Consider the following 60,948-nt stretch of genomic DNA (forward strand, 5'->3'; position numbering starts at 1 on the left):
GAGAATGAACCAGGAGCTGGGGAGGTTCCTGAGGTGTCACTGTAAGGACAGGCAGGGAGAGTGGGCTTGATTCCTTCCATGGGCAGAGTACCAGAACTCGCTACATCTCTCCTCCACTGGGTTGACCCCCTTCCAGTGTGTTATGGGTTTTCAGACGGCCCTGGCTCCGTGGACTGAAGCGCCTGCGGTTGAGTGGTTCCGGCGTGCAGAAGTGTGGAGCAATGCTCACGTGAAACTCCAGCGCGCTGTCCACCGTCAAAAGGAGCAGGCAGACCACCACCGCAGTGTGACCCCTGTGTTCCAGTCTGGGGATCGTGTCTGGCTTTCTACCAGCAACCTCCCACTCCACTTGGCCTGCAAGAAACTGAGCCCCCGGTTTGTGGGACTGTTCAAGGTTCTTCGGAGGGTCAATGAGGTGACATATAGGTTATAGCTTCCCAGTGACTACCGTATCTCACCTTATTTTCATGTCTCCGTTCTCAGGGCGGTGATTCCCTGGCCCCTTTTTATTTTTTTTATTTCACCTTTATTTACATGGCCAAGATAAAGCAAAGCAGTGCGACAAAAACAACAACACAGAGTTACACATAAACAAACGTACAGTCAATAACACAATACAAATATATATGTACAGTGTGTGCAAATGTAGAAGAGGAGGGACATAAGGCAATAAATAAACCATAGAGGAAAAATAATTACAATTTAACATTAACACTGGAGTGATAGATGTGCAGATGATGATGTGCAAGCAGAGATACTGGGGTGCAAAAGAGCAAGAGGGTAAGTAATAATATGGGAATGAGGTAGATTGGGTGTGCTATTTACAGATTGGCTGTGTACAGGTACAGTGATCCAGTACCTGGTGGACTGGGAGGGGTATGGCCCAGAGGAGTGGTGTTGGGTTCCGGTGGAGGACATTCTGGATCCCAACATTATCCATGATTTCCACCATCAATGACCAGCCTGCTCCTTGTCCTCGGGGTCGTTCCTCTGGTCTGCGTCGTCCTGTGGCTGGAGGGGGGGGGGGGGGGGGGGGTACTGTCACGTCTACTCCCGCTCCTCCCCTCTGGCGTTCGACGTCGCCGGTATACTAACTACCGGTCCTGGGCTCCATCGTTACGTGCCCGTCATCATGAGGCACACCTGGACTCAATTACCTCACTTATTACCTCCCTTTGGTTCCTTCCCCACTCAGTATTGATCCTGTGTTTATGCAAAGACGCTACTGTTATGTTTGTTGTCTTATTAAACGTTTCACCTGCACCTGCTTCTCGACTTACAGCGTCTTCATTACACATTGGCTATGCTGTCAATGAAGCATGACTTGTGCCGCGCTCAAAACAACTGTTAACTCGTAACTGAAAACGTGAGTTCAAGACAACTGGGAAGTCAGGGATAAACAGGCTCCCGACTGGGAAAATACGGAATTGTAAATCCGGCCTCCAGTTGTTTTGAAAGCACCATAAATCCAGAGAATGCCAGACTTTGATCACGAAGGACCGCTACGCCATCTTCCTGTTCAAGTGAGCACAGCACAAGCTGAGTCCAAAAATGTATTGTATTCTACTGCATAAATTATGTAATATGCCAGGGAGATATGTATACTGTAGTTAAGAAAGTAATACTAAGTGTATGTTGTGAAGTAAGATGTTAGTAGGCCATGTGCCTCACCCTAATAATTTGGTCTATTTACACCTCTTAATTTCACCTACTGTTCTGACTTGGTGCACATGTAGCCTGTAGCCTGCACATGTAGCCAACAGCATACCACCCTGCAGCCATCCACCCTGCATCCCACTGCTGGCTTGCTTCTGAAGCTAAGCAGGGTTGGTCGTGGTCAGTCCCTGGATGGGAGACCAGATGCTGCTGGAAGTGGTGTTGGAGGGCCAGTAGGAGGCACTCTTTCCTCTGGTTTAAAAAATATCCCAATTCCCCAGGGCAGTGATTGGGGACACTGCCCTGTGTAGGGTGCTGTCTTTTGGATGGGATGTTAAACGGGTGTCCTGACTCTCTGAGGTCATTAAAGATCCCATTGCACTTATTGTAAGAGTAGGGGTGTTAACACTGGTGTCCTGGCTAAATTCCCAATCTGGCCCCTCATACCATCATGGCCACCTAATCATCCCCAGCTTACAATTGGCTCATTCATCCCTCTCCCCTGAAACTATTCCCCAGGTTGTTGCTGTAAATGAGAATGTGTTCTCAGTCAACTTACCTGGTAAAATATAACCTGTTTTTGAGAAATGTAATCATCGAATATTGTAAGACCTTTCATTTCCTGCTTATATGCCCCCTTTATTTATCCTACGGTTCTGACTTGGTGTACAGGGAGAACACTGTAAGAACGGGGCCCATGTTCTGAATTCTGTCGCTGTACATTTCAAAAGTGCTAAACAAATTGTTATATTGACTAACGCTACATCCGACCTAGCTCGCTCATTAATGTCTTAATCGAAACTACAGATTGCCTCTAATCCGCTCGTCATCCCCTTATGCCATAGTTTGTACATCTCAATTTACATTAGAAACCACATTTGTTTAAGCAAGTCAGCCATATCAGCTTTTTTTAAGGAAGTAAATGAGGCTCAACCAAATCAAGAAGAATTTGTTTCTCACAAAGATACATTTCCAAACTACATATCGGTTTTCATTCACAAATGTAACCATTGCATAAATGGCCACATCAAACATTCTCTTATCTGTTTTGCTGACAGACAAGGCTCCGCTGATAGCCAGGTGTAGCAGTGGTAAGATGTTGGGACAGCTTTAGGTAGGCCCTAACAGTTTGTGGGCACTGTTTGTCACTGTTATAGTGCAATTAATGTATTGTTTAATGTTGTGTAGTGGCTTTTCTGGCATGCATTTAACTTTTAGGAACAGTTGAGCTAACATAGGCTAATGCGATTAGCATGAGGTTGTACGTAACAAGAGAATTTCCCAGGATATAGACATATCTGATATTGGCAAAGCTTAAATTCTTGTTAATCTAACTGCACTGTCCAAATGACAGTAGCTATTACAGTGAAAGAATACCATGCTATTGTTTGAGGAGTGTGCACAGATATGAACTTAAAGTTATTAATTAACCAATTAGGCACATTTGGGTAGTCTTGATACAAAATGTAACAAATCCAACGGTTCATTGGATCAGTCTAAAACTTTGCACACCCTGCTGCCATCTAGTGGCCAAAATCTAAATTGTGTCTGGGCTGGAATAATACATTATGGTCTTTATCTTGCATTTCAAAGATGATGGTACAAAATAAACACAAAAGTTGTTTTTTTTTCTTTGTATTTTCTTTTACCAGATCTAATGTGTTACCAGATCTAATGTGTTATCCTACATTCATTTCACATTTCCACAAACTTCAAAGTGTTTCCTTTCAAATGGTATCAAGAATATGCATATCCTTGCTTCAGATCCTGAGCTACAGGCAGTTAGATTTGGTAATGTCATTTTAAGCAAAAATTTTAAAAAAGGATCTGATCCTTAGGTAAACGTACTGTACACTACAGACAGCCCCCAACTTGCATAACCAAGACAGTGTGTTCGTTTTCCAATTCATTGTTTAATAGGCCTGTTTTTCAGGCTGACAGGTGTGAGAGATACTGTCGCTGGGAAGATTTTCTTATTTTAATTTGTTTTTAATGTATCTGTCTCTTTCTGCCAAGCAGCTGTACTTACAGAGCCATTGTCTCCCTCCAAGAAGTGAGATTAAGATGTAATCAGTTTTGCCACCAGAAGCCCTGTGTCGAGAGCAAAGAGACAAGGACATTCGTCTTAATTCAGCCACGCACCTGTCAGCATTACACACACAATATTTCATCTCCTACGTGCCAACATGGCAGCACTTTTTCTCTACTTTAGCTCCTGTTCTCTCCATTTCTGAAAGAGACAAAAAGTGTGCAGGCAGCAAGGAACCTGTTATCTCCTATTTTGAGCGTATTTTGCTGTTCATAAAAATATGACATAAATGCAGGTATTTCAAGGCAGGATTGCTGCACTGCAAAACCCCTGTCTGTGATTAACCTGGAGTAAACTTTACTGAAGACTCTGCTGTTAGGTTATGTAACAACATTAGATAAGTTAGTTCCACTTTATCCCCATCAAATAAGACTTGGGGTTCTCAGTATTGCAAACCAATAGATCAGGGATGGACAGGCCCTCGGATCATTAGAAAAAATAAAAACAATTGAAACTCAGTCGGAGTCTCAACTTGCAAGTTAGAATAGTAAAATACACAAGGTGCAATTTCAAAATTTGGTTTGCACATCAGCAGTTTCTCTTGTTATGTCAGCCACTGAATTAGCCCATGTCAGTTAAACATTTTTAGATTGGTAAATTAGTCTAGTGGCCAGCTATCTAAATGTTGTAATCATGGTCGAATTACTGGTTGGGAAGCCCCCACAGATTTTGTTAGTCAGTCTCACTCAGATATCATATTTGTCACGACTTCCGCCGAAGTCGGTCCCTCTCCTTGTTCGGGCGGCGTTCGGCGGTCGACTTCCCCGGTCTTCTAGCCATCGCCGATCCACCTTTCATTTTCCATTTGTTTTGTCTTTGTTTTCTACACACCTGGTTTCATTCCCCAATTACATGTATCTAACCCTCTGTTTCCCCCATGTTTTTGTGTGTGATTGTTTCTATGTTCATTCGGTACGTTATGGCTGGTTTTCAACGGGTGCTGTTTTCACCTGTGCGTAATTGATTACCGTTTATTGTTGGTCAAGTGTATTATTACCTTGTGCCTTTATTTTGAGTAAAGTACGTTGCTCACTCATTCTGCTCTCCTGCGCCAGACTTCATGCACCAGCTACACCCACCTTCTGACAATATTAAAAACTGTCAACATTTCTCTCCACCCTATGGCAAAATGTGTAGAATTGCATAAAATTTGCTGTAAAACGTAGAATTGCATGAAATTAGTTATAAAATTGCAAAATCGTATCTACCACCCATGGCAAAATGTGTACAATTGCACAAAATGAACTCTAAAACTGAAAAAAATCTCTCCGCTGCCAAGGTTGATAAAACGTTTTGCTTGAAATGTGGGTTTGCAAACCCACGAGCAACTGCAGCCCCTCATGATGAGCAGATTTTTTTGGGTGGCCCCCACCCCCATCAAAGTTGCCCACCCTGCCATAGGTTATCTGTCATGTCCAACATGCATGGCCAGAGTAGGGAGAGGAAAACATGCATGGCCAGGGAGACATTCTGAACAGAAGTATTCAACCACACTCACACCTGTTTGGTCTCCCCCTGGCTGCCGGTCATCGGTGGCTGGATGAGATGTGATCCAGGTGACAGTAGACGCTGTAGTGGCGGTGACAGCAGCAGCGGTTCCCCGTTGGTGTTCTCCCTCCAGCAGCAGACCGAGAGCGAACTGGAAGCCCCATTTTTAAGGAGCTCAGGTAGCCCATTAGTTAATCAGGCCTAGGTGTGACAGGCCGGCCAACTCCAGTCTCCAAGGACACCAGCCAAGGTGGAGGAGTCTACAATAAATCAATTGGAAAGCACAAAAGGAGGCACAGCAAAACATAGAAATTCAACAAACCATAGAAATGAATGCAACATTTTAATAAGATGAGCAAAATATGTTAAATAAAAGATCAACACAAACTCTAAATAAAAGTAACAAATACACATAAAAGGGGGAAACAAGGAAGGGCAACACGTGACATGTTCTGGGTCAAGCTGTTTGTAGAAAGCTATTTGTCCAAAATTCCAGTTGTTGACATAACACTAAAGTACATTGGTGAGCACGTTGGAGCAGGGAGCATGAAAATGGTCCTTGCTATCGGGAATCCTTGGGACGTTCCTACAAGGTGTTCCTACACGGTTCACGTGAATAATTAAATATGTTAGTCTCAGGGATGCCATGTCCGTGATTTTCCTGATTTTGGGCTATTTTGAAAACGATGTCGCTTGGAAAACGTGTTGCGGGTTTTTGGGCTACTTCTAAATTGCACCGCTGCCGCCAAGGCAATTTCTTACAAGTATATATTTCACTGTGACCTGCTGATTATCAGGCAGTGGGACAGCTTGTTTCTGAGTGAGTGAAAGGTGGGGTGGGTGTGTGTGTGTTGAGAAGACAGTTGGCTGAGTCTCGTGAGAGACAGAGCAGCACGCTCACACGTCCGTAGGCTATTTAGATTGTCATTATGGAAACACCTATTTCCAACCCCTTTTCCATAAAACATTAATTAACGTGCTAGAACTGATGGGCATCAGACTTTAGGCGCTCTAGTAAATTCGCTCATAAGTGGTTTAACCCCTGTGCGGCCTCGGGACGGACATCCAGCGAAAAATCCTATCGCCATTAGCATTAGCCATTAGCATAACAAATTATATCGTTTTATAGATACACCTCTCCTGAATCGAACCACGTTGTCCGATTTCAAAAAGACTTTACAGCAAAAGCAAAACATTAGATTATGTTAGAGGAGTATATCGTAAAAGTAGCCACATAGCCATTTTCCGACCAACCACATGCATCACAAATAACCAAAAAACAGCTAAATGCAGCACTAACCTTTTACAAACTTCATCAGATGACACACCTAGGACATCATGTTACACAATGCATGCATTCTTTTGTTCGATAAAGTTCATATTTATATATAAAAACAGCATTTTACATCGGCACGTAACGTTGACTAACTATTTTCCCTCAAATGCATCCGGTGAAACAGTGCTACAATTTACTAAATTACTATTCGAAAACATTTTTAAAATGTAATATTGTCATTCTAAGATTTATAGATTAATATCTCTTGAAGGCACCTGTAATACCAGATTTAAAAATAACTTTACTGGGTAATCACACTTTGCGATAAAAGGGGATGCGATACTCAGAAAATTACCTCGTAAATATAGGTCTGCGCCATCTTGGAACAATCGCATATCACATCTAGTCTTGTATACTATTGTCAATAATCCCTTACCTTTGGTTGTCTTCATCAGAAAGCACTTCCAGGGATCCCAGGTCCACAACAAAATGTATTTTCGTTCGAAAAAATTACTCCTTTATGTTCCAAGAGCTTGTTCTTGTTAGCACGTCTGAAGGCTGATCCAAATGCTCCGTCGGCCACGGGACAGCTATTTCGAGAAAATGCATTTTTTTTCCATTTAGGTTTGTTCAAACATGTCAAACGTTGTATAACATAAATCTTCAGGGTCTTTTTCAACAAGAGAGCCAATAAGATTCGAGGGGGACGATTGCATTGTGTTTCAAAACGTTTTGAAAGGGGAGGGAAGCCAGGGCCGCCGGAGTCATAATGGTGATGGCCCTCCTCATGTGACCAATTTCAACAGCGTCTCATTCATTCAGTTTTAACAGTAGGAGACTCAAACCACTTTGTAAAGACTGGGGACATCTAGTGGAAGCAATAGGAAGTGCTCAATGAACCATTGCTCACTGTGTGAATTACAGGCAAAGATGTGAAGTTAAGTCCACAATTCAGAATTCCACATCCTGTTACGATCGGTCTCGGGGTTTTGACTGCCATATGAGTTCTGTTATACTCACAGACACCATTCAAACAGTTCTAGAAACTTTAGGGTGTTTTCTATCCACAAGTATTAATTATATGCATATCCTAGCTTCTGAGTTTGAGTAGGAGGCCGTTTAAAATGGGCACAATTTTTTTTCAAAAATCGCTGTAGCGCCCCCTATCCTAGGGGAACGCCAAGAGGTTTTAAACTGTATTCTAATCATATTAAGCGAAGGGTTTATGCATGTTCAGTTATTGGGTCTCGAGCGCTGCCCATTTAGACATTTGAAATGAACGTTATGGAACTCCCTCTCGTGCTTCAGTTATGGGGAAAAGTCCACAATGAAATTGACATTAAATGTGGAGAATGACACATTTGCATCTGTTGACCATCAATTACCCTATTAATTTATATGCCAATGTAGGCTACTGTAGTCTACCATTTTATACAATAAATATGTTGAAATGACATTGCAAATCAATTTGTGCCTCTTGTGCAGCCTACCTAGAGCTTGCAATGGGTTGAATAAATAGCCTATAACTTCAGTTTATTGTTGTAGTCTTGTGTTATTATGCTATTATTAATGGCCATGTTTAGTTAATGAAATTGGAAGTTATCAATTGTGATCATGGTCACAGTTCTATCGCAAATGCCGATCAACTGTTGTTAGAATACATTAGATTGAAGGTAACAGTCAATCAGATTAAGCTACAGGTTAAAAAAAAATGCTTGTTGACAAGCATAGGCCTATTCAGTTCATATCCATATGTTAATACTTGATTCAGTGATTTAAATTACGACCCCAACATCAGTAGCCTATTCCAGCAGGCTATTCGGCAACAGAAGCACTTCTTACATCGAAATCACCTCGCTATTCATGTTGAATAAATGATTCTGTCAATTTGAACTAAGCAAGCTGCTAAATTGTTAATTTTACATCTTGCCTAGGCTAGTGTAGGCAATCTACAATTAGATGTAGGCCTATAGGCTACCTGCATTTAGCACTTTATTTAACTAGGCAAGTCAGTTATGAACAAATTCTTATTTACAATGACAGCCTCCCCAGGCCAAACGCTCCCCTAACCCGGACGACGCTGGACCAATTGTGCGCGCCCTATAGGACTCCCGATCACGGGCGGTTGTGATACAGCCTGGGATCGAACCAGGGTCTGTAGTGATGCTGCGCCACTCGGGAGCCCACGAAGCAAACCATGGCAAAATTGAATTACACGTAAATCTCGCAATTAGGCCATTTATAACATCTGGCACACATAATAAAGGCACAATTGGCAGAAAATAGCCTAACATTAGTGTTTTGAAGTTTAAGGGTGAATTATATTTTGTCTTGCAACATATTAAAATTACTTTATTATTCACATTAGCGAGCAGTAAATATTATTTTGATGGAGAAACGAATTTTGCTTCTTGGGTTGTTAGAAGTTAAGTCAAGATTCCTTCTTAATTCGCTTGATAACTTTATGGAAATAGGGTTTATTGGCTAAATGTGACAACTCAAAAAAAGGGGTTATTTTTAAGGCCTTGTGGGCAGGTTTTGTGCAGTCATTGGGCAAAACATTTAACTGGACCTGGCAACCCTGGTTAGGGCGGAGGGGTGTATGGACGTCCCAAGTATCCCAGAATGCACTGTGCATAAAAACTGCTGTACAGATCAATCAATTGGCAGTTGGAATCAGGGGGTGGTTTTCTGGGAAAGTTGCATTAAATCTCTCAATATAATGAATAATGTGGTTTGATTAAGGGCATCTTTAAACCAATAATTACTACAGATATATTTGGATTGACAAGATTTTACAGCATCTGTATTTATGGTTTTGAAATCATCATTTGTCGTTATCCCCCCTCGAAACTGTAGTTCAAAGAGCCCGTGAGAAATATGATAAAACTTTTAGACTTTATTACTGATCCAAACGTGAGAGAATGTTGTGTTGATAGAATGCTCTCGCTATTTGTATGTAAATGGTTGGAATTTGATAGGACGGTAGAGTGTAGGGGCTGACTGAAGGAGTCTGTTACGGTAGGCTCCTTGCCGCTCTCTCGTTCACTGATTGTACCAGAACCGGAGCGAGGCATGTATCCGTCTCGTCGGTGTTCGGTCCTTCACGGAGACTTGGCAGCATTATGTCTTACCTCCCTGGGACCGGCAGCTAAGAAAGAGCCAACTCCGATGAGATTCTCCCATCCGGCTTCACGGTACTGTCACACCGAAGGACGAAACGGCAGAAGTGGCAAACCACAGGTGAAATCACGCGGCTCATCACCCGCGTCGGAGAGCTCTGGGGCAGGTAGGCTTTTCCAGAGTTCAGGAGGCATCTTCTATTTTAGGCCAGCGTGTTTGAAACTCAGAAATGGGGTCCCCAAGGGGTGCACGTTTCAGTTTTTGCCCTAGAATCATCAAAGTTTAATGATGAGTTGATTATTTTAAGGTGTCTAGTGCTGGGGCCAAAACCAAAAGGTGCACCCCTTGGGGTCCCCAGGACGGAGTTTAGGACACGTTGCTCTAGGCCTTTCTGTTATGTAGAAAAAGAAAAGGCAATTATATAACAACGTTATTCTTGGGTTCTGTTGAAATGATCTTATTAATTATATTGTTGCTCCTTTATCCATCGGAAGCTTGTTTCATGATGTTCAATGAATGTCAAGGCATTCCCTTGCTGACTGGATTCAGTTAATCTTTTATTTTTTACAATACATGTCCCTTCCATGCCCCATGTTTTGTTCAAGGGCACCAAAGCCCTTAAAGCTCACACACATGGAATGACCAGGCAGGAACAACATTAAGTAAGAACCATGACACTGAGAGGCCCAGAGTTGACCTACTAGGCACCTCATGGGGTAATAGCCGTGGGAAGTAGGGGTGCTGAGGGTGTATCTATCACTGATCAAACATTTGCCTGAACTGTCTCATAAAAGGTCTGCGGCAAAGCCGCGGGAGCAAACGAGTTTGGTACAGGGACTGATTGGATACAGCATTTTGATTATTGAAATATCAAACTCTATTTAACTCGATGCTGCTTTTATCTTTGAGGAGCTAATCGGGGACAGCTAGAGCTGGGGACAGGCCACCAACATCGGGGACGTCTGGTCACCCTACTCTGTCTAGAATGCTCCACTTATGGTTGATTAAATGGGACTGACTAGAAAGTTTAAGCATAGAGTTTCTAAACCCAGAGATGCAACATCGCGAGACTTCCGGGAACGCTTGCGAAACAGACAGGACCGGGGTTTGAGAAGTCAATGAGGGAAGTGAAAAATTCTGTGTTAGTTGGCTCGAATCTAAAGGCACAACCTAGATTCAAGCCAATGTCTTAAGTAGTTGAACATGTTATTACTCCAACCTTGCAGAAGTGACAAACGGACACATTTGTCAAAAACAACTTTATATCTTCCCGAGTGGCGCAGCAGTCTAAGGCACTGTGCCACAGTGCTTGAGGCGTCACTACAGATCTGGGTTCGATCCCGGGCTGTGTTGCAGTCGGATGCGACTGGGAGACCCATGAGGCGGCTTACAATTGGCCCAGCGTCGTCTGGGTTAGGGGAGGGTTTGGTCGGCCGGAATATCCTTGTCCCATCGCGCTCTAGCGACTCCTGTGGCGGGCCGGGCGCATGCACGCCGACACGGTCGCCAGTTGTACGGTGTTTCCTCTGACACATTGGTGCGGCTGGCTTCTGGGTTAAGTGAGCAGTGTGTCAAGAAGCAGTGTGGCTTGGCAGGGTTGTTTTGGAGGACGCACGGCTCTCGACCTTCACCTTTCCCGAGTCCGTACGGGACTTGCAGGGACTAACTACCAATTTGATACCATGAGTTTCTACTGCTTAGCAGGACAGGAAAATGGTCAAATTCACACACCTCTCAAGAGAACATCCCTGGTCATCCTTACTGCCTCTGATCTGGCAGACTCACTAAACACAAATGCTTTGTTTGTAAATTGTGTTGGAGTGTGCCCCTGGCTACCCGTAAATAAATACAAATTTGTGGCTTCTGGTTTGCTTAATAAGGAATTTGAAATGATTTATACTTTTACTTTTGATACCTAAATATATTTTAGCAATTCCATTTACTTTCACACATGGAAGTATATTTAAAAACAAAATACTTTTAGACTTTTACTCATAGTATTTTACTGGGTGACTTTCGCTTTTGCAAGTATGACAGTTGGGTACTTTTTCCACCATTTCAAACCCTCAGCAAAATGGCTCCAACACGGCAGGAGAAAAGTCAGACTCGGGTTAAAAGGTGACCTTACCACATAGCCTATAACGGTTATGTCACCTTTACTTCACGCCTTAAGTTTTCCTGCCTGGTTGAAGTAGTGTTTCTGAGTCGTTACAGTCAGAGGTTAAAAGGTGAAGGCTGATTGAGGAGGAACTATGAAGGCACAGATCAGAATCAGAGAGGGGTTATGTTTTAGGTTCCATCATGTCAGCAAAAGCAGGTCATGGTGATAGAAGCCCCTGTACCTCTCTGTATCCAGACAGCCAACAGTACACTGATCTATAGAGTGGGGCTGTGGGGGTTTCATAACTAGCTACATTCACCCACTAATGGTAAATCCTCAGAGGAAAGAATGTGTTTTGTTTTAATTCCACTAGTGGATTAAACTATTATCTAATGACGAGGGGAAGGAAGAAACTAAAATAGTTTTTTTCCCCCCGTTGGCGCACTGCCTGTTTTAATGAGATTAGGGTTACATAATGTGTTACGACTCGAGGTTTCCTTATTAAGAATGTGCGCACACACACACACACACACACTCAGAATGTGAGGCGGCTGGGCCAGGCAATTTTCTGCTGTTCCCCCTCACATCTCCCTCCCATTCATGGGCAAGTGTACAAGGGGCATTTGGGGTAAGTCCTCTTGGGTTGGGAGGCAGCCAAAATGTATAAACCATCAGCATTCAATGTATTCAAAATGTAGATTAGGAGAATGATCTTTTCATTTGACTCCCCAGCTGACTAATCTCTTCCATGCTCCCATCCTTCATTTGATAATTGCCTGGAGCAGTCATGTGATTGTCTCATTCAACGCTGATGTCACCGACATTCCTAAGGAGAGATTCTAATTTTCCAATTGAAATGTAGGCCTGTAGAAAGGCAGGGCCTGCTGTGCTGTCAATGCAGTGTTTTTTTTAATGGAGAACAATTGATTTAGTTCTACAGAATAAAGGAGTAGGCCTACATACAGATTGAAACAATTTCCTTCATCTTTTTTGTTGTCCTCTAGGGAGATGTAAAGTATGTATGTGTCACGTCCTGACCAGCAGATGGAGCTAGTGTTTTAGTTTTGGGGTCAGGACGTGGCATGTTTGTGTTGGGAATGTTTGTGTGGATGATTGGGACTTCCAATTGAAGGCAGGTGTGTATAGTTGCCTTTGATTGGAAGTCCTATATAGGTGTGTGTTTTTCTTTGGGGTTGTGGGTGGTTGTTTTGCACTGCGTTTTTTAGCCTGCAAACTGTTGCTGCTGTTGTGTTTATTGTTTCCTGTGGATGCTTTACTACTTTTTTTTGTTAATTAAAAATGAGTATTCACATACCTGCTGCGCCTTGGTTCATTTCAGAAGACAGCCGTTACAGTATGGCCAACTGACTACACAGAAAATCATGTTTACATTTACATTTAAGTCATTTAGCAGACGCTCTTATCCAGAGCGACTTACAAATCGGTGCATTCACCTTATGATATCCAGTGGAACAACCACTTTACAATAGTGCATCTAAATCTTTTGGGGGGGGGGGGGTAGAAGGATTACTTTATCCTATCCCAGGTATTCCTTAAAGAGGTGGGGTTTCAAGGCTGTTCTTCCATAGTTGAAAAACTTGAGTCAAACATAATACCTTGTGTTTTGGAAACACCAACACTCGGATGCCACAAATCAGATGCCACATATCATTCTGAAAGTATTCAGACCCCTTCACTTGTTCAAAATGTTGCTACGTGGTAAAATGGATTAAATGTTTCAATCTACGCACACACACACACACACACACACACACAACCCCATAATGACAAAGCAAAAACAGGTTCTTTTTTTTTTTTGCTAATTTATTAAAAATAAATACGTTACAGCCTTATTCTAAAAATGATTCAATTGTTTTCTTTCATAAATCGACACACAGTACCCCACAATGACAAAGCAAATATATTAAAAATATCACATTTACATAAGTATTCAGACCCTTTACTCAGTACTTTGTTGAAGCAGGCGGCCAGCTCAAGGAAGAGTCTTGGTGGTTCCAAACTTATTCCATTTAAGAAGAACGGATGCCACTGTGTTCTTGAAGACCTTCAATGCTGCAGACATTTTTTTGGTACCCTTCCCCAGATCTGTGCCTCGACAATACTGTCTCGGCTCTCTATGGACAATTCCTTCAACCTCGTGGCTTGATTTTTGCTCTGACATGCACTGTCAACTGTGGGACCTTTTTTATATACGGTAGACAGGTCTGTGCCATTCCAAACCATGTCCAATCAATTGAATTTACCACAGGTGGACTCGAAGTTATAGAAACATCTCAAGGATGATCAATGGAAACAGGATGCACCTGATCTCAATTTCGAGTTGCATAGCAAAGGGTCTGAATAATTATGTAAATAAGGTATTTTTAATACATTTGCACAAAAGAACTAAACCTGTTTTCGCTTTGTCATTGTGGGGTATTTTGTGTAGATTGATGAAGATTTTTTTATGTATTTCATCCATTTGAGAATAAGGCTGTAACGTGACAGAATATGGAAAAAGTGAAGGGGTCTGAATACTTTTTGAATGCACTGTATGTATATTTCACATAGTGTACATGCAGTAGTTCATTACTCGTGTGCTCAATGGGGCCCTGAAGCATTCCAGTGTGTATATGTGCTCTATGAGCAGCAGACAGTCAGCTTATTGAATCACACTCCACTCGGTTCAGTCCCTCCCCTATCACACAGATTAACTAAGGACAAACTGCACTTCTCTCATTTCATTTGATCATTATGTAGCGTGCCATATCTCTGTGTGGTTGTATGCTGTGTGTGTGTGTGTGTGTGTGTGTGTGTGTGTGTGTGTGTGTGTGTGGCGCTCACAGAACAGTTATAGTAAGCTATTGTGGCAGCCAGATCAGCAGAGTGGGGGAGAGGAGAGTGTGACTGGCACTGGTCTATTCAGGAATGCTGAGTAGCTGGCAGAATCCCCTGAACTCTCACACGGAGCAGTCCAGTAACATCCGCCTGCTCTGGAACGTTCTATCACGTCATTGCATCCATTTCAGAAGAGTCCAATCTTGCTCAGAAGAAATAGTCTTCCCACCAGAACTCCTGGAGAGGGAGAGAGAAACAGACAAGAGGAGCGGGGGGTGAGAGGGAAACAGACCCGGAGGAGTAGGGGGGGAGAGGGTGAGAGGGAAACAGACAAGAGGAGCGAGGGGGGAGAGAGTGAGACAGCCTGGACACTGGGTAGAGTGTGAGTCTGAAGCCAGGATTTGAATCGGAGGGCTGTGTGTGTGTGACAATATATAAGAGAGCTCTTAGAATAGTCGTAAGAAGATGTCATGTGTTTGAGATTTTATCGAATCTGAAAAGTGTCTAGGTAAATAAAGATGGCTTGAAAGACATCACCCCATAGCACTCACTTCTGTCATCATGAAGTGCTTTGAGAGGCTAGTTAAGGATCATACCACCTCCACCCTACCTGACACTCTAGACCACCTCAATTTGCATACCACCCCAATAGGTCCACAGACGATGCAGTCGCCATCGCATTGCACACTGCCCTATCCCATCTCAAGGGTGCGTGCCCAGCTCCCTCCTGTACTCCCTGTTCCCCCATGACTGCGTGGCCATGCACGCCTCCAACGCAATCGTCAAGTTTGCAGACGACAATAGTAGTAGGCCTGATTACCAACAATGACGAGACAGTCCTGGAGGCGTGGTGCCAGGAAAATAATCTCTCCCTCAACGTCATCTAAATGAAGTACTTCAGGAGACAGCAGAGGGAGCATGCCCCTATCCACATCGACGGGACCGGAGTGGAGGAAGTGGAAAGCTTCAAGTTCCTCTTCGTTCACATCACTGACAATCTGAAATGGTCCACCCACACAGATGGCGTGTGAAGAAGGCGCAACAGCGCATCAAACTTTTACAGACGCACCATTGAGAGCATCCTGTCAGGCTGTATCACCACCTGGTATGGCATCTGCACCAACCGCGGGGCAGGGGGCACACTGTCTGCCCTCCAAGACACCTACAGCCCTACAGAAAGTCCAAACAAACAACCACCTGAGCCATGACATGTTCACCCCGCTATCATCCAGAAGGCGAGGTCAGTACAGGTGCATCAAAGCTGGGACCGAGAGACTGAAAAACAGCATGTATCTCAAGGCCATCAGACTGTTAAATAGCCATCACTAGCCGGCCTCCACCCAGTACCCTGCCCTGAACTTTAGTCACTGTCACTAGCCGGCTACAACCCGATTACTCAACCCTGCACCTCAGAGGCTGCTGCCCTATGTACATAGACATGGAATCACTGGCCACTTTAATAATGGAACACTGGTCACTTTAATAATGTTCACATACTGGTTTACTAATTTCACATGTATATATTCTAGTCAATGCCATCCTATTCAACTATTTTGTGTGTGTGTGTGTGTGTATATTATAGTATTCTACAGACAGAATATTTAGTATATCCCCATACTGTCTATACATCCCAACCACCCACCCTGGACTGTGACATTGCTGGTCCTCATATTCATAGATTTCTTAATTCCATTATTTTACTTTAGATTTGTGTGTATTGTTGTGAATTGTTAGAGATTACTGCACTGTTGGAGCTAGGAACACAAGCATTTCACCACACCCGCAATAACATCTGCTAAATATGTGTTTGTGACCAATAAAATTAGATGAGGAGATTAAGTAATAACTCCAGAATGGAAACTGGAACCCCACTAGAGGTCAGTAGATGGTAGCAAATAAATACTGCGCTCCTCTCTTCCTCATCTCTCCTCTCTGGAGAGGTTTATAGTTTTAAACATGATCCTGCATTGGAACACTCTGTCCTGGCCATTGAGTAACTCCCCTACCCGGCACTTTAAACGTGTGTGCGTGTGTGTTACTGCCCACCTCCCACTCCCCTGTGGGTTTTTCAAGTGTCCAGATACATCTGTCTGTCAGCTCCACCTGACTAGCTGTGAAACCCTCACTGTCACTTATGACTAGCAATGATGACGACCTCATAGTCCCCCTCTACTCCTCTAGTCAGTCTCAAGACCGGCTTACTGGGTCTAAATTGTCACACCGTCACCAGCTGGAATGTCACACTGACACAGAAACCTAGAGAGGGACTGAGTTGGGGAGAGAGAGAGAGAGAAATTGAGGAAGACCGAATCGGAGAGTACTAAAAGCAGCAGAGAACTGAATTGGGAGGAGTCAGATTGTCCGAATTGAGTGAGAGAGAAAATCATAAACCCCTGAAGGAGGAGAAAGACGGTGAAGGAGCTCATTAAAGTAGAATAAAGCTAGAGAGTTGTTCTGTTTTTCTCAGATAGACAAGACTAAACACTGGTGATGATCACTAAACCACACTGACATATTCTCAGGATGGAGATGATGGGTAAGACCACATATTTGTGTCTCTCTTTTAGATCCAGTCCCTGTCTACTCCCTCTCTGTCCTCTTTCTAGCTGCTCACTCACAAAATGGCTTCCAAGGAACGCAGAGGATGAGTCCGAGCCTGACTGTTGTCAAGAGGGTGTGTCCTCTGAATTCGCTAGCCTTTTTAAATCTGTGGACATTTATTGTGGTAAACGGAGCAAAATAATGTGTCGCGGTTGACCAGTCAACCTAAGAGCATTCCATGCTTTACTGAGTGATTACAGATGATCGATTTAGTCGGATTCGGACATGATCTTTCATGCGAGAGCCTAAGAGACATCTGCCCCACACACAGTCTCTGCTGACTGCTGGGTAACTTGACAGGAGTGAACAGGATTACACTCTGCACTCATGTTTGACAATGTCTCATGAGCTGTCAGGGGAGTTTGTTTATGTAGGTGTGATTATGTGCGCACACGGTTTGTGTACAGTTTTGTATCTCTAATATGTTGTCTCTGTGTCCCCAGTGTGTCCGATGGGCAGCAGCAGGCTCTTTGGTACCCTGGCCCAGCAGGACTACTACCCAGAGCACCAGGACTCGGACCAGGACCCAGAGGGCCCGGAGCAGGCCGACCCAGACCAGCTCCTCAGAGAGTGTGAGGAAGCCCTCCAGAACCGGCCGGCCCAGGCCACACAGGGATCTGGTCTACCTTGCAGACCCAACACACCAGTACCAATACAGGAACCATGAGCAGCAGAACACACCATCCATACGGGTCATGATGTGGAACATCCTAGCTCAAGGTACATAGACCTCTGATGGATGATAGAGTACTGCAGATTACAGAAGACCACCAGAGCATCTGTATGTCTGAGTGTACAAAACATTAGGACCACCTTACTTATATTGAGTTGCACCCCCTTTTGCCCTCAGAACAGCCTCAATTCATCAGGGCATGGACTCTACAAGGTGTCAAGTGTTCCACAGGGATGCTGGTCCATGTTGACTCCAATGCTTCCCACAGTTCTCAAGTTGGCTGGATGTCCTTTGGGTGGGGGATTATTCTTGACACAGACAGAGAACTGTTAAGCGTAAAAACGAAGAGTTGTAGTTCTTGACACACATACCGGTGCGCTTAGCTCCTACTACCATACCCCGTTCAAAGGCACTTAAATCTTTTGTCTTGCCCATTCACCCTCTGAATGGCACGCACACAAGCCATGTCTCAAGGCTCAAAAATCTCCTGCCCTTCAGCTGTACTGATTGAAGTGGATTTTACAAGTGACATCAATAAGTGAGCGTAGCTTTCACCTGGATTCACCCTGTCTATGTCATGGAAAGAGCAGGTGTTCCTAATGGTTTGTACACTCAGTTGGTCTCAAGACTACAGAACATGGTAGTGCTCAGTGCTCACGATCAGAAATGGGGAGAAGTGTACAACAGTATACAGTTAGTTATGTCTACTCTGGTAATGTCAGCTAACTACATTTACAATTTAGTCTTTTAGCAGACATTCTTATCCAGAGTGACTTACAGTAGAGTGCATACATTTTCGTCGTTTTTCGTACCAGTCCCCTGTGGAAATCAAACCCACAAACCCTGGTGTTGCGAGCACCGTGCTCCACCACTGAGCCAAACTGGTCCCTGCTAACAGCCCTCTCTCCTCAGCTCCAGGGAAGGGCGAAGTTGTTCTCTGGAAGCTCTGATCTGGGCTGAGAGGAAGTACATGGAGCAGATCCTCAGTTACCGCCCTGACATCCTGTGTCTTCAGGAAGTGGACCACAACTACGACACCTTCCATCCCATCCTGGCCAGCCTGGGCTACCACAGCACCTTCCTGCCCAAGCCCTGGTCCCCCTGCCTGGATGTGGCCAGCAACAACGGCCCTGACGGCTGTGCTCTCTTCTACCGCCGCTCATGCTTCAGCCTTCTCCACACCTCCCACCTGCATCTCTCCTCCATGATGCTGCCTACCAATCAGGTGGCCGTCGTGCAAACGCTGTGTTGCCGGGCAACAGGTCAGAGGCTGTGCGTGGTCGTGACCCACCTGAAGGCGAGGAGCGGCTGGGAGAGGCTGAGGGTTGCCCGGGGGGGCTGACCTGCTGCAGAGCCTGAAAGCTATCACCTCGCAGCCGGCTGGCTCAGATCCAGTCGGTACGGGAGCTGGGAGAGGGAGTGGGACAGAGGGGGTGCCTCTGATAGTGTCTTTAACGCCGAGCCCTCGGAGAACGTGTACAGGCGTTTTACCTCCTCCGCCCTGGGTCTGGACTCAGCCTATAAGCTGCTGTGTACAGATGGGCAGACGGAGCCGGCCTTCACTACCTGGAAGATCCGTCCCTCAGGGGAGAGCTGCAGTACCCTGGACTACATCTGGTACTCTCACGGTTCTTTCACTGTGGATACCCTGCTGGACATACCCACTGAGGAAGAGCTAAGACCTGACCGCCTGCCCCTCATACCACTACCCCTCCGACCACCTCTCACTGCTCTGTGATGTCAGCTTCAGGGAGCAACCCCATAGGCTAACGTAGGCTGCCTATCACAGAGGTATCAGCCAATAGGACCACAGTTCAGGACAATGAAGGAAAAGTGGCTGGATGGGTTTGTGATACTAGAGAACTGAATGCTTATTTTACTTGACCTGGTGGTGAGATTAGATTTTAGACTTGACACCGGGGAGTAGTTGTTTTTTGTATATATTAAAAACCATCACTTGCTGAAAAATAACTACCTCCAGGGGAAAAAAGTTTCTGGCACAGGTGTGATGTTATCCCTCTTGATTATTTCTTTATGTAAAAGAGGGAAACTGAAGAATAGGATAATATAAGTCCTGTGGATAATTATGTAACTCTGCTATATTTTCAGTGCTGTGGCAGCTAGATGGCCAGTGAGCACAGAATAAATAAATAAATGTCCTGTGTATTTATTTTAGTGTTTGATACTTTGTGTAGCTAGTTATGTTAATATTCTGTATCACGTTCACCCAGGCTGAATAAATGCTTGAGCATCAACATTCAGTCAAATTACTTTTGGGAATAAATGCTCACACCTCAATTCTAAAGCCTTTTGTTGGCCATTTAGTCTATAGAATAGCAACGATTAGCAACACTGCCATGTAGTGTTGACCAGGGGTTCTCAAGGGCTGTGTTTAGACACGCAGCCCAATTCTGATCTTTTATCCACTAATTGGTCTTTCGACCGATCACATCACCTCCTTTCACATCAGCTCTTTTTCAGAGCTGATCTGGTTGGTCAAAAGACCAATTAGTGAATAAAAGATCAGAATTGGGCTGCGTGTCCAAACGCAGCAGTGGTGTAAAAATACTTGAAAGTACTACTTAAGTAGTTTTTTGGGGGGTATCTATACTTTTCTATTCATATTTTTGACAACTTTTACTTCCCTACATTCCTAAATACAATTATGTACTTTTTACTCCATACATTTTCCCTGAAACCCAAAAGTACTTTTTGAATGCTTAGCAGGACAGGAAAATTGTGAAATTCACACTTATCAAGAGAACATCCCTGGTCATCCCTACTGCCTATGATCTGGCAGACTCACTAAACACACATGCTTCGTTTGTAAATGCTGTTGGAGTGTGCCCCTGGCTATCCATAAATTAAAAAAGCAAATGGTTGCAGTCTGGTTTGCTTAATAAGACATGTTTATACGTAAGTACATTTCAAACCAAATACTTTTAGACTTACTCAAGTAGTATTTTACTGGGGGACTTTTACTTGAGTCACCTTAATAGAAAATATCTTTACCTTTACTCAAGTATGACAATTGGGTACTTTTTCCACCACAGAAATGCAGCTAAAGTGGGGTCCTGCAGGGCAGATACGTTTAAAAAATATATATGAATATTACTAAACAGTTTAATCAAATTGTCTCCGTGGAATAAATTCAGTGTAATACAATAAAATGTAATCTACAATTTATGTTCTTGCCGCATTCATGTGCTAGTCGAAACTAGGAAACTCAAATGTCCGACTTGCTAACTGGTTGAACGCGGCACAACTACAACCAGTTAGCATGTTGGAAATGTCAGAGATTACTAATTCCGACTAGCACGTGAACACGGCAATAACCCTGGGCAACATGGGCCTGGGAGACTCACAGGGATATTGGTAACCACAGTACTCCACACGTCACGTATTCCCCCAAAATAAACTGTAGTTTAAGCTTTAAAACTGACTCATGGGCCTACCGAGTGGCGCGGTGGTCTAAGGCACTGCATCGCAGTGTTAGCTGTGCCACTAGAGATTCTGGGTTCGAGTCCAGGCTCTGTCGCAGCCGGCCGCGACCGGGAGACCCACAGTTTATTTTGAGGGAATACATGACGTGTAGTAGCAGTAGTATTCTTATTAGTAGTAACAGTGTTATTATGAGTAGTAGTACTGTGGAAACAATTGGTCCAGCGTCGTCTGGGTTAGGGGAGGGTTTGGCCAGCAGGGATGTCCTTGTCCCATCGTGCACTAGCGACTCCTGTGGCGGACTGGGCGCAGTGCATGCTGACACGGTCGCCAGATGTACGGTGATTCCTCCAACACATTGGTGCGGCTGGCTTCCGGGTTAAGTGGGCATTGTGTCAAGAAGCAGTGCGGCTTGGTTGTCTTTCGGAGGACGCGAGGCTTTCGACCTTCGCCTCTCCCGAGTCCGTACGGGAGTTGCAGCGATGAGACAAGACTGTAACTACCAATTGGATACTACGAAAAAGGGGTAAAAAAATATATAAAATAAAAACTGACTCATGGAAGAAGAAACAATCGAATTGCAGGCTAGTTTTAAAGCTGTAACATCTCTCTGCCTCATAACAAAATATGTAGAATTACAGGAAAGTAGCTTAAAATGTAATTTAAGCTTTAAAACTGCCTCATATAAAAGTGTAGAATTACAGGATACAGTACCTTGCAAAAGTATTCATCCCCCTTGGTGTTTTTCCTATTTTGTTGTCTTCAACCTGTAATTTAAATGGATTTTAATTTGGATTTCATGTAATGGCCATATGCAAATTAGTCCAAATTGGTGAAGTGAAATGAAAAAAAATAAAGAATGGAAAAGTGCATATGTATTCACCCCCTTTGCTTTGAAGCCCCTAAATAATATCTGGTGCAACCAATCACCTTCAGAAGTCACATAATTAGTTATGTTGCACACAGGTGGACTTTATTTACATGTCACATGATCTGTCACATGTTCTCAGTATATATATATATATACACACCTGTTCTGTTCTGTTCTGAAAGGCCCCAAAGTCTGCAACACCATGAAGACCAAGGAGCTCTCCAAACAGGTCAGGGACAAAGTTGTGGAGAAGTACAGATCAAGGTTGAATTATAAAAAAATATCAGAAACTTTGAACATCCCACGGAGCACCATTAAATCCATTATTAAAAAAATGAAAGAATATCGCACCACAACAAACCTGCCAAGACAGGGCCGCCCACCAAAACCCACGGACCATTCAAGGAGGGCATTAACCAGCAAGGCAACAAAGAGACCAAAAATAACCCTGAAGGAGCTGCAAAGCTCCACAGTGGAGATTGGAGTGTCTGTCCATAGGACCATTTTAAGCTTTACACTCCACAGAGCTGGTCTTTACGGAAGAGTGGCCAGAAAAAAGCCATTGCTTAAAGAAAAAAATAAGCAAACATGTTTGGTGTTTGCCAAAAGGCATGTAGGAGACATATGGAAGAAGGTACTCTGGTCAGATGAGACTAAAATTGAGATTTTTGGAGATCAAGGAAAATGCTATGTCTGGCGCAAAAACCCAACATCTCTCATCACCCTGAGAACACCATCCCCAAAGTGAAGCATGGTGGTGGCAGCATCATGCTGTGGGGATGTTTTTTATCGGCAGGGACTGGGAAACTGGTCAGAATTGAAGGAATGATGGATGGTGCTAAATACAGGGAAATTCTTGAGGGAAACCTGTTTCAATCTTCCAGATTTGCATACTGCTAAAGAAACACTCTAGTGGTTTAATGTGAAACATTTAAATGTCTTAGAATGGCCTAGTCAAAGCCCAGACCTCAATCCAATTGAGAATATGTGGTATGACTTACAGATTGCTGTACACCAGCAGGACCCATCCAACTTGAAGGAGCTGGAGCAGTTTTTCTTGAAGAATGGCCAAAAATCCCAGTGGCTAGATGTGCCAAGCTTATAGAGACATACCCCAAGAGACTTGCAGCTGTAATTGCTGCAAAAGGTGGCTCTACAAAGTATTGACTTTGGGGGGTGAATAGTTATGTATGCTCAAGTTCTGTTTTTTTGTCTTATTTCTTGTTTGTTTCACAATAAAACATATTTGGCATCTTGAAAGTGGTTGTGTAAATCAAATGATACAAACACCCAAAAAAATAAATTTTAATTCCAGGTTGTAAGGCAACAAAATAGGGAAAAATGCCAAGGGGGTGAATATTTTCGCAAGCCACTGTATTGGTGTTTAAAACTGCAACAACAAATCTCTGTGTAGAATTATAGGAATACAGCTTGAAAAAGGCCAAGAGTCGGGCCTTTAAAATGTTCCTTCCCAGAGCCCGAGACATGGTTTGTCCGGCTACGCGCTGCCGAGGTCATAGTTAAACTCCTTGTATGCTTTTTTTTTTCTCACTCAAGTTGTGCTCTGTTTATTTAGGGGGGGAGGGGGTCCCTGATGAATTTGCTATCAGGAAAGGGGTCCCCGGACCGTTAAGTTTGAGAACCCCTGGTATAGACAATAGTATTAGCAGCCGCATGGCATGTACTGCTATGTCAGCGTATATTAACAGGGACATTTGCCACTGAGTGAAAGTGGGCACTTTAAGGGGACACAAGTGTTTCCCATGACCGCATCGTGTGATTTTAACCAATTATGAGTAGGCATTGCCAACTAATTTTCATTAGATGATTGTTTTGTAGTAAAAAAATGTGAAGATGGCACATTTATGTTAATGTTGGGGTGGTGCTGGAAATGAATATAACGCAGAACACTTTAGAATTTTCCCTATTTATGTAAAACCAAATGTGAGCATTGCGAAACCTGGTTGGTTTAAGGTTACAGGTGTTTTGACCGGTGGACCATTTTCACCTCTCAGCCCCCTTGTGTAGCAACCATTTAGACACTTGTCAGGGTCCAGGCCTTGCAGCCATACAGGAACCTCAGCTTCAAAAATGTACAGTATACAAGACCAACTAAATCCAACTGAATTGTATATTTGAAAGTGATTCAGTGCCAACAAGCATTGACTGAGACGAGATGTTTCTATTCATGTTAGTTTTTATAATACATTTCAGTTTAAATCTACATCAATACAGCGAGTACAAGAAAATAGCATAAATGTGGAATATACTATCTAGATTCATCTTTTCTTGACACAAACATCCTTTCACTCCCATTCCTGAACAGTAAAAAAAGAAACACAAAAGAACATTGAGTGTTGAGGGACAGTGCTGTGGGGTACTACTGCCCGATAGCCATACAGAGACTTAGAATGGGAACCAACAAAGTCAGATGAAAAGCCAAAGCAAAGATTCCAACTATGATACAAAAGAACTGCAGTTGCATCGAACTTAGAATACATCATACGTAACCTGCTGCAGAGTATCAAAAAGGTTTTACACAAAGACCTTCCTTATATTATGTTATTGATTTAAAAAAAGGATTTTCGATTTACAATCTAAGGCTTGCCCGTCGTTTCAGTTCCAACGAGCTTCTAAAGAGTATGTATACAAAGTTCCTTTTCCTCTCGTGTCTTCCTGGTTTTCTGATGTGGAGGGACGGAGGGCACTGCAGCTCCAGTTTGAAGACTAGCTTCCTGGTAGCTAGGCGCTCCAACTGAGGTCCAGTTCAGAGCTCTCCTACTCTGTATGGTCCAACAGCTCCACTGCCCAGTGAGAGAAGGATGGGAAGTGAAGACTCCACTTCAAACAGTGTCAATATGGAGTCAGTAGCCCTCGGGCCTCAAGTTCTCAAGATTCAGGGGCCACTGGGTTCTGTGCCGACTCCGAGGCAGAGGGGTCCTCCGGGCTAGACTGGGAGGGCTCCGTGCTTGCTGAAGGAGGGGACGGGGTGGACTCTGGGAGGGCTGTGGGGGGTGAGATGGCCTCTTTTACAGGGGGTGTAGTGGGGGTTGGTACAGGGGTGGTGATGACAGTGGAGGGAGGGGGCTGTGGTATACCTACAGGGGAGGCTGCAGGTGGCTGCTGGTTGGGGGGCTGTGTCACAGGCTTTGCCAGTATGAGCGGAGGGGCTGGTTTCTGCATTATCTGGAGCATGGCGGGTTCAGCCTGCACGAGCTGGGTGACCGGTTCGGCCTGCACGAGCTGGGTGACCGGTTCGGCCTGCACGAGCTGGGTGACCGGTTTGGCCTGCACGAGCTGGGTGACCGGTCCGGGCTGCACGAGCTGGGTGACCGGTCCGGCTTGCACGAGCTGGGTGACCGGTTTGGCCTGCACGAGCTGGGTGACCGGTTTGGCCTGCACGAGCTGGGTGACCGGTTTGGCCTGCACGAGCTGGGTGACCGGTTTGGCCTGCACGAGCTGGGTGACCGGTTTGGCCTGCACGAGCTGGGTGACCGGTTTGGCCTGCACGAGCTGGGTGACCGGTTTGGCCTGCACGAGCTGGGTGACCGGTTTGGCCTGCACGAGCTGGGTGACCGGTTTGGCCTGCACGAGCTGGGTGACCGGTCCGGCTTGCACGAGCTGGGTGACCGGTTTGGACTGCACGAGCTGGGTGACCGGTTTGGACTGCACGAGCTGGGTGACCGGTTTGGACTGCACGAGCTGGGTGACCGGTTTGGACTGCACGAGCTGGGTGACCGGTTTGGACTGCACGAGCTGGGTGACTGGTTTGGCCTGTAAGAGCTGGGTGACTGGTTTGGCCTGTATGAGCTGGGTGACTGGTTTGGCCTGTATGAGCTGGGTGACTGGTTTGGCCTGTATGAGCTGAGCTAGCTGGCCTGAGAGCTGGGCTGAGAGGTTGCCCTGCGTTAGCTGAGCTAGCTGGGCTGCCGGGATGGTGATGATGGTGATCTTCTCTCCGCTCTTGGCCCCGGAGGGCATCATGGTGGGCAGGGTCTGGATCACCAGCTTGGGCCCGCTGGCGTGGGCGTTGCCCAGGGTGATGGGAGCCTGGGTGGTGAAGACGGTGGAGGAGTTGAGGGTCATCTGACCCAGCGTCGTCGTCATGACCATGGGCATGGCCAAACGCATGGTCCTGTACATCAGACAGAAACAAAAACAGATTTATTCATGAACCTTCCAAATGAGTTCACTGTGCATTTGTATGAAGATGTACAGAGAGAGAGCATGCATAATTATTTCATCACTAATCATGCTTCACCTGTTGCCGGACGCAGTGGGGACGACAGTGACGTAACTCTGCTTTGTCTGGGTGGAGGTGGCAGGGTCAAGGGTCAGGGTCTGGACCGCCCGGTGGTGCTCAGAGGGATCCCCCTCACCCTCCTCGCCCTCCTCATCCCCGTCATCGTCGATCACCCTGATGTTCTTGGGCATGTCTTTAAACTGGTAAGCCAGTCTCTGACCCTCCACCTTCGCTAAGATCCCCCGCTGGTAGTAATACCTAGACAGGGACAACCCTACCAGTCAGACGACTGCACTTACACTCAGAATACGTGCGGAAATACAACCCAAGATGTCATTTAACACAAGTGTCACAGCCTAGCATGTATTTTGAAAGGGGGACTTTAAAAGGGTCAAATTCATGCATTTTAAACAGGCATTCTAGCCTAAATCTAGAATGCCATTAGTCATTCCTTAGCATAAAAGTAGTAAAGATATGTTGGGTCAACAACAGTCAGCCTTACTCACTAACCATAGTGAGGAATTGCCTATCAAACAGAATGGTATCCTGTGGTTACCTGAGTGCCCTGCCCATGGTCTCGTAGTTCATGTCAGGTTTGTTCTTGTGTTTGCCCCACAGTTTGGAAACCGCCTTGGAGTCCACCAGTTTGAAGATGCCCTTGTCCCGCTGCATCCACTTGATGTACCTGGGACAGGTGTTCTTGTCCTGGAGGAGATCCAACAGGAACTCCCATAGGTAGGTGGTGCTCCCTGGAGGACAGCGGGAGAGAGAAGACCAACGTCATTCATAGAGGACCTCTCACTGTGAGTTGCTAGCTTGAGTGTAAGTTGCTAGCTTGAGTGTGAGTTGGTAGCTTGAGTGTGAGTTGGTAGCTTGAGTGTGAGTTGGTAGCTTGAGTGTGAGTTGGTAGCTTGAGTGTGAGTTGGTAGCTTGAGTGTGAGTTGGTAGCTTGAGTGTGAGTTGGTAGCTTGAGTTGCTCTACGTAGAGAAGCATCCCTTCATGGGCTTGACAAACCCTAGCCCCTGCTGTGTGGGGTACCTTTTCCCTCTCTGGGTCTCTTCCTGATCCCCAGGTCAATGGTGCAGTTGGTGTCAGGCTGAGGCTGTTGTGTCTTCGACTTCCTTCCACCTGCAAGGAAACAAACAAAACAACTTAGTACACTTCCTATAGAGGACCAAGCACACCCCCATTCTCATCGATGGAGCTGCAATGGAGCAGATTGAGAGCTTCAAGTTCCTTGGTGTCCACATCACCAACAAACTAACATGGTCCAAGCACACCAAGACAGTTGTGAAGAGGGCACGACAAAACCTAGCCTCAGGAGACTGAAAAGATGTGGCATGGGTTCTCAGATCCTCAAAAGGTTCTACAGCTGCACCATCGAGAGCATCCTGACTGGTTGCATCACTGCCTGGTATGGCAACTGCTTGGCCTCCGACTGCAAGGCACTACAGAGGGTAGTGCGAACGGCCCAGTACATCACTGGGGCCAAACTTCCTGCCATCCAGGACTTCCACACCAGACGGTGTCAGAGGACACTAAAAATTGTCAAAGACTCCAGCCACCCTAGTCATAGACTGTTCTCTCTGCTACCGCATGGCAAGCGGTACCGGAGCGCCATGTCTAGGTCCAAGAGGCTTCTAAACAGATTCTACCCCCAAGCCATAAGACACCTGAACATCTAGTCAAATGGCTTCCCAGACTATTTACATTGCTGCCCCCCCCCCCCCCCCCCGCTACTCTGTTGTCATCTCTGCATAGTCACTTTAATAACTCCACCTACATGTACATACTACCTCAACTAACCGGTGACCCCGCACATTGACTCTGTATTGGTAGCCCCCTGTATATAGTCTCGCTATTGTTATTTACTGCTGCTCTTTAACTACTTGTTACTTTTATCCTTTTTTTTAACTGCATTGTTGGTTAGGGGCTCGTAAGTAAGCATTTCACTAAGGTCTACACCTGCTGTACTCGGCGCATTTGACTAATAAAATGTGATTTATAATATACAACTTTTAATACTGGGTTGGACACGGTGATCAACACAGACACAGAGTACGAAAGCATTTGGTTGGTGTCGGAGGCAGACCTTTCTTCTTCTTGGCAGAGGGAGGCTCGTAGTCGGGGGGTATAGGGAAGCTGTCCTCCTCCATGGGCTCACACTCTGTAGACACCTCCACCACCGTCTCCATCATCACATCCTCCACTGAGACACACACAGAGACAATAGTTTTCATTATTAAAACCACAGAGCAGTGATTCAACTCAGACTGGCAAATGGTAATAAAACAAACTTAGTGGTACAATGAACTGACAGGTTACACGGCAAATAAATTAAATAAACAGTCGGTATCATGTCCTACCCACTTGTAATGCCTGGTCCCCAGCAAGGCCAGTGGGAGAAGGGTTGAGTGGTTACCTGTGTTGCGGTCTCCATGGAAACTGCTAGGGGAGTCCATGTGAAGAAGGGCCTCTGCAGCTTCGAAGGTCTTATCAAAGCACATGGTGCCCCCGTGTGATGACACCTCTACTACGACAACACAGGAGCGATGAGGAGGAAGGAGAGAGGTTAGAGAAGTGAAAATCCATTCTACGTTTCAAGTCAATGTAATGTTCATTCAACTAGTTTATTTCAATGATTATTTAACCATACCGCCCTATGGCTGGGGCCCTATAACCGCAGACACCACAAACAATCCCCCTTGGAAACAGTTAGCTGGGCAAGACAGCGGTTGTCTTTCTGTAAAAAATGAGCGGTGAGGCGAAGTAAACCTGTACTTTTGAGAAAAGGGTAGTAAACTGTGTAGCCTTTATCGCACTCATTCACTTTTTTCCCCCTTTACGACCCTCCTCCCATTCCATGTTTGATCGTGCATAGCAACAACTGCCTACAGAAGTAGTTTCATCTTTAGGGTGGTCATTGGTCAACATCCAATAAAACTGTCCCCTCCCTCAAGCATCAATGACTTCTTTCATTCTTCCAATGGGCCCAGCAACACCACCAGATGTCCTTTCTTGAGATGGTCCTGGATGGAAACAACACTATCCCACTACTACTCTCAGTGGCAATGTCAACTCTTAAGGAGCTAAGTTATGTCTAACACCCACACTCCTCTTGCCTCCCTCTCTAAAGCGATGATTAAGCATCCAACCCTTGCACGTCTCTCTATCGACACAATCCAAACCCTCCATCTCACTGCTGAAATACATCACTGTCCAACCATGTACCCCCACCTCTCTCCCTGCAGCCCTCTCACCTGTCTCCACCACCTCTGTGACCACCTCCTGCTCGTCTCCCACGTCCTGCATCAGGTAGGTCCCGTCATCGTAGACCAGCACCTGGGCAGCGTAGCACTGCTCCACCTGGGCACTGGGAACCTCCTCCACCACCACAGCAGGATACTCCTCCCCATCCTCCCCTATTACCGTCTCCACTATCTCCTGCACCACCTCCCCTTCCTCACTCTGGAGACAGGACCGAGAGACACATTGAGGGCAAGCTGAAACGTCCATTGTGTGTATGTTTGAACATTGTTTAATTATTTACTCCACAAAACTGCAGGACAGAGATGCCATGGTTACCAGACAAACAAGTTGTTATTTATTGGTTCACTTCACAATATTGTTTATGTTGATGAGATCAGCCGTGGCCCTACTGCTTTACATTTAGAATAAGCTTCTGGGGTGCGCTGGTATAGCAAGTGAAATACCTTTTTGTATGGGGAAGGTTAGGGCCAGGCAGTGGTGGGTATACGTCGTATACTGACTTATTTTTCAGTGGGCATTGCGTATACTCACGTCTTAATCCCTACGATGAGTATCAAAGTAGTGTAGTGGAGGTATACACCGTATCAAGGCTGATGGAACCGATCAGAATGTTTAGCTTAAAATGTTGATCAACTATTAAATGTGCACATGGCGGTAGGCCTACTGGCAAAAGTTCCAAAATGAAATTTGTGGGAAAACACCATTCTAAAATGCTCACTGCACATGCAAGCGGTTTCATGAACAGAGATGTAAATATCAGCTAGATATTTAGAAAGAGGGTAGATCTAAAGATGCAACAACTATCACAGGTTGCTAATATGACTAGCATAATGCCTTTGTCTGCTAAACAATGAAAGAAAGTTGATTTGAGAGCCAATAGAACAGGCGAGTGCACATGAGGAAGTCTTTATAAAATAATGGCCTTCACGTTTCTATGGTGAGATTTTGGCTATAGGTTAAACATGCCTTAGCAAGGTAAGACATGCCTCAGAATATGATGTAAAACGCCCAGGTTTCAAACAATTCAGGAACAGGGAAAATATAGTAATGCTAATGATAGGCTTCTGGTAGATGGAAAGACTTTCCCAAAAACATTCTTAATTAAATGTTAACTAGCTACAAATTAGATTATGCCTACCTCCCAGAATGATATCATGATTATTAGCATCAATCCAGTGGCCATTTGTTTTGCAAACGCCATCTCATGTGCGCTACAGAAACGCCACTAACAAAACAACAGTGCTAGGTGCCTGTGCAGTTTAATTTAAGGGTAACTAGACTCAAATCTAGATTTCTTCGATTTTTTCCCCCAGACCTCAAAGTAGTCTCCTGGTGGGGTTTAAGCATTATTGTGGGCTTGGAACATCCAATGTTGTTGTTTTTCTATTAGTGTGAGAGAGAGAACATGAATAAAAATGAAGAAAATAACTTAGACCTGTGAATTTCTGATTCAGTTGACAGCCTTATTTATCTGTTTCAATAGTAGGCCTATTATTAGCCTACTTGTAGAGTTTGGGTTGGCCTGACTGTGAAAGACCAATTTTGGAGTTATCATTTTAGGTCATTCAGAGTGCCACTGTTTGTCATATACTTTTTCCAAATAGGCCACCTTTCCTTCACCGGACAGGCCGTTAGGGTAACATTGGGCAAAATTAGAGTACACCCACTTCTCCAGGCACCACTACACCACAGGGGCCTGGTGATTATATCTTACCTGCTCAGTCTCTTCCATGACAGTGACATACTCCACCATATTCCCTCCACCATCTGCCACCACAACAGAGGTCATCACTCATTCCTAAGGGAATAAAACAGTTTCAGGAAGGGAACCTGAGCCACCCTCTTCCCCATCACAGACTAGGAATAGTTCTGTATCGGGCCCTAAAGTAAGTACTAGTATCTTCATCACTGCTAACTGAGAAACTGAACTAACAGTAACGTAAATGTATACAACATAATAATAGTGCGAAATTGATCATTTGAAAACCTTTTTCAGAAATAGTACGGAGCAAACTCTGCACACAGTATAATCCAATACTTGCTGGTTCGGATATCACGTTCACAAGCGTGCATCAATGTTTACATAATTTGAGCAGTTTCCGGCCTGTACTGTAACAAACGTTAGCTCTAGTTACCTAGCCAGTAACGTTAGTTTACTGTACGTTGACTGGTATATAACGTTAGGCGTGTGTTCTACATTGTGTGTGTTATAGAGATGAAATAGAAGCAAGTTAAATAACGTTAGCTAGCTTGTTAGCGGCCAACAGACTAAAATAGCGAACGTTAGCTAGATGGTTTGTTAGCTAGCAACGCTAAAGTTGGCTATCATATGGCCATCCTTGCCCGATGAACACCACATATCCAATAATGGTATTGTGTAAAATCTCGCAAAAATAACGTTCCTTACCTTCGTATGTTGCTTTTCCTGCGGTGGATAGCTTCACGCTAGGCCTAACGTTAGCTGTGTGAACTAACTGCTAGCTATCCAAGTTGACCAGACCGACGTCGACGTGCTCCTCAATTGAAATACTCTCAACTGTTTGCAAGCTAGCTGTAGCAAAATTTGGATTTTTACGGACAAACAATACTAAAATGCTGTATATTGCATTTGTTTACGTTAGTTCTGTTTTACAGGATGTTTCGATCTCACTGCTTTCCTGCGCGCCGTCTCTTCGCGGAGGGAGTCAGCTCAACCTCCTGGAGCCCGATAGCGAATGACACATTGACAATGATGACGTCAGAGCACCGCGCTACGAGCCCCTGGCTTGTGGCCCCAGTCGTTACAAAAACTCACTGGTCGATAAAGCCCTTTCAGAACACTTCTGTAAATAGAAATGGCTACATGAATACATCCATTGTGATTACTGGACGACTGCCGGAGTATGTCATAATTAACTACATGAGCGGCAGTCTGAATATTGTGTTGTAGTCCTATGGTTGTGAGTTTATTTTCTCATCCCCCAATTGAGTCTGGGGACAAGGTTAGTGGGTTTACTATGACAAAGGTAGTGCATACAGGACATAATTAGTGCCATGTTGGGTTTTCAATAGCAGACATGGTAGAGGGGTTTCAAAGTTGAGACACACAAAAAGTAAAGCAACAGACTGAAATATCCCTTTTTGATTCCCTCTTTATTTCAGAAAAACAGCAATGTTTCACAGTCACAGTTTCTGGCCCATGCTAGGCCGTTGCACAGTGGCAAGCCATCCACTCACATGGCAGAACAAGCTACTATATACAGTACTGGGGTCAAAAGTTTGGACACATACTCATTCAAGTTTTTTTTTATTTTTACTATTTCCTACATTGTAGAATAATAGTGAAGACATCAACTATGAAATAACACATATGGAATCATGTAGTAAACAAAAGTGTTAAACAAATTAAAATATATTTTATATTTGAGATTCTTCAAAGTAGCCACCCTTTGCCTTGATGACAGCTCCGCACACGCTTGGCATTCTCTCCATCAGCTTCCTGAGGTAGTCACCAGGAATGCTTTTCCAACAGTCTTGAAGGAGTTCCCACATGTGCTGAGCACTTGTTGGCTTCTTTTCCTTCACTCTGCAGTCCAACTCATCCCAAACCATCTCAATTGGGTTGAGGTCGGGTGATTGTGGAGGCCAGGTCATCTGATGCAGCACTCCATCACTCTCCTTCTTGTTCAAATATCCCTTACACAGCCTGGGGGTGTGTTTTGGGTCATTGTCCTGTTGAAAAACAAATGATAGTCCCACTCAGCGCAAACCAGATAGGATGGCGTATCACTGCAGAATGCTGTGGTAGCCATGCTCGTTAAGTGTGCCTTGAATTCTAAATAAATCACAGTGTCACCAGCAAAGCACGCCCACACCACCTCCTCCATGCTTCACAGTGGGAACCACACATGCGGAGATCATCCGTTCACCTACTCTGTGTCTCACAAAGACACGGCAGTAGGAACCAAAAATCAAACATTTGGACTCATCAGACCAAAGGACAGATTTCCACCGATCTAATGAAGGCCTGATTCATGCAGTCTCCTCTGAACAGTTGATGTTGAGATGTGTCTGTTACTTGAACTCTGTGAAGCAGAGCTGCCATTTCATTTTATTTGGACTGCCATTTCTGGGATGTAGATAAATGCCGATTTCTGAGACTGGTAACTAACTTATCCTCTGCAGCAGAGGTAACTCTGGGTCTTCCTTTCCTGTGGTGGTCCTCATGAGAGCCAGTTTCACCATAGCACTTGATGGTTTTTGTGACTGTACTTGAAGAAACTTTCAAAGTCCTTGACATTTTCCGAATTGACAGACCTTCATGTCTTAAAGTAATGATGGATTTTCATTTCTTTTTGATTATTTTAGCTGTTCTTTCTATAATATGGACTTGGTCTTTTACCAAATAGTGCTATCTTCTGTATACCTATCCTACCTTGTCACAACACAACTGATTGGCTCAAATGCATTAAGAAGGAAAGAAATTCCACAAATTAACTATAACAAGGCACACCTGTTAATTGAAATGCATTCCAGATGACTACCTCACGAAGCTGGTTGAGAGAATGCCAAGAGTGTGCAAAGCTGTCAAGGCAAAGGGTGGCTACTTTGAAGATTCTCAAATATAAAATATTTTGATTTGTTTAACACTTTTTTGGTTACTACATGATTCCATATGTGTTATTTCACAGTTGATGTCTTCACTATTATCCTACAATGTAAAAAACTTCTACAAATAAAGAAAAACCCTGGAATGAGTAGGTGTGTCCAAACTTTTGACTGGTACTGTATATATCCCATACAAAAAGTGCCTGCAAACATTAGGACAGACAAATTGAATTATCCCACTCCTTAATTAGGAATAAGCTTACATTCACTTATCAATGGTCTCAGTCCCTTTCAATATGCCTAACATAGCAAGAACTCCAATATATAAAGCGAGGGAAGGAAAGTGAGAAGAACTCGTTCTACAACAAATCTGTAGAGTACAGTGAGAGCCTTGTATTGGCCTACCGATTATTTTAACTGGTTTTGACAAAGTTGAACATTTATTCATGAATCTAACACAAACGAATAAGTCATACCATTAGAAAAGCAGACAAAACCATATCAGAACACTTTACTCAGCCATCGAGCGCTGAATTAACTTATGTAATCACACAAGACTGACTTGAGTAATAATGCAACTTTCATATGATAACAACAACAACACACGACTGTTTATACCAGGTTTGGAGAACAGATTATACACTCAAAAAACTGCTTTTTTCTATTTCAGATACAGCTTCACAATAAGCTATAGGTCACCATTAAATTAATTGTCTATCTAACAGCTGTGTATTCTATAGCCATGTGGAACTGAGGGAAAGGCTCTACAACAGAGGGTGTGGGAGAAAGTAAAGAGACAAAAATGTCTGCCTTGTGAAATATTGCTGAATAGCGGTATCATGAAATATGCTAGAGTCTAGCTTAAGCGTCATCACTGAATGTAAAAACCTGACCGACTCTCATCATGCTCATTTCCCAATATGAATCCCATGTCTGTCTTGCAACTGAGAAGGTTTGTTCAACTTTAACACTCTGACTGCATTAATAAAAGGTCTGTGGATCACCAGCTGGAGGAAAAGAGGAGGAATACTGAGGTAGTCTACTGTGTCTCGTCTCCCAAAAACAAAACAGTGACTCAGAAATAGAGTCTCCGATCACTATGGCTTTGAGAGTTAAATACTTATGTTCACATTGGAATTGCCTCAACAAGGAAAAACCTGAGGATAGTTAAAGAATACTGGTCACACCAAAACCACGCCTTGTCCTGCCCAGTCCTGGAGCAATTAGTGGTTGACTTGGTGGCTAAGCATCAGATGTGTAGTATTGCATTGGATGATGATGAATCAGGAAACACCATTGGAGTGAATCTAGTGTGAAGTTTCTTAGGTGAAGTAAACTAGGATAGTCAAGGGCATGACCACGGTGCAAATTACAGGGGAGCTCCCCTATAAGGAGAAAATAATGATCATTTGAGTATTGGTGATGTAGTCGATTGTTATTTTACCCTATTGAAGTTGATATACGATCAGGTGTACTTATCTGAAGCCTGTATGTGTTCATGTGTGTAGGCCTACCGGTGTTCAAAGTTAATTGTGATTAACATTGTAGTCTAGTAGGTTGACCCTATGTGTTAGGGTGACCATATGTCCCGTTTTTTCACGGGACAGTCCCGTTTTTCAGCCACTTTTCAGGTGTCCTGACTTATTCACAAAAAATGTCAATTTCTCCAGTTTTTCCCATGGTGTTATGTACTTAAGTAAAAATACTTTAAAGTACTACTTACTTATATTTTTTATGAACTTTAACTTCACTACATTCCTAAAGGAAATAATGTACTTTATACACCATACATTTTCCCTGACACCCAAAAGTACGTGTTTCATTTTGAATGCTTAGGGCAGGAAAATGGTCCAATTCACGCACTTATCAAGAGAACATTCCTGGTCATCCCTACTGCTTCAGATCTGGTGGACTCACTAAACACAAATGCTTTGTTTGTAAATGATGTCGGTGTTTGAGTGTGCTCTTGGCTATCCGTAATTATTATAATATTTTATTTAAATTGTGCTGTCTGGCCCTCCCAAGTGGTGCAGCGGTCTAAAGCACTGCATCGCAGTGCTTGAGGCGTCACTACAGACCCGGGTTCGATCCCAGGCTGTGTCACAGCCGGCCATGACCAGGAGACCCATGAGGTGGCGCACAATTGGCCCAGCATCGTCCGGGTTAGGGGAGGGTTTGGCCCGGCTGGAATGTCCTTGTCCCATCACGCTCTAGCAAGTCCTTGTGGCGGGCCGGGTGCCTGCAAGCTGACTTCCGTCACCAGTTGTTTCCTCCGACACATTGGTGCGGCTGGCTTTCGGGTTAAGCGAGCAGTGTCAAGAAGCAGTGCGGCTTGGCAGGTTCTTGTTTCAGAGGACGTATGGCTCTCGACCTTCGCCTCTCCCGAATCCGTACGGAAGTTGCAGCGATGGGACAAGACTGTAACTACAAATTGGATATCACAAAAATGGTGCTGTCTGATTTGATAAATAAGAAATTTGAAATGATTTATACTTTTACTTTTGATACATTTTAGCAATTATATTTGATACTTTAATATATTTAAAACCTTTTATACATTCATTTTACTCAAGTAGTATTTTACTGGGTGACTTTCACTTTCACTTGAGTCATTTTTTATTAAGGCATCTTTACTTTTACTCAAGTATGAAAATGCAGTACTTTTTCCACCACTGCGTAGTTCAATTTAGACTTCCCATTCATTTGATCAGAATTGACATTGTGTCACGTCCTGGCCAGTATATAAGGTTAATTGTTTTGTAGTTTGGTCAGGGCGTGACAGAGGGTATTTGTTTTATGTGGTTCAGGGTGGTGTGTTTGTTCAAAGGGGGTGTTTGATTTAGTATTTCCGGGGTTTTGGTTTATAGTCTATGTTTATGTATTTCTATGTCTAGTCTGGTGAGTGTGTTTCTATGTTGGTTAATTGGGGTTGGGACTCTCAGTTGAAGGCAGGTGTTGTCTATCTGCCTTTGATTGAGAGTCCCATATATAAGGGTGTGTTTGTGTTTGTGATTGGTGGGTGATTGTTCTGTGTTCAGCCCTAGGCTTTGCCAGACTGTTTTGTTGTTCGTTCGTTCTCGTGTTTTGTTGTTTTGGAGTGTTCTTTTGATAGTTAAATAAAAGTCAAAATGAGCATACACGTACCTGCTGCATTTTGGTCCTCATTCACCGACGACAACCGTGACACATTGATTGCATTCCAACCCAACAAAACGTAGGGTATAGGCTAGCGAGCCAATGTGTCATATCGTCAACCAATCACATTGGGTCAAATTCTGCCAGGCCCAGTTCCAGCGAGCTTCTAATGGAGAGCTAAAAAAGTAAGTTAATATATTTTGGCAAACTTGTGTAACTTTGGCAAACAGTTATATTCTCCTGACGTCAACCAGGAATGTTTCCATGGCCAAATATTCCCAGATTATTATAATTTAGCTTGCCCGGTGTGACGGAGAGGGACTTTTTGGGGGGAGGGGGATTTTTGGGGGGTGTTGTACATCTAGAAAAATATACCAGATCATGTATTTTTCCATAAAGCAGGCATTATCTGAATATATACACAGATAATTCCCTAGACCAAGACGGGAAGATACGTTTTATACTACAGATCAATATTCAATATCAAGGGTCAAAGGTCAAAGTGTGTGGAGGGGTCAATGAAAGGGGGGTTGGGGAAGGCACATCCCCTCTTCTCCCTCAGGGTAGAGAAACTATATCATCCAGGGGCTCCAAGTGCTTACTGTGACGAATAGAAAGAAGAAGAAAAACATTTGACATAAATACACAATGTATCAAGACTGGTACATGACAGACCAGACAGAAAAAAGTTACACAAATAAATAGGCATCTATTCACCAGAGAAAAACCCTTACAGGTTCAGGTTCGACTCCGTTACACTACACCCACAAAGGAAAATGTTGCTTCCTAATATCTTAGAGAAGTGGCTACAGGAGGCGACTGTAGAAAAGCTCAGTACCTGTCAGGTGGTTCTACTGCATCTGCATCCTAAGCAGCCGTCGCTTGCCCTGAAGACAGACGGTGAGATCACGTTACATCACAATACTATGACTAGCACTGAAGTGACAGTATCCTATTAACCTAGATTTCTAAATGTGAACTCCCAGTACTACCCCCACGGCTGTTGCATCATCATTCATGATTTTGTTATTGAAAGTTATCTATTTCAACAAAATATATAACCATCTGTGCATTTATAGACAGTGTTAGTCCTATTTTTCATCTACTCATCCAACTAATCAAACATTCTATTGATCAGTTGCATGCTGTTAGTTGTCAAATTACCTGTTACCTCAGCAGCAGGGGTCTCATCATCATCTGGAGATGGGATGATCCTGCCAGTCATGGGGCCGACCCCCAGGACTTTGGGCCTCTTATCAGACTTGGCTGCACCCTCCAGCACCACCACAATGTACTCCTTTTTGGGCGCCTCCACAGGTGCCACCACCACAACTGGGGCAGCCTCCACTGCAGCTGGGGCCTCTTCCACCGCGGCCTCTTCCACCGCAGCCACTTCTATGGGTGGAGCCTCTTCTACGGGTGGGGCAGCTGGGGCCTCCTCCACTGCAGCCTCCTCCACTGCAGCTGGGGCCCCCTCCACTGCAGCCTCTTCGATGAGTTCAGCCTCAAGTGGGGCAGCCGAGGCCTCTTCCACTGCAGCCGGGGCCTCCTCCACTGCAGCCGGGGCCTCCTCCACAGCAGCCTCTTCGACGAGTTCAGCCTCAAGTGGGGCAGCCGGGGCCTCCTCCACTGCAGCCGGGGCCTCCTCCACAGCAGCCTCTTCGATGAGTTCAGCTTCAAGTGGGGCAGCCGGGGCCTCCTCCACTGCAGCCGGGGCCTCCTCCACTGCAGCCGGGGCCTCCTCCACTGCAGCCGGGGCCTCCTCCACTGCAGCCGGGGTCTCCTCCACTGCAGCCGGGGCCTCCTCCACTGCAGCCTCTTCGATGAGTTCAGCCTCAAGTGGGGCAGCCGGGGTCTCCTCCACTGCAGCCGGGGCCTCTTCCACTGCAGCCGGGGCCTCTTCCACTGCAGCCGGGGCCTCCTCCACTGCAGCCGGGGTCTCCTCCACTGCAGCCGGGGCCTCTTCCACTGCAGCCGGGGCCTCTTCCACTGCAGCCGGGGCCTCCTCCACTGCAGCCGGGGCCTCTTCTATGGGTGCAGCCTCAAGTGGGGCAGCTGGGGGCTCCTCCACTGCAGCTGGGTCCTCCTCCACTGCAGCTGGGGCCTCTTCTGCGGGTGCAGCCTGAAGTGGGGCAGCTGTGGCCTCCTCCACTGCAGCTGTGGCCTCCTCCACTGCAGCTGTGGCCTCCTCCACTGCAGCTGTGGCCTCCTCCACTGTAGCTGGGGCCTCCTCCACTGCAGCTGGGGCCTCCACTGGGGCAGCCTCCTCGACTTCTTCTACAATAGGCACAACCACTTCTTTGGCCACTTCAGCGACTGTTGTCACCTCCAAAGCAGAGGCTGCTGCCAGAATGACTGGTTCCACTGCAAAACAGAACCCAGCGCCCAAACATCACTCACGCTCATGTTACAAAGACTGACTCACAATTTATCTCCAACTCAATCAACATAGCACATATGCACCCAGTGTGACAGGAGAAAGGAGATCCAGGAAAATACAGTGAGTTAGACATGCCAACATGAACATTGTAGAAGTCTGTGTACAAATCCCAAGAGATAGTGAAAGACGCATTCTTGTATAAATAGTGCAGTTTGACCAAAACCCTTACTGTATCAGCACCACACTGTGTGGGTTAGGGAAAATACTCAGACCAACACGTAGCCATTAGCCAGACAGAGATCACAGGGAGAAGACAGACAAGGCAGCTTTCCATGGAAAAACATGACATTAGTTAGAAAAAAACAAATATTTGTACAGACATAGGTGTTAGCTTGTGCTTGTGCTTCAGATAAAAAGGCAATCCGAATGTGTTGAGACTACTTTTAGGTCATCCTTGCATTTTTGTTGCGTTTGCATCAACATTGTACAGACCAAGGTGTACTTTAACCATGCATTGACCTCTACTGCATGCATCACTTGCTCCCCAAAAGTCTCATATCTAAAAGTTCAGCTGGACCAGTCATTAAAACCTCTATTGTTGCACATTTTGGTGAATGATGCAAAGCAGAAATGCATTGGACCAATGCCGACTGTCAGGCTATGGCAAGAATGTACCCACCAGAGCATTGAGTGACCGCAAAATAATGGGTGGTTTTGAGAGAGTTAGGATGGAGCCAACTGGTGCAGAACTTCAACATACAGGGTAGCAGTGGCATGGGTGTAGATGGCAGGCATAGAAAAAAAGGCACGGTGACAGGAAAAGCATTGAATGGAAGAGGGTACAGGAAGCAGTAGAAGTAATGAAGGAACAGTGTGTGGAATAGCAGAATAGCAGTACATGACAATTCCCCATATGGTGCATGTGTGCAACACAAAATGCCTTTAAGTGTGAACGAGGCATTTCTAATGTGAATAGAAGACATTCCAAAATAAGTAATCAGAACATACAGCAAAGACAGTACTTCTGCATGTTGTCCAAAATCCTTCATTAAAAAAAGAGGCCACCTCAAATAAAATAAAATGCCTTCCTGCCAAATATCACAAAGGAACACACACCAAATGGGATAATGGTTTGATTTCAAACATTGGACTTGACATTTTTTCACAACTAGGGAGCTTTTCTGATATGTGTCCTGGGCTAAAGTAAATCATTTGTTGACTCATGGGGCAACAGTGCAGAGGTGAATGAACTCTAGTGTCAGTGTGGTGGATTTCTCCCTAGGTTCTCCATGGTACAACTAGCACAATATTAGATCAGAAGTGTCTTGTCATTTGTCCTCGTGATGGAAACCATTGTTGTTTTGGAAAGACTTTGTAGGGCACCCGAAAACCCTACAAGCGTAGCGTATTAGCACAAGCAAACCAAACCCAGACAAATTCAACACGGGAGGGGGATCTTTCCAGTCATTTTATTGTATGGCTCGATGAATTCCCTTAATCAATTACACGACTACTCACTGCGTTAGCTAGTTAAAAAAAGAGCAAATCTGAATGACCACACTTGCGAGGTAATTCCCTCAAAGTTCCAGTTTTACAGTTAAGAATGAAAATACATGGCAACAGTTTGTTTTGTTACAGTTACAGAGCTTGCACAGGTTTCAGCGTTGTCTGTACTAGCAGAAGCCACCACACGGCTGCATGAGATGTACAGCGGGTTAGGTTAAACAAAGTTAACGTTACATCGGCATGTACCAACTCCGTGATATCTGGCAGAGAAGCATAAGTTAAGAGGCTTAAAAATGTACAGTTGTCAATGTAATATCTCCCAAATAAAGCCTGAGTATTAGCGGTTGGTTGGCCGCGGACTGGTCTTACACATTACAAACAAAATAAGATAATCAAATGGCGCATTCGAGGTGTTTTCCTGTTTGTGTTTGCATGCGGCATCGGACCTTTGAGGTAAGGCAGGGGAGAGGTTAAAGGGCATTGATACGTGCGGTCAGTGGAGCTTTGTAAACAGTGTGTGAGAGGAAGAAGGGAGAGAGGGAAGGGGTGAATAAAGATAGTTTCGAGGAGGAAATAAGCAGGTTTCTCGTCACATTTCACTATGGGGGGGGCACAGTGATTTGCACTATTGTGTATTTCTATCCTTACTGTGATATGAGGTTGAGATGGATGACATCACTGCCACTTTCTAAAAAGTCTCACAGCAGTGATCGTCTGCTGTTCTGATTGAATTCACTGGTAAAAGCTGTTTTAGCACTTTTACCATCTGCTGGACTCAAAACAAATATACTGTACACAGTAAGGAGATTTTGAACTACAGAAAATCAAACCCCACACAAAAACCTTGAATCTTCTGTCTTCTAGCTTTTCACACTTTCACTTACAAAATCAGCCATACCATTAGTTACTCTCTGCCCTCTAAGTAAACTCTAATAAACTAGTAAATAAAGTGTTCTCTTCGAGAGAATAAGCAGTATAGCTCTACAGTGGTTTTAGAACCAGGTGAGATCAGCGTTAGATTCTGTAGTGGTACTCTATAGGTAAGGAACAGTGTACACATAACCTCCCTGTTGTTGCTGGCCTATCGGAGTGTGTGTTGGGCTGGTGGTGAAGGACAGCGTGTGCCTCCCTGTGGTGTGTGTGCGTTACTCAGCAGCAACAGCAGCCTCTGGGGCTGCCTCCTCCTCTGGGCCCGTACCGTTGATCTCCTCCTCCGGCTCTGCCACGGCAACTGCCTCCTCAGCAGCCTCTTCCACGGCCACTTCCTCCGCTGCTGCCTCCACTTCATTTGCCACCTCGACGACCTCTTCTGCGACCTCAGCAACAGCCTCTGCAATCTCCTCCACCACAGTCTCCGCTTCCGCTGGTGCCACCTCGGCCTCTACTGCTGCTGCCTCCCCAGCAGGTTCTTCAGAGACTGCCTCGGCTGCTGCTTCTGCCTCGACTGAGGCCTCTTCCGCGGGTTCTGCTCCATTTTCCGCCGCTACAGCCTCCTCAACTGCAGCCTCCTCTCCAGCCTCTTCTGCTGCTGCCGCCTCCTCCTCTCCTCCCTCCTCAGCAGCCTCCGTTGCTTCATCCTCCCCTCCCCAGGCTGCTGCTTCCTCACCTGAAACAAAAAAAAGAGAGAGAGAGAGTGAGATACAGGGAGAGAGACAGGAAGAGAGAAAAATATATGAATCAGTAAAGATGGCATCAGCCTTTGAAACACTGCCTGGGTAAGCTTTACAACACGAAATAAGAGTATTTGCAGGGCATGTGAATTACCCTACTCACGTCTACATAACACTAGCCTATAATATAACAGAATATTCCGATGAAGTACTATTTCTATGTTTATATCTTAAATCATATTTACATTCATTACTTATCATTTAGCTGCCGTGTACACAACCACACACTGAAACAATCACACAACGCATCACACACGCCCATGCCACTCATCTTACCACACCTCCGGCTCATACCACACTCCACCTGGAAGGGGCAAACAAATCCCTACAGAAGAGAATTCACTGCAGAACCACATGCAAAGCCCAAAGAGATAGAGAGAAAAGGAAGGGAGAGAGGGATAAAAACAACAAAGGGAGAGGAGCAAAATGAAAGTGACATAGGGAAGGTATACAGGATCAGGGGTTAGAGGTCAGAGGGTGGACTGAGGGGTGAGGGGATAAAGATGGTGAATCTTACCATCCAATCAAAGCTACCAATGCCTGGAAATTCCAACAATAACAGACAAGCCAGGTGGTTTGTGTGCATTTCATTTTAAATTGAGGCAGTCTGTCTTTTTACACATTTATCCATTAACATGATTCCATCCTGGAAGACGCCACAAAAACATGAGTTCATCAAATAAAAAAAATACATAGAACGAAGTGTCCAGAGGAGAAACGTTCAGAAACAGACAATAGTTGAATGTATGGGACGTAGCAGGACTTGTTCGGTCATACAGGAGAAGGAGGAAAGTAGGAGATTTCCCCCTTTTCAGATTCATCCAAAGAGTCCAGTAGGCTATAAAGTCCCCTGACGTATAGCCAATTTAGTTTTACACTGAAAAGAGTAAAAATAGGAGAGCGTTAGCGCAAAAAGGAGGAAGAGAACCTTTAACTTTTAACCCAAAAAAGGACTTCAAATCAGATTACAATTTCACCATTATCAAATACGCAAATTTAACATCAAAGACTATGATCATCAAATCCCTACAGGCTTATCACATCAAAATGACTGCGCTGATAATGCACTGATAATGCCAACAGTGAATTAGCATTCTAGGTTTAAAGGGGCACTAAGATGACATCACCTGTTTCCGTTTGACGAGTGGCGTCAGTGTGGACATTGAGTTTGGCAGGGAATAAAGACTCTTTAATAAAGAGGTACAGGTTTACAAGAGGTTGGGGGGGGGGGGGTTAACGGTGAGAGAAGAGGGTTTGAAGGGTGGGCACGTTTTGGGGTGGATCGTACAGTAGGAAAGGAGTAGTGTCAAGGAGGGGAGCCCCCTGTTCTGATTAACAGGTATTTCAGCCAATAGGACCAGGTTAGGGTCAGACGGGAGAAGCTGGGTGGGGTGGGGCCAGAAAGGAGAGGCTGAGTTTCCTACTTTCAGAACCACTCCGATAAAAATGTCTATATCAAAGTCATCAACAGGAGTAGGCCATCTAGAGTTTACCATCTAGAGAAAGCAAGACATTGTGTACAGGGAACAGGTCCTCCCAAATATTACCGTCAACAGAAGGTTTTCCACCAACTACATGCTTTGGGTCCCCTAACAATATTTTCTGCCAATGACAGAAAGCTAAGACATTGGGTTGTGAAACTTCCAAAACTAAATCCAGAAAATCAGAGCACAGAACCTGTTCTTGACCCGACATCTTATCTGGGTGTCAATTTAAATAAATGGGTAATCTGTCTCAGACCGTTATGCCAGTTCTACTATGCATAAATGGAACGCATTTAAGGCCAGAAGGTTGGAAGCACACATTGCTGATAAATTGGCTGAAAAATTTAGCAGATGAGGCAAATGGCTCAGGCAGTTATTAACCAGAACAGGGAGATCTCAGAGTGGACGTACGAATCTATGTGATTGGTGCTCTGCATTGACTAACCAATGAGGATTTAGGAACCCTACAATGAGTGGAGACATCATTACTAACTATACTGTAGATTATCATCATGGCATTTCACAGCATTAGGCTCAATCATTGAAATGCAATACATGAAGACTCCACTTATTTCAGAGCCCATGAATCCGCTCCTTTTCCCCACCATTGGTCCTCAGAATTCTGTGAAATGCAGTTTTGTGAATGTATCTAGAGAAAAATCTAGGTGTGAGTGCACCAATAGAGAAACATACATTTCAAGGCAATCAGTGAGAGAATAATCAAATCCATGCCAAGGTACCCTTAGTCTAAGAGAAAGTTTCATTGGTCATTCAGGAAGAGAGTCATTTAACAGGCTGTGAGTTATTATAAAAATGAAAGACATTAGCCAGTAGAGCCACACATAGGCACTCACCCTCCTCTTCCTCATCCCTGCCTGAAAACAGACACAGAGAAGCACAGTGTCATAGATTTACAGGGTTTTATATGGATTATATACTGAACAAAAATATAAATGCAACATGTAAAGTGTTGGTCCCATGTTCCATGAGCTGAAATAAAAGATTCCAGAAATGTTCCATTTGCACAAAAAGCTTATTTATCTCAAATTTGTTTACATCTCTGTTAGTGAGCATTTCTCTTTTGCCAAGATAATCCATCCACTTGACAGGTGTGGCATATCAAGAAGGTGATTAAACAGCATGATCATTACACAGGTGCACCTTGTGCTGGTGACAATAAAAGGCCTTGCTCCCCAGTGGGTGGGCCTACGCCCTCCCAGGCCCACCCATGGCTGCACCCCTGCCCAGTCATGTTAAATCCATAGATTAGGGCCTAATGAATTTATTTAAACTGACTGATTTCCTTATATGAACTGTAACTCAGTGAAATCGTTGAAATTGATGTGTTTATATTTTTGTTCAGTATAATATAGGCTATGGAGTATATGGATTAGAGATCTACACAATGATCCTGCTGCATGTAAACTCAGCAAAAAAAGAAACGCCCCTTTTTCAAGACCCTGTCTTTCAAAGATAATTCGTAAAAATCCAAATAACTTCAGAGATCTTCATTGTAAAGGGTTTAAACACTGTTTCCCATGCTTGTTCAATGAACCATAAACAATTAATGAACATGCACCTGTGGAACGGTCGTTAAGACACTAACAACTTACAGATGGTAGGCAATGAAGGTCACAGTTATGAACACTTAGGACACTAAAGAGGCATTTGTACTGACTCTGAAAAACACCAAAAGAAAGATGCTCAGGGTCCCTGCTCATCTGCTTGAACGTGCCTTAGACATGCTGCAAGGAGGCATGAGTACTGCAGATGTGGCCAGGGCAATAAATTGCAATGTCCGTACTGTGAGACGCCTAAGACAGCGCTACAGGGAGACAGGATGGACAGCTGATCGTCCTCGCATTGGCAGACCACGTGTAACAACACCTGCACAGGATCGGTACATCTAAACATCACACCTGCGGGACAGGTACAGAATGGCAACAACAACTGCGGAACGCACAATCCCTCCATCAGTGCTCAGACTGTCCGCAATAGGCTGAGAGAGGCTGGACTGAGGGCTTGTAGGCCTGTTGTAAGGCAGGTCCTCACCAGACATCACCGGCAACAACGTCGCCTATGGGCACAAACCTACCTTCGCTGGACCAGACAGGACTGACAAAAAGTACTCTTCACTGAAGAGTCGCGGTTTTGTCTCACCAGGGGTGATGGTCGGATTCGCGTTTATCGTCGAAGGAATGAGCGTTACACCGAGGCCTGTACTCTGGAGCGGGATCGATTTGGAGGTGGAGGGTCCGTCATGGTCTGGGGCGGTGTGTCACAGCATCATAGGACTGAGCTTGTTGTCATTGCAGGCAATCTCAACGCTGTGCGTTCCAGGGAAGACATCCTCCTCCCTCATGTGGTACCCTTCCTGCAGGCTCATCCTGACATGACCCTCCAGCATGACAATGCCACCAGCCATACTGCTTGTTCTGTGCATGATTTCCTGCAAGACAGGAATGTCAGTGTTCTGCCATGGCCAGCGAAGAGCCTGGATCTCAATCCCATTGAGTACGTCTGGGACCTGTTGGATCGAAGGGTGAGGGCTAGGGCCATTCCCCCCAGAAATGTCCTGAAACTTGCAGGTGCCTTGGTGGAAGAGTGCGGTAAAATCTCACAGGAAGAACTGTCAAATCTGGTGCAGTCCATGAGGAGGAGATGCACTGCAGTACTTAATGCAGCTGGTGGCAACACCAGATACTAACTATTACTTTTGATTTTGTCCCCCCCTTTGTTCAGGGACACATTATTCCATTTCTGTTAGTCACATGTCTGTGGAACTTGTTCAGTTTATGTCTCAGTTGTGGAATCTTGTTATGTTCATACAAATATTTACACATGTTAAGTTTGCTGAAAATAAACGCAGTTGACAGTGAGAGGACTTTTTCTTTTTTTGTTGAGTTTATATGAATGAGGTTGTCATAGTATATCTGTCTGATCTGTACTCAGTTATGATATTGGCATGGTGTTTTATTGTCCCCCACGATGAAATCAGGGATGGGACTGTGGATCTGTCTCCATACGTCCGTCCGTTCGTCAGTCACATGTGATATCTCAGACAGCACTGGGCCGATTTGGACGAAACTTGGCTGAATGATGAGTCTTGCCATAGAGATCCGTCATTTACAAAATGACACTGATTGGCCCAAGTCGGGAGCTATAGTAATTAACTGAAATGTGTTAGTCACACGCAATCTCAATTGGCCCCATGGGGGGGCGCTGCATCATTCGTGGGGGACGACATGTTTATTGTTGCTTTGTTTATCTTTTCACACGTGTATGAGCGTGCATGAGCGTTTATGGGTGAGATAGCCGTGCGCTTATGTGATGATATCTGTGTAGTTGGAGTTTATCGTCATGGTGAAGCCTGCCAAAATAAACATCCATTACAGGTGGACAATACAAGCTAGTTATATATCTAATCTTGTGTTTATACAGCACCAGTAGAACGATATGGTCCTCCCCCAGTTTCAATAAATAACCAACTCCCTAGCCACTGTTGGATGACATAATAGCTGCAAGCATAAATAGAATAGTCTTGGACAGGAAAGTGTTTTTGTTAGCAGGAAGTGATTTTGGCAGAGAGGAAAAGGAGTGATAGTGGGATACGCAGGTCTCCGACAGCTGCCTGGACACTGGACAGCAATGACTTGGTTTGGCCAGAGAACGTGAGGGGGGCTGGCCTGCTTGGCTAGAAGTCCATGGTGGTCTGGCCAAAACTACTGACCGCTTGTTATTTTCACACACACACTGTTGTGTTCTCCTGTAGATTGGGCTGGGTTGTCCTGACCCGCGGGCTGGCCTGTCCGTGTCAGAGTTAATAATACATCATGACAGGAGACACCCTCAGTATGTGTGTGTGTCTATTCTAATGAACTCAGCAGGATTTCCACTGCAGAGTGAAGGCTCTCTCAGAGGAGAAAATAGGACACACACACTGAATAGCCATGTTACAGCTTTAGGAGCATGAGCGTGTGCGTGTGGTCCTTCAGTGTCATTCCTCGGACATAGTGAAATAAGTCAAGGATTATCCTGGCCTCCTGTCCCACAATCTCTAGCTTGGATCACATCCCGCTTTCTCTCACACACAGACAGGACAGAGCTACTATGCCAACCATGACTCACGAATAGAGGGCTTAGGCCACTGTACTGAGCGGGGGGGGGGGGGGGTATGGGGTGTGTTGGCAGCTGGTGGGAGTGTAGCAGGTTTGATTTTTTTATGCGTCAGTTGAAAATGCTTTGCAACAGTGGACAATGAATAGTTACAGTTGAAGTCGGAAGTTTACATACACTTAGGTTGGAGTCATTAAAACTTGTTTTTCAACCACTCCACAAATTTCTTGTTAACAAACTGTAGTTTGGGCAAATCGGATAGGACATCTATTTTGTGCATGACACAAGTAATTTTTCCAACAATTGTTTAGACAGATTACTTCACTTATATTTCACTGTATCACAATTCCAGTGGGTCAGAAGTTTACATACACTAAATTGACTGTGCCTTTAAACAGCTTGGAAAATTCCAGAAAATTATGTCATGGCTTTAGAAGCGTCTGATAGGCTAATTGACATCATTTGAGTCAATTGGAGGTGTACCTGTGGATGTATTTCAAGGCCTACCTTCAAACTCAGTGCCTCTTTGGTTGACATCATGGGAAAATCAAAAGAAATCAGCCAAGACCTCAGAAAACAAATTGTAGACCTCCACAAGTCTGGTTCATCCTTGGGAGCAATTTCTAAATGCCTGAATGTACCACGTTCATCTGCACAAACAATAGTACGCAAGTATAAACACCATGGGACCACGCAGCCATCATACCGCTAAGGAAGAAGAAGTGTTCTGTCTCTTAGAGATGAACGTACTTTGGTGCGAAAAGTGCAAATAAATCCCAGAACAACAGCAAAGGACCATGTGAAGATGCTGGAGGAAACAGGTACAAAAGTATCTATATCCAAAGTGAAATTAGTCCTATATCAACATAACCTGAAAGGCCTCTCAGCAAGGAAGAAGCCACTGTTCCAAAACCGCCATAAAAAAGCCAGACTACGGTTTGCAACTGCACATGGGGACAAAGATCGTACTTTTTGGAGAAATGTCCTCTGGTCTGATGAAACAAAAATAGAACTGTTTGGCCATAATGACCATTGTTATGTTTGAAGGAAAAAGGGGGAGGATTGCAAGCCGAAGAACACCATCCCAACCATGAAACACGGGGGTGGCAGCATCATGTTGTGGGGGTGCTTTGCTGCAGGAGGGACTGGTGCACTTCACAAAATAGATGGCATCATGGGAAATGAAAATTATGTGGATATATTGAAGCAACATCTCAAGACATCAGTCAGGAAGTTAAAGCTTGGTCGCAAATGGGTCTTCCAAATGTACAATGACCCCAAGAATACTTCCAAAGTTGTGGCAAAATGGCTTAAGGACAACAAAGTCAAGGTATTGGAGTGGCCATCACAAAGCCCTGACCTCATCCTATCGAACATTTGTGGGCAGAACAGAAAAAGCGTGTGCGAGCAAGGAGGCCTACAAACCTGACTCAGTTACACCAGCTCTGTCAGGAGGATTGTCACATGTGATATCTCAGACAGCACTGGGCCGATTTGGACGGAACTTGGGTGAATGATGAGTCTTGCCATAGAGATCCGTCATTTACAAAATTACACTGATTGGCCCAAGTCGGGAGCTATAGTAATTAACTGAAATGTGTTAGTCACACGCAATTGGCCCCATGGGGGGGCGCTGCATCATTCGTGGGGGACGACATGTTTATTGTTGCCTTGTGAAAGGCTACCCGAAACGTTTGATCCAAGTTAAACAATTTAAAGGCAATGCTACCAAATATTAAATGAGTGTATGTAAACTTCTGACCCACTGGGAATGTGATGAAAGAAATAAAAGCTGAAATAAATAATTCTCTCTACTATTACTCTGACATTTCACATTCTTAAAATAAAGTAGTGATCCTAACTGACCTAAAACAGGGAATTTTTACTTGGATTAAATGTCAGGAATTGTGAAAAAGTTTAAATGTATTTGGCTAAGGTGTATGTAAACTTCTGACTTCAACTGTATTTACAGTGAGTGTGTCACAGTCCTTAGCGCCAGGACCAAACCCAAACCGTGTCATATCCAACAACCTGTCATGACATGATGGGTTAGTTGAGATTGGGAGGTAAGATGGTGGGTGAGATTGTGCGGTAAGATGGTGGGTGAGATTGTGAGGTAAAATGGTGGGTGAGGTTGTGCGGTAAGACGGTGGGTGAGGTTGTGCGGTAAGACGGTGGGTGAGGTTGTGCGGTAAGATGGTGGGTGAGATTGTGAGGTAAAATGGTGGGTGAGGTTGTGCGGTAAGACGGTGGGTGAGGTTGTGCGGTAAGACGGTGGGTGAGGTTGTGCGGTAAGATGGTGGGTGAGGTTGTGCAGTAAGATGGTGGGTGAGGTGAGACTGACTCTTGGGAGGCCATGGTTTGGGCGACCACACGGTCTTGGGACGAGCGTTGATATCCGCTACACGGTCGTTGAATCTGGCGTGGTCTGTGGTCACAGTGCTGTATGTCTGTTGGAAGAAACACAAAGAACATTTTAAACGCTCAAAATAGTAATATCTTCACCTCTACCAGAGAAATCTATAAAATTATTTTGGAGGGCAACTTTAGCCATGTCGACCTCCCGAGTGGCGCAGTGTTCTAAGGCACTGAATTGTAGTTTTAGCTGTGCCACTAGAGATTCTGGATTCGAGTCCAGGCTCTGTCGCAGCCCGGGTGCGACCGGGAGACCCATGGGGCGGCGCACAATTGGCGCAGCGTCGCCCGGGTTAGGGGAGGGTTTGGCCGGCAGGGATGTCCTTGTCCCATCGCGCACTAGCGACTCCTGTGGCGGGCTGGGCGCAGTGCACGCTGACGCAGTCACCAGGTGCACAGTGTTTCCTCCGACACATTGGTGCGGCTGGCTTCAAGGTTAAGTGAGTGCGGCTTGGTTGTGTTTTCGGAGGACGCACGGCTCTTGACCTTCGCCTCTCCCGAGTCCATACGGGATTTGCAGCGATGAGACAAGACAGTAACTACCAATTGGATACCACGAAATTGGGGTGAAAAACAATACATTTTTTAAGAAAGACCTAAAATAATAATAATAACTTTAGCCATGTCACATAATAAAATAGAACGCATTCTAGAGTTGTAAAAGGTTTATGAAATAGGCCAGTCTGGTATTATAGTTTATCTCTAAACTACGTCATCTGAACTCAGACAGATCAAACTAAAATGGCCAGGCGTAGACTCACGTATGCGATGGCTCCAGCGAAGGCCCCGCCACACAGCAGGGCGTAGACAATGTTATCACCAGTACCACCGGGGACTGACGACATTTGTCGCCGTGGCAACACTGCAAAAAAAAAAAAATCATAGCACAACTCACCCAGCCTTCAGAGTGGTCATCAGTGAGAAGGAAACATGGTAGATGTAAACAGGATATTCGACATTTGATCTTGATCCCGCCCTATAACCCTGACTCCCCATTAGATTGACGTAGACCTAATGCATCAAAACAATCCTCAGAAAGAGTGAGACGGAAGCGTGAGGACAGAGGCTTTGTTGAAGCACAATCCCTGGCTGTTTATTGGATTGGGTGGAATGCGTTTAGGTGTCCAGGAATGTGCCTGTCAGAGCTCATTTGCCTCCAACTGAAATAGACTTCAGTGGTCCTCTGGTAGACCTTCAACCAGAGTTACACTGGGCAACTTTTTAAATAGGCTATTGTAAAATAAAATAAAGTAAAATACAAGTTGAATCAAATTCTACCTAAAGTAATTTTCCTAGCAGGTCAGTGCAGTAGCAACATTCAAAAGCAGGTGAAATGACCCACCACCAATATTCAAGTTTTTTTTTAAATCACTCTCTCCAGACGCATATTTTTTTGATGATACTCCGCACAAGGTGGTGCTGTGTCATTTGACGTAGTTCTTTCACTTTGATTGTGTTTTCCCTGAGTGCCATTACATCAGCAGGAAAACACTGCAGCCAGGCACTTTGTTAACAACTTCAAGACTTGGACCATAGTCACAGATTCCTGCTAATGCTGTTGTAGGTCAGTGCCATGCCCTCACTGCAGACAGGCACACAAAAACTAGACACGCACAACACACAAAGACGGACACAATCGTACGCACACACTTACTACACAACAAGCACGCACGTCTAGAACACAGACAGACATCAAACACACGACAGAAATCTACCGTTCAGACAGACTGTCACAGAAACAGACTTCCGGCTTTGCCACAGTACAAATAAATCTGTCAAGTAGCTACAGTTGAGAAAACTACCACGAATCACAAGTGTCCAGTTTCACTTGTACAGTAAACAAGCACAGTCTAAACTAACAGGAGAGCCTGCATGCCTTTCACAATCAGTGCGCAAAGTGGGGGACCAGTTATTTTAGGCCCAAATAAAGTTGATCATTTAATGGGGAAAAAGGCAATAGGATTTTATTTTTGACATAACTAGTCCCTGTTGGTGTCAATTTCCTCTTGATCCTGATAATTAGGAAAGAACAGTGTCGCTGTTTATAAATGGGTTCTAACTACATAGTACGTGAGTTTCTCCTTTCAAAACAACAACATAGGGATTGTCACTGTACCCTGTTATTTATACCAGCTAATCTGTTAAACCCTCACAGGAGTTGCAGGGTTAAGGTGGTGTGGGATTGAGAGAGTATGAGGGGCTGTGGGTCATAAGATTAAACTATGATACCTGCTCTGTGTGAGGAAGTACTGGTCAAGGGAGGCGAGTGGGCAGGGAGGGCCCCACTGCCATGAGAAGAGGCCCCTTCTTGCATGTAGATGTAGAAATTGATCCAATTTTTTTTGTAAATTTTTTATAACTAACCCAAGATAGACCACAGCCTGTTGTTTCCAAAGGGAGCAAATGGATCATAGTGGGCAGAACAAGCAAGGAGGTGGGGCAGAGCCAAGCATGAGCTAGCGAGATCCTATTGGCATGTTCTAGTATTTATCTGTATATTTCTGTTAAGGAACTGAAGTGCGTGTGTAATAACTAAATTCGCCCTTGCAACCCTAAACATCGCACATTTTTTTAAACTTTGGCAAAGGGTAAAGTCTACAAAACTTAGTCCACCTTGTTTGTAACAGATTCTAGTTTTGGGAACAGACAACTGTATTGAGATCAAATGTTTATTCGGTAAGAACATTTGCAGAATATCGGCCAAAATCCATCTCGCTCCATCTTCTCCCACTCCAGGACACTGGGCTCCCTCTCATCACCAAATTTGATGGTGAATAGAAATGGCAACCGGATGCTTCATATTTACACATCCGATGAAACATCTGGTTCATTGTTCCATCTGTGGTTGTATACTGTACAAACGCAAAGCAGGGGCCGGTGTTGTTACGTAATCTCATAAACGGCCACCAACAGTGTCTTACAGAAGGACACCGGACAAGCTCGCCTTTGAGTGTGTGTGTCAATGTGGAGAACGCTGGGCCAAAAGCTCAAGGCACGTCATGTTGCTATCGTTGCCTAGTCCTTGGGAATTTGTCCAAGAGCAGCCAGACCACGTTCTGCAGGGGCTACAGCAAATTACGAGCAATGCCATGTAAGCAAAGGGTGTGGACATTCCACTAAAATGTGAAGGTAAATAGTGTAAGGTAAAGCCGTTGATAATTTAATAAAGTTCCAAATATTAAAATGGACCTTCTCAGAAGCTGACGTTATGTCAGCCTAAATATATGTGTAAGTATAGCATATGGTTGCCTGAACTACTAAACTATGCCCATGGTAAATATTTCAAATGAATGCTGACTCCGGCTTTGAAACACTGATCAGGCCAACCATTTTTTGTTCAGAGAATGCAAGTTCAATGGTGCGCGCTCCCGTGGAGGCAGCTATATGGCGAGAAACGCGTGCCTCTGTCCGCAGTCTATACATTGAGACCATGGTCACATCCCGTGAGCAAACGCATGAACCCTATTTCTATGCCATCTTTGACATAATGAAGGTCACATATTATTAGTGTTTAAAACCACAAGCGTTATGTAACGAGCTTCAATGAATTGATACATTCCCTTTCAATTGCGTGTTTCGTAACTATGGTTAAAATGGATCATGTGAACACCTAGGCCGTGCAATCGCCCTCAATACAAAGTGACAAACTGCCATAATCTAATGATTGGAGGGGATTTCAACGATTTACTGGCACAGTAGGCCACCGCTGAGTCTGTATAGTAACACCGAATTCATTTCGGAACAAAATTGTTAGGTTACTTTGAGCATGAGATTACTTGAACATGGAGAAAACAGGACTTTCCCTTTAAAATGTAACAATGCTCCAATAAAATGATCAAAATAAATACAATGAAAAGATTCAGAGCATCATTGGTCAACATTTCAATTGACCTTCACTTCCCTTGTCCTGTAACACCGGTGCCATCTTTCATGTGTGGGATGCGACTGTGTCAAAAGCCAAAACACATGAGAACAAAATGTTCTCTTCTGAAATGCACGCATATTCCTCTGCCCCTAGCCTATCCTACAGAGGAATGAAAAACCAACAGGCATACACAGTTGCCATCTTGTATCATGTACAAATGTAATGTAATTAGATCTCTCCATATTTTGAACCCATCATGTAAATACTCACCATCTCTAGATAACTGTTGGGCTACCTTCCTTGCCAAAGTCCCATATTTTTGCCAAGCCGCTCTGCAGAGAAACATCGCCGCTCGCTATCCAAAAACAACGGTAGGACTGCAGCGTGTGCCGGAGCAAGGGAGGGCAGAATGAATGGCGTGAGCTGGTCGTGTGTGAGAGGAGCAAAGGAGAGCCCTGTCTAGCTTGCGCTCAGCGCTGGATGTGTGTCTTCTCAAACCGTTCTTCACCTCCCCCTTTTCTCACGCACAAGGGAAACGGTCAAACGCCAAGCACGTGGAACCTAAACACAAACATATATTTTATTTTATCGGTGTGTCTTTCATTTTTGGAATGTCTTTCCTGTACGTTTGTTATGAGTGCATCCATTTTACGAGTTCAATGTACGCACCCAAACCCCTTAGTCCATTGACACACCATTGCATCAACCTAAGTAACATCATTTTAAAACTCCCGATCAAAATCCGTCAATTTCAAGTAGAGATACTGTAAATTGATTCGGAGGAGCAGGAGGAGGCGAGTTTGATAAGGTCTCACCCCGTTCCTGTACAAAGGACCGAAGACAGCCTTTGAACAAAGTGAATTTTTAATGTCTTGTGTTTTTCATGTCATAAAAATGTTTTACTTTTGTTAAATAATTTATACACATTTTAAATGGCCTTTACAGAATTGGATGTTTTACATAAAAACATTTTTTATTTATTTATGGTTGTTTTTATTGGTTTTAACAACATGACATATTCAAATGCTGTTTTTATGTTTTTATGACGTTTTTATGTGTAAAAAATGAGGTACAAAATATATATGAGCTGTTTTAAAGGAAATGCGATAATAAAACTTTTCCAAAATAAAAAAAATATGTTAATATATATTTCCTTAACTATTTCCTTAACTGTAACTATATATATATATATATCCTTAACTGTTTTATATCTTCTAGATATAGGACAAAAACTTCAAAACCTATGATATATTTTTTACTCTTTTTTTTGCCATTTATGCATGTGTTATTCAATGTTTTTCTCTGGGCTATTGTAGTAAAGGTCAAATTAAACGTTTATACCTAAAGCAGTCCTAAAATTGAAAATCAAACAGCTCAATGATCCATAGTATGACCATCTTAACCTTCCTGTTGTGTTCTGGTCGAATTGGACTGATTTACAAGTTTTCTCTCTGAAAAATGTAGTTCATTTAATCTGATTGTCAGAAGGTTCCATGACTTTGTCCACACAGGGCATCTGAACACCCTAAATACATGTTGATGATTTTCATTACATTTTTGGTGTTTTATTTAACGTTTGTACACCTGTGGTGTTCCTGGTCAGAAATGACCGGTCATTAGAAATGAATGGGTGAGACTACAATTAGTGTATAAAATTGAGTTCAGGCACATGCCCATTCATCAGATGGACACGCTTCCTCTCCCAGACCCCCACATGCATGTCTATTTGAGCACACACACACCTCACTCCCCTTCTTGGCTTCCATATCAACCCCCACTGGAACCTTTCCCCAACATAATCTGTTCCCCACGGGAACCACACCTGTTGGCATTCTCACAAACAATCGCAACATTGTTTCAATAATATATTGAACTTTTCTCACTGCTCTGGTACATAAAGCTTTTTTGAGGCCTTGCTCATAATTCATTCTGTGGTAGCACAATGACCAAACGATATACTGTTTGTGAGGCTCTTGATCATATCTTTGATCATGACACTGGTGAGGAGGAGAGAGGCCAGGAAACTGACAGTGAAGTAGTCTGTGATAAATAGTACAATATGTTTAATCTGAGTATTTGTTATAGTCAAACTAATCCATACATTATGCTTTTTTTGCTCAAAAACGAGTTGTATGAGCTCAGGTCAATGAAGCCGACAGAACATAAATAGCAAATAAAGTTAAAAACGTGTAATTTTCTCAAGATCTTAAGTTGATAAAAAAAAAGATCTAACACAACATTAGGTGATAATATATGTATTATTATGTATTTATAATCAGCTATAATGGGGCGGTCATTTTGGACCGGGAACACAGAATGAATTAACAAGTAACGAACACAAGAGGAGGGTTAAAACAATTCCATGTCAGCTTAGAACCCCACTTTAAACCAATTTAGGCAGACACTCTGTTCAGGTATTTGGGCATTGCATTACACATTGCCAGGGGCGCCGTATGGGGGAAGCTAGGACGATTCTAAGGGTCTGTGACTAACAGTTGCCCTAAAAAAATATTAGAACATTAGGTACATTTTTTTCAATATTAAATTATTAACCTATCATCATTAATATCATATTTTATTTCCAATGTGCTAATACAACTAACGTTTTCTTTTTCATTTCTTGTTTTTGGCTAAAAGTAAGCATCCAGAGAGCCCCCAGAGAGCCCCACCCCCCCTCTATTTACATGAAATGGTTCGGTCCTGCCCCCAAACCAGGTGCGAACGACACTTTTTTTAGCAGTGAATTGCGAGTGAGGAGTGCTGGTGGAGCATCATGTCTCAGCTTCCTAAAGAAAAATCTGGCTTCCAAAAACAAAAAGAAAGAAAAGAAAGAAAGGAGAGAAAAAAGAAAGGGCGACAGTTTGTCACCCAATTTTTCACAAAGGAAGGTGGGTGTAGTCTGTGAGTGGTGGAAATTAACCTGTTAGCTTAGTCCATAGTGAAGCAGGCTACTTTTGCTCCCCGAACATTACTTACTTAATATCTTCACAGACAATTCTGAGTGTTTACATTTCGCTCATCTTTTAGCCGACATTTAATTAATGCAGGCAAACTTTTAGCAAGCTATTCATACTAAATCAGTTGTCCCTGCCTGGTGCCAGGCTCAACGGATGTAGCTTTAGGCATAGCAGCCCTGTCTCCCCATACCCCTGACCCAGCCCTACTCCCACCTGAAGAAGGAGGTGAGCAGCATTGTGTTGAATGACATGTTAGTTGGCATAATTGCAGGTACTGCAATGCATTGAGGATAGGAATGTGGTTCTCCAGTCAGGAAAAATCTCACTTGACACAGAGGCAGTCAATATCAGAGCCTTAAATGAAGAGATGCAGGCTCTTAGAGATGGATGGGAGTCTCTCCTGTCTGAGGCAACACCGATTGCTACGCAAATGGATGTTGCACCTCAATTTAGCAATGAACACAGCCGCCAGAGGAAAAGGAAGAGATTCCATGATGAGACCTCTGAAGAGGAGACAGCTCAGGACAGTGCAGCAGCGGTGTTTGGGAACACAGAGGAAAAGGAAGAGATTCCATGATGAGACCTCTCAAGAGGAGACAGCTCAGGACAGTGCAGCAGCGGTGTTTGGGAACACAGAGGAAAGGGAAGAGATTCCATGATGAGACCTCTCAAGAGGAGACAGCTCAGGACAGTGCAGCAGCGGTGTTTGGGAACACAGAGAAAAAGGAAGAGATTCCAAGATGAGACCTCTGAAGAGGAGACAGCTCAGGACAGTGCAGCAACAGTGTTTCGGGAAACACAGTGTTTTTTTACTGCTATGGACAACATCATAAGTGACTTGAACACTAGGCTCCACACCACTGCAAAAATTGTAGTATAATTTTCTGCTGTTCTGAAAGTTGGGCAGATTAGTGAGGATAAAGTCCCTTCTGGGTGCCAACCACTGATCATGAAGTATTCCAGAGATCTTACACCTGAGTTTCAAAAGGAAGTAAGACACCTGAACACTGTATATGCTGCCACTTTCCCCCCTAACTTGTCCCCTCTTGGTCTCCTGATGGCAATTAGTAAGATGCAGCTGCAGAGCATTTTTGGAGAAGTGTGCATTGCTTTACGTATAATTTGCACACTGCATGTGACTTGCTGGTGGCGAGAGAGCTTTCAGTAAACTAAAACTGATTAAAAAAAATATTTGAGGTCCACTATGTCACCGGACAGGATATGTAGTCTTGCCATGCTGTCCATTGAAAGTCGGTTAGCTAGAAAGCTGGACTTCAAAGACTTGATCAGTGACTTTGTTATCAAGAAGGCTCGGAGCTGGGCTCTTGGTGAGTAAGGCTGAGGAAGGGCCAGTGCTAACTGTTAAATGGCATTGTTATGGATATTGGATCACTACACACGATGCCCACAGGCTGAGAACAAGACTGAGAACAAGATATATCTCAAAGTAATGGCTGGATTGCCATAACATTTGTTGTGCACAATCAAGACCCCAGGTGGAAGAAACCTATTGATTTGTGGACCACTTGACCTTTTCTCTAGTGCCACCATCAGGCCTTTTCATTTCCATTTCCACTTTTACAGCTGCTTATTTTCTAGTTGGTATGTATACTTATTTCAAAAATCTGCTGCTGATTTTATTATTTTGTTTGTTATATCATTCTATAGATGATAATGTTCATTTATTTTAATTGAAGAGGTTCATGTATATTTAAGTTATATTTATTTTAAGTTATTCATTAATGTTAACAGAATTTTCCATTCAAGAATTTGACCATTAAAATTACATTTAGAATATAAAAGATGGCCTTTAGCACAGTTCTTATAGAGGGTATCAGTCTTGCATCAAATAGTGAATTCCACTGTATGCAGAATGCTGCATGCATGTCTGCAGTGTTATATTTTCACAGCTCACTGTCAGTAAATATCATACAGTAAATATTGGACTACAAGAGAGTTGCAAGCCTGCAAAGGTAGAGTTATTTAAAGTTTTGAATGGGTCGATTGGATTCTGGAAGTGTGTGGTTACAGCAATTGCGCAGGGTTGGTGTGGCCTGTGGTGGTGGGGTCCAATGTGATATCTTTTCATGGGGACCAAAATTCCTGGCGGCGCCCCTGCACATAGCCTACCATTGGCAAACATGTCTCAATAGCGTATAGCCTAGACAATTTACGGTAGCCTTTTTAATTACATTTTTCAACTTCATCTGAAGGGGAGTTTGTTCACCATGTGCGCAATGCGCGTTCCAAAATCGATTAATTCCTCCATGTGCGCGGATTACCCCAAGAAAGGGTAAAGGTAGGAAATGGGGTGCCAAACCCCAGTGGGTTAAATATGCTCCACAGAGAAGTATCAACTCATTTACAGTTAGCATTGGTCTAGCAGTGGTCTTTTATATATGTTCAAAGCTGTCAATTTGATTTATAGAGGATGGGCTATGCTCCAGTTCCTTCATTGCTGGAATGTTCTAGAAATGTCCGAAGACAGGCGCGTACTGGGACCAGAAATCGGCTCTGGTATTTCTAACACACTGACACATTTTTTTCCTTGAGGCCCCCATTATTAGCCAGATAATTATCATTTTACATTTAATTACATTTTACAGGTGTAAATATTGGACTATAAACTGTGCCTTCCTGTGTTATACTTATGCAATTTTTTTTATTACATTCTACTGAGCCATTTGCTTTATGTTCATATTCTTACCTTTTATTTCTTATTGTTGTTTCATTGTCGAGAAGGAACTAGGGGCACAGCCTGGGACACACTCCAATACTCAGACATCATTTACAAATGCAGTATTTGTGTTTAGAGTCCACTAGATCAGATGCGGTAGGGATGACAACCCATTATATTGATAAGTGTGTAAATTGGACCATATTACTGCCCTGACTGAGCATTCGCAATGTAACGAGTACTTTTAGGTGTCAGGGAAAATGAAAAAAAGTACATATTTTCTTTAGGAATGTAGTGAAGTAAAAGTATTCAAAAACATAAATTCTCAAGTAAAGTACAGATACCCCAAAAATATATTTAAGTAGTACTTCAAAGTATTTTTACTTAGTAACTTTACACCACTGCAGGCCCACTCAGCTAAAAATGGACCAGCCCATCTGGCATTTGCCCGAAATGCCTGATGGCCAGTCTGCCCCTGTCCAAAG

General features: G+C 44.1%; 2 protein-coding genes and 1 pseudogene across 11 annotated transcripts; 1 reads left to right on the forward strand and 2 right to left on the reverse strand.

Annotated features, from left to right (window-relative positions):
- The first annotated feature begins 18,482 nt into the window (after nt 1-18,482).
- Nucleotides 18,483-20,146, forward strand: LOC115205009 (nocturnin-like; annotated as a pseudogene).
- A 4,190-nt stretch (nt 20,147-24,336) lies between these two features.
- LOC115205217 (ETS-related transcription factor Elf-2) lies at nt 24,337-32,395 on the reverse strand. 2 transcript variants are annotated; one of them, XM_029770961.1, is made up of 9 exons: nt 32,079-32,395; nt 31,386-31,469; nt 29,662-29,869; nt 28,824-28,931; nt 28,494-28,610; nt 27,440-27,529; nt 26,957-27,149; nt 26,419-26,658; nt 24,337-26,292 (listed from the first exon to the last, which is right to left on the reverse strand). In XM_029770961.1, exons 2-9 carry the CDS (start codon nt 31,458-31,460, stop codon nt 25,047-25,049), a joined length of 2,277 nt encoding a protein of 758 aa, XP_029626821.1. In that variant the 5' UTR covers nt 31,461-31,469; nt 32,079-32,395; the 3' UTR covers nt 24,337-25,046. The 2 variants fall into 2 exon arrangements, with proteins under 2 accessions (XP_029626821.1, XP_029626820.1); XM_029770960.1 differs by having other exon boundaries at nt 28,824-28,934.
- Nucleotides 32,396-37,361: 4,966 nt separating this feature from the next.
- Nucleotides 37,362-55,484, reverse strand: LOC115205219 (fibrous sheath CABYR-binding protein). Of its 9 annotated transcripts, none has more exons than XM_029770967.1 (9): nt 55,100-55,484; nt 51,726-51,826; nt 50,894-50,999; nt 45,288-45,308; nt 42,478-42,885; nt 39,600-39,757; nt 38,565-39,557; nt 38,232-38,280; nt 37,362-37,994 (listed from the first exon to the last, which is right to left on the reverse strand). In XM_029770967.1, exons 1-8 carry the CDS (start codon nt 55,173-55,175, stop codon nt 38,245-38,247), a joined length of 1,899 nt encoding a protein of 632 aa, XP_029626827.1. In that variant the 5' UTR covers nt 55,176-55,484; the 3' UTR covers nt 37,362-37,994; nt 38,232-38,244. The 9 variants fall into 9 exon arrangements, with proteins under 9 accessions (XP_029626827.1, XP_029626828.1, XP_029626825.1 ...); XM_029770968.1 differs by having other exon boundaries at nt 38,565-39,536; nt 39,579-39,757; XM_029770965.1 differs by having other exon boundaries at nt 38,565-39,209; nt 39,243-39,757; nt 55,100-55,483.
- Nucleotides 55,485-60,948: the final 5,464 nt, after the last annotated feature.

This window comes from Salmo trutta, chromosome 13 (assembly GCF_901001165.1).
Source record: "Salmo trutta chromosome 13, fSalTru1.1, whole genome shotgun sequence".
Taxonomy (NCBI): Eukaryota; Metazoa; Chordata; class Actinopteri; order Salmoniformes; family Salmonidae; genus Salmo; species Salmo trutta.

Bases quoted from the DNA above. Each gene is read 5' to 3' on its own strand.
- LOC115205217 (XM_029770960.1), bottom strand. From the start codon at position 31,460: ATGACCTCTGTTGTGGTGGCAGATGGTGGAGGGAATATGGTGGAGTAT. The intron at 27,530-28,493 runs GTCTGCCTCCGA...GTTTCCTTGCAG, and splicing joins CTCTGCCAAGAAGAAGAAAG to GTGGAAGGAAGTCGAAGACA. The intron at 26,659-26,956 runs GTAACCACAGGA...GTCCCTGTCTAG, and splicing joins ACCATGGGCAGGGCACTCAG to GTATTACTACCAGCGGGGGA.
- LOC115205219 (XM_029770962.1), bottom strand. From the start codon at position 55,175: ATGTTTCTCTGCAGAGCGGCTTGGCAAAAATATGGGACTTTGGCAAGG. The intron at 39,758-42,477 runs GTACGGGCCCAG...TCTGTTTTGCAG, and splicing joins GCCGGAGGAGGAGATCAACG to TGGAACCAGTCATTCTGGCA. The intron at 38,281-38,564 runs GTAACAGGTAAT...GTCTGTCTTCAG, and splicing joins ATGAGACCCCTGCTGCTGAG to GGCAAGCGACGGCTGCTTAG.